At 36.9% G+C, this 72,089-nt stretch overlaps 3 protein-coding genes across 5 annotated transcripts; 2 read left to right on the top strand and 1 right to left on the bottom strand.

The window, feature by feature from the left end:
• Positions 1 to 7,332: 7,332 nt before the first annotated feature.
• Positions 7,333 to 11,234, top strand: LOC114917106 (uncharacterized). Its single transcript, XM_083069093.1, has 6 exons — positions 7,333 to 8,281; positions 8,435 to 9,371; positions 9,537 to 9,675; positions 9,865 to 10,011; positions 10,206 to 10,777; positions 11,099 to 11,234. Exons 1-6 carry the CDS (start codon positions 7,333 to 7,335, stop codon positions 11,232 to 11,234), a joined length of 2,880 nt encoding a protein of 959 aa, XP_082925219.1.
• Positions 11,235 to 26,824: 15,590 nt separating this feature from the next.
• On the top strand, positions 26,825 to 54,102 carry LOC109817023 (putative apyrase 6). 3 transcript variants are annotated; one of them, XM_083060686.1, is made up of 8 exons: positions 26,825 to 27,513; positions 30,143 to 30,238; positions 32,518 to 32,600; positions 47,629 to 47,683; positions 49,623 to 49,787; positions 50,750 to 50,850; positions 52,607 to 52,803; positions 53,382 to 54,102. In XM_083060686.1, the coding sequence occupies exons 1-8, from the start codon at positions 26,916 to 26,918 to the stop codon at positions 53,650 to 53,652; spliced, it is 1,566 nt and encodes a 521-aa protein (XP_082916812.1). In that variant the 5' UTR covers positions 26,825 to 26,915; the 3' UTR covers positions 53,653 to 54,102. The 3 variants fall into 3 exon arrangements, with proteins under 3 accessions (XP_082916812.1, XP_082916815.1, XP_082916809.1); XM_083060683.1 differs by having other exon boundaries at positions 26,826 to 27,513; positions 30,143 to 30,255; positions 32,493 to 32,600; XM_083060689.1 differs by lacking the exon at positions 32,518 to 32,600 and having other exon boundaries at positions 30,143 to 30,255.
• Positions 54,103 to 57,239: 3,137 nt separating this feature from the next.
• On the bottom strand, positions 57,240 to 68,963 carry LOC109817021 (NADH--cytochrome b5 reductase 1). Its single transcript, XM_020382215.3, has 9 exons — positions 68,611 to 68,963; positions 67,748 to 67,889; positions 67,493 to 67,583; positions 67,320 to 67,397; positions 65,963 to 66,043; positions 65,762 to 65,851; positions 58,187 to 58,252; positions 57,966 to 58,052; positions 57,240 to 57,894 (listed from the first exon to the last, which is right to left on the bottom strand). The coding sequence occupies exons 1-9, from the start codon at positions 68,717 to 68,719 to the stop codon at positions 57,802 to 57,804; spliced, it is 837 nt and encodes a 278-aa protein (XP_020237804.1). The 5' UTR covers positions 68,720 to 68,963; the 3' UTR covers positions 57,240 to 57,801.
• Between the last annotated feature and the right edge of the window lie 3,126 nt (positions 68,964 to 72,089).

Below are 72,089 nucleotides of genomic sequence, written 5' to 3'. Positions count from 1 at the left end.
TCGAATTCGACCTTAGCTTAACATGATATAATTCGCACCGAGGTTCGAACTCGACCCTAGCTTAGCGTAATATAATTCGTACCAAGGTTCAAATTCGACCTTGGCTTAACATGATATAATTCGCACCGAGGCTCGAACTCGACCTTGGCTTAGCGTAATATAATTCGTACCAAGGTTCGAATTCGACCTTGGCTTAACATGATATAATTCTTGCCAATGCAGTGTAAAATTAAGGAGATATGAGTGAAATGAGTCGTTTTATTAATGTTGAGGGTATGCCTCGTTAAAAACCCTCTCAGCCAGAACCCATTTTTCTGTTTTTTGGGACAAAAGACTGAGTCAGGAAAAGAATGCATAACCCATTTGTACATTTCAACTGAAGTAAAACTTGAGATGCGTGGCATTCCAAGTTCGTGGGATGGTTTTTCCGTTGAGCTCTTCTAGTCGATATGTCCCATTTTCAAGATCTTCTGTGACTCGAAATGGGCCATCCCAGTTAGGCGCGAGTTTCCCTTCTAACGGGTCTCTTCGTGCTTCACCTTGTAGTCGCCACACCAGGTCGCCTACCCGGAAAGATCGAGGTCGGACTCGTGTGTTGTATCTCTTGGAGGCTCGAAGTTTGCAAGCTTCTTCATGAATCCAAGCCACCTCTCTGAGCCCGTCAATCAGGTCAAGGTTGAGTTCCGTCTCTTGGGCATTTTGCTCACTGTTGAAGGCATGACGTCGATGAGATGTCTCGCCGACCTCCACTAGGATCATCGCGTCGGCCCCGTAGGTCAACTTGTAAGGCGTTTCCTGCGTTGTTGATTGGGGGTACAGTGGTATGCCCAGAGTATGTTGGGGAGCTCGTTGACCCATTGTCCTTTAGCGCTTCCTAGCCGCTTCTTGAGTTCTCAGAGTATTACTTTGTTCACAGCTTCGGCTTGGCCATTGGTTTGGTGATGCTCCACCGAGGTTGGAAGATGCTTGATTCTGAGCTCTCGAAGGAAGTTCTCGAAGCTCTGCGTGATGAATTGTCTTCCGTTATCAGTGACGAGGGAATATGGGATGCCAAACCTGCAAATGATGTTCTTCCAGGTGAATTTCTGCACATTCTCGGCGGTGATCTTCGCGAGTGGGCATGCTTCAATCCACTTGGTGAAGTAGTCGATTGCCACTAGGAGGAATTTGAGTTGACCCTTCACAGGGGGAAATGGTCCGAGGATGTCCATTCCCCACTAAGAAAAAGGCCACGGAGACATCATCTAATGGAGGACTTCAGGCAGTTGCCGATATGCGTTACTGAACTGCTGACATTTCTTGCACCTTTGTACATAGGCTTGGCAATTCGACTTCAATGTGGGCCAGTAGTACCTAGCTCGGAGTACCTTGGTCGCCATCGAGCGTGCCCCGAAATGCATCCCACATATCCCTCGGTGGATCTCTTCGACGACATAGGTGGCCTAGGACTCCGCTAGGCATTTCAGCAGAGGGGTGGAGATGCCGCGTTTGAATAGCTCATATCCAATGATGAAAAACATAGCCGACCTTACCCTCATCTTCTGAGTTTCATCTTTATCCTCGGGTAGAATTCCTTCCTTTAAGTAGTTCCAAATGCCTGTCATCCATCCTTGGTCATCACTATGACTAGCGTTGACAACTTTCTCGTCTAGACTGGGTGAGTTCAAAGTCTCCTGGATGATGGTTTGATGATGCTTGGGACGCTTCGTATTGGCAAGCTTGAATAGGAGGTCGGCTCTGGCATTCTACTCTCGAGGCATATGGTGTATAGTGAACTCGTCAAAGGAGGAGATCCTTTGGGATGCGACATGGAAATACCTTTGCAGCAGGGTGTCTTTGGTTTGGTATGTTCCACTAAGTTGCTCTACCATGAGTTTTGAGTCGCTGTTATAACTCAATCGTTGTGCTCCGAGGTCGCGTGCCAACCTCAATCCTACAAGTAACGCTTCGTACTCTGCTTGATTGTTGGTGACTTTGAAGCCGAACTTGAGAGATTACTCTACGGTGACTTTATTTGGTCCCTCCAAAATGATACCTGCACCACCACTTTTAGAATTGGAGGATCCATCAACATGTAAAGTCCATACCTGTTGTTCCTCAACCGAGGTTGGGCTGAGTTCAACCACGAAATCTGCTAGGCACTGAGCTTCCAAGGGGCCTCATCTTTCGTATTGGATGCTGAACTCAGATAGCTCCACTGACCATGCTATCATATGCTCGACGAGCTCCAGCTTTCTCAAGATCTGCTTAATTGGGTAGTCGGTTTTGACAACCACCTGGTAACTTTGGAAGTAAGGTCGGAGACACCGAGCTGCGGTGACGAGCGCTAATGCCAGCTTCTCGATCGTTTGATATCGCTTCTCCGTGTCTTGAAGGACTCGACTGATGAAGTAAATCGGTGTTTGCACTTTGTTGTGCTCTTGTACTATGACTGCGCTAATCGCGCCCTCTGCCACGGCCAGGTAGAGGAGGAGGTCGGCGTGGTGATCTAGCCTCTGAAGGACCGGTGGAGTCGTGAGGAAGACTTTGAAGCTCTTGAAAGCTTCTTCGCATTGCTCGGTCCACTCGAAGTTTTTTGGCTTCCGTAGCAAGGTGAAGATGGGCCCTGCTTTCTCTGCCAACCTGGGGATGAAGCGGCAAAGAGAGACTAACCTTCCTACCAAGCGTTGGACGTCCTTAACAGTCTGGGGGCTCTACATCTGGATAATGGCTTTGCATTTCTCCAGGTTGGCTTCAACTCCTCTACTGGTGATCATAAAGCCAAGAAATTTACCTCCCTGGACCCCGAAAACACATTTCTCTGGGTTCAGGCGCATGTTATGCTTTTGGATTTAGCTGAACACCTCGGCCAAGTTGGTGGCATGAGCCTCGACTGACAATGTCTTGACGACCATGTCATCCACGTACACCTCCATGTTCCTTCCAATTTGATGCTGGAAAACTTTGTCCATCAGACACTAGTAAGTGGCTCCGGTGTTTTTGAGATCGAAGGGCATCATGCGACAACAAAAATTTCATGGTCGGTGATGAAGGTTGTGTGCTCCTCGTTTGGTGGGTACATCATGATCTAATTGTAACCCAAGTATGAGTCGAGGAAGCTAAGGAAGGCATGGCTGGAAGCACCGTCAACCAACCTGTCGATGCTCAGTAGGGGGTATGAGTCTTTGGGACACGCCTTGTTGAGGCTAGTATAGTCGACGCACATACGCCACTTCCCCGAGTTCTTCTTAACCAGTACCACGTTTGCCAGCCACGTGGTGTATCTGACTTCGTGGATAAAGCCCGTGTTCATCAACTTCCGTGTCTCAGCGATGATGGTGTCACATCGCTCTCCTCCGACTTTTCTCTTTCTCTAAGCGATCGACTTAGCTTCCTTGTGGATGGCTAACCTGTGACAGATGAGGTTAGGATCAATACCTGGCATGTCTGCGCTTGACCATGCGAAGAGGTCGGTATTTTTGGAGATCTCCTTAATGAGTCGTTGTCGCAGCTCTGGGTTTAACTGCCGACTTATCTTCGTACACTGTCCGGGGAGTTTACTGACTTGAAGGTCGTTAAGCTCGTTGATGGGACTTGGCTGTTCATCATGGGATTCCGACCTTGGGTCCAGGTCAGTGATGTCAACCTGGGCGATGTGACCTACCATAGGGAGGTCACCTTTGTGGCGTTCCTCGAATGGCGAGACCTTCAAGCTTTCATCATAGCATTACCGAGCTGTCTTCTGATTTGCTTTGATTGAGATGATCTTGCCATTTCTCCCTGGGAATTTCATCATCAGGTGTGGGGTGGACACCACAACTCCTAGTTGATTCAGGGTCGGCCTGCCGATGATGATGTTGTACGACGTGTTGGCCTCAACAAGGAGGTATCTGACCATGATTCTCCTTGAGTCAGGAGGTGTCCTAAAGGTTGTCAACAGATCAATGTATCCGCGGGTGTGGACTCGCTCTCCTGCAAAACTGACTAGGGGTTTTGTGTGAGGTTGGATAAGGGAGTGAGGAATGTCTAACCTTAGGAACGTCGGCCAGTATAGGACATCAGCCGAGCTTCCCTGGTCAGTACGTGCGACCGATGAACAGTAGACCCATGGGTCGCCGCCCCAGGTGCAGTTGGTGGCTGGGAAACCAAGTGCCCCTCGTCCTCGTTTTGATTACTCGATTGAGGAGGTTGATCAAAAAGGCACCGAGGAAGCTGGGCGCGAATGCGCTCAATCTTAGCGCGCAACACTGCTAGGTCAGCTTCGTGTCGGGTGATGAGTCAATATTTTCCCTTATTTTCTTACCTTTCTGTACTTATTTTAATCTCTGATTTGTGCTTAATTGTTTATATTCTGCAGTATTTTCTATTTGGGCTTTAATTGGACCGGTAATTCATATTTTAACTAATTTGAATTTTCTGAATCTAATTATTCCAAATTTTGTTTTCAGGGCAGTTTAATAATTATTTGGGCTTGGAATTAATTTTTGGACTTCAAGAGGAGCTGCTACGTCATCTTCCATGTCACCACTACACCATTTTCCACCTCAGCATTTATTTTCAGTTTTTACTCTATTTTATTGTAGCTTGGGTCAGACTTGTATTGTTGGGGGCCCAATTTCGTTTTAGCTCATAGGAGCCTAGGGTAGGGCTGACTTGGCAGCCACTAGCATGAAGAATCTGATGTGACTACGAGAGGGGGCAGCCTCTCTTTGTTTTTTTTACGTTTTTTCTCTCTAGAGCTACAGTTGGACGTTTTGGCTTCCCTGTTGCTTTCTTTTATGCTTTGTTTTCCTTCTCTGCTCTGTAACTCCATTGTTATTCACATTTTTCTTGCTCTCTGTTGGGTTTTTACGTTTTGCTTCTTCTCCAGTCACGTTTTTGTTGCTTTCTCTTCTCTGGTTGTAAAAACTGAACATTTACATTTGAAGAATACAGATTACTCATTTGTTGTTCTCCTTCCTTGCATTTTCGTTTCTGTTTTTGTTTATTTTCTATTTGTATTTTCATTTCTGTGTTCATTTCTGTTTCTGTTTTAATGGAAGGCTAAAATCCCAGGGGTTGGCTCCTTGAGAAGATTGCAATCTCTATTTGAGGTTTTATTCATATTTGTATCTGTGTCTGCTTGGTTCTTCTTCATTGAACCTCTGAAACGTTTTTGACACATGTTCATGCTTAATGAGTCAAGTAGCTCACATGTTGCTTAATCTTGTGGGGAGGTTTGATGTTGTATACGTTTGCTTAATTCGTGTAGGGAAATCCTGAGTTAATCTTCGCTTAGTTGGTTCACTCGGATGGAACAAGGATTAAGTTATGAACAGAGAAATCTTTTAAGAACCAGGGATAAAAGAGTTGCAATTTGAACAGAGAGCCAATCCGTTTTACTTGCTGTTTTATTTCTTTCGTTTTATTGTGTTATAAACTGAAAATTCTGAACCAAACCCCCCCCCACTTCGTGTGTTTAAGCCTTTAACAGTAAAAGACGGTCCTTGGGAGACGACCTAGGAGTCACTTCCTAGTACTACATTTAATTGTTTTATTTGACCGAATACGGATTCGATCAAATTTGGCGCCGTTGCCGGGGACCATCGGTTCCTGTTAGAGGCTGTGTGTTTGTGTGTTATTTGTTTTTGTTGTGTTCTGTTGTGTGTTTGTGTGTTAGTCTCTGTTAAGTTTTTTGTATTTTGAGTATATCAGATTTAGTGTATTAGTGATGTTTGCATTTTCGTGTGATACTGCATGTTATGTTGTGTAATTGTGTTTGTTATTAGTCCCTACAGGTCTAGCAAGCAAGTGTTTCAGTTGAAGAATTCATGTTGTTAAGTCTGATGCAAGTAGAGAGAACCAATGAACAGTAAACCAATGGAACAGTAACTCGAATTTGGTTTCTAGTGCATTTGCTGTCATGTGTTTGTGATAACTGATCATTAGTGCATTCCATAGCTCATTGACCAATTATATTGATTCCATTTGGTTTGCTAAATCATTGTTGTGTTGTATTGAGTTTCAATTCTTTCAAGGTCCATAAGTGTAGAATCAGAAAAATCAGCTGAAAAGGGTTTGTGTTAGATGAATAGTAACCATTTTTTTTTCAATTAATTGTGATTTTTGGTTTTGATAGCTAGACTCGTTATTTTTGCCTCAATTTTTGTGTGGTAACTTCTTTCAACGTATAGTTTGTGTGAAAAAAAACCAAAGGCCAAAAGGTGGTCCAGTTTGGAAGTTACAAAAATTTGTGAGCTAAAACTTCAAACGAGCATAACTTTTGCTCTGGTGGTCAGAATGAGTTGATTTTTTTTCAAATTGTAGAGAAAATTGAGATCTATCCCTCGCCAATGACGATGTCCATTGGCCCGGAATAGATTTCCAAAAAAAGGCTGTTTACTATTTCTTTTCTAATTTTTAAGTTTTATTTTCTATTTTTTCAAACTTTTCATAGGTAGTTCATATAGTTAGGCTTTGAATTTTTCTCTCAAATTTTTTGTGGTAGTTTCTAATGATTTTATGATGATATTGGTGCATTGGTTTTGATAGTTTCCAAGTTTTCATGAAAATTCCCTTTTTACCCCTATTGTTCACTGTTCACTGTCACTATTCATGTAATAGTTCATGTAGTGCATGACTAGGAGCAACCCTGATTTTTTGCACCCATTTGATCCTGAGATTGATAGGACATTCCATAGATTAATTAGAGAGCATATCATTCCATCTTTAGATAGTGTTAGTCATAGCCATAGTGATAGTTTTAGTGATAGTCTTAGTGATAGTCTTAGTGTAAGTGTTGCATCTGAGCTTGATTCAAGTCAACCAGAAAACATGAGTGAACAACCTTATAATGGACCCCGTGAGAGGACTCTTAGGGTGATGGCTGCACCTGATTTTACTTATGAGAGTTTGTGTATTCAATATCCTGAAGAAGATGTTTCTTTTGTGCTTAAAACTGGACTAATCCATTTGTTGCCCAAGTTTCATGGTCATGCAGGTGAGGATCCACATAAACATCTGAAAGAGTTCCATATTGTTTGTTCTACCATGAAGCCTCCTGATGTTCAAGAGGATCACATTTACCTGAAGGCATTTCCACATTCATTGGAGGGAGTTGCTAAAGACTGGCTGTATTATTTGGCTCCTAGGTCCATCACTAGATGGGATGTTCTAAAGAGAATGTTCTTTGAGAAATTCTTCCCTGCCTCAAGGACCACTGCAATCAGAAAGGATATATCAGGGATCAGGCAACTTGGCGGAGAGAGCTTGTATAAGTACTGGGAGAGATTTAAAAAATTATGTGCAAGTTGTCCCCACCACCAGATTTCTGAGCAGCTCCTATTGTAGTATTTTTATGAGGGCCTGAATAGCATGGAGAGGAGTATGATTGATGCTGCTAGTGGAGGAGCTCTTGGTGACATGACTCCAGCTGAGGCTAGGCACTTAATTGAAAAAATGGCCTCTAATTCTCAGCAATTCAACGCCAGGAATGATGCTATTGTGCTAAGGGGAATTAATGATGTAGCTGCTGACTCTTCTTCATCTGCAGATAGGAAGCTTGAGGGGAAGCTTGATACCTTGGTCAGTTTAGTCACTCAACTTTCCATGAACCAGAAATCTTCATCTTCATCTTCATTTGCATCTGTGGCAAGGGTTTGTGGCATTTGCACGTCAAATGACCATCATACAGATTCGTGTCCATCATTGCAGCAACCTTCTAATGTTCATGCTCCTCAAGCCTATGTTGCAAATATCTACAATAACAGACCAGCGCAACAACAACAACAAAATTATGATTTGTCCTCCAATAGATACAATCCTGGTTGGAGAAATCATCCAAACTTGAGGTGGGGAAACTCTCAGCAGCAGCAGCAAAATCAAGCACCTTTCCAGAACCATCCCTCAAGTTCTTCATACCAGGCCCCTCAACAGAGACCTCATCCTCTTGCACCTACAGCCCAACCAACTCAACCTTCTACTTCTAAGCCTTCATTAGAGGAGTTGGTTAGGCAGATGACCATTCAGAATATGCAATTTCAGCAAGAGACTAGAGCCTCTATTCAGAGCTTGACCAATCAGATGGGGCAAATGGCTACTCAACTCAATCAGGCACAGTCTCAAAATTCAGATAAGTTGCCTTCACAGACTGTGCAGAATCTGAAAAATGTGAGTGCCATCACATTGAGGTCAGGGAAACAGATTGACATACCCACTGCAGTATCTCCACCTCCATCTGCACCTGTGTCTGTGCCATTACCAGTTCCAGCATCTGCACCTGAACAAAAAGATGAACCAGTTGGTGCCCAAAATTTTCATGCAGGTGGACCTTCTTCCAGCACCAATTCTGACTTGCAACAGCCTCCTATCCCTCTTCCATTTCCACCAAAATTAATTCCAAGCAAAAAGATGGAAGAGGTGGATAAGGAGATATTGGAGACCTTTAGGAAGGTGGAGGTGAACATAACTCTACTAGATGCCATCAAGCAAATTCCCAGATATGCAAAATTATTGAAGGAGTTGTGCACTCATAAGAGGAAAATGAAGGGCAATGAGCGAATCAGCATGGGCAAAAATGTCTTAGCACTCATAGGTAAATCTGTTCCTCACATTCCTGAAAAATGTAAGGACCCAGATACATTCTGTATACCTTGCATTATTGGTAACAGTAAATTTGAAAATGCCATGCTTGATTTGGGTGCTTCTATAAATGTTATGCCTCTGTCCATTTTTAAATCTCTGTCTCTTGGTCCTATGCAACCTACGGGTGTGGTGATACAGTTGGCAAATAGAAGTGTCGCCCACCCTACAGGTTTCGTTGAGGATGTATTAGTTTGGGTTGGTGAACTAATTTTTCCTGTTGATTTCTATGTGCTTGACATGGAGGAGGGATTCTCTCATGGTTCCGTCCCAATCATTTTAGGCAGACCATTTTTGAAAACAGCCCGAACTAAGATTGATGTGTATGCTGGTACATTGTCCATGGAATTTGGTGATAGTATTGTCCATTTTAATATTCTTGATGCCATGAAACATCTATCTAAGGACCATTCTATTTTTCGTGCTGAGATACTTGATGATGTTGTTGATCAATATGCTTCTGATTTTTATTCTTTGCATGATAACAAACATTGTTTTCTATTTGATCTATACACTTATCTTGCATGCACTGAATCTGAATCTGATTATGTTTCTGAATCTGATTATGTTTCTGAATCTGATTTTGTATCTGATGTTTTGGGTGTTGTACCTCTGGATGTTATTTCTTTAGAGTCAGAATGCACTAACCATGTTTCAGGAAGTACACATGAATCTGACTTGCAGGTTGAGGTACATGCTGTGGAACCCTTAGTTCCTTCTACTGTTCAGCCAACACCCATTCCAGAATTAAAGCCTCTACCAGAAAACCTCAAGTATGCTTACTTGGAGGATGATGAGAAGTTTCCAGTGATCATTTCCACCTCCCTTGATTTTGTTCAAGAGGAGAAATTATTGCACGTTTTGAAAAAGCATAAGAAAGCCATCGGTTGGACCCTGGCGGACATTCCTGGTATCAGCCCATCCACTTGCATGCATAGGATACTCTTAGAGGATGGAGCTAAACCAGTCAGACAGCCCCAGAGGCAACTCAACCCTGTCATTTTGGATGTAGTGAAGAAGGAGGTGACCAAGCTTCTTCAAGCTGGGATCATTTATCCTATATCAGATAGTCAGTGGGTGAGTCTGGTCCAGGTGGTCCCCAAGAAGATAGGCCTCACTGTTGTGAAAATGAGAGGGATGAGCTCATTCCCACTAGAGTGCAAAATAGTTGGAGGGTCTGCATCGACTACCGAAGGCTGAATCAAGCAACCAGGAAAGATCATTTTCCACTGCCTTTCATTGACTAGATGCTTGAGCATCTGGCAGGTAAATCTCACTACTACTTTCTTGATGGTTTTTCTGGTTATTTTCAAATCCATATTGCTCTTGAGGATCAAGAGAAAACCACATTCACCTACCCTTTTGGCACTTTTGCCTATAGGAGGATGCCCTTTGGCCTATGCAATGCCCCTGGTACCTTCTAGCGGTGCATGCTTAGTATCTTTTATGAATTTCTTGAAAATTTCATAGAGGTGTTTATGGATGATTTTACTGTTTATGGATCCTCTTTTGATGCATGTTTGGATAGTTTGGATAGAGTTCTGAATAGATGCATTGAGACTAACCTTGTTCTTAATTTTGAGAAATGTCATTTCATGGTTGAGCAGGGTATAGTTTTAGGGAATATCATTTCTAGTAAGGGCATAGAAGTAGATCCTGCGAAAGTCTCTGTTATTTCACAGTTGCCTTACCCCTCTTGCATGCGAGAGGTTCGATCTTTTCTTGGCCATGCAGGTTTCTACAGGCGCTTCGTCAAAGAATTCAGCAAGAAGGCCCTTTCGCTATCCAATCTACTACAAAAAGATGTTGATTTTGTTTTTGATGACAAGTGTAAACAGGCTTTTGACTGCCTCAAGGAAGCACTCACCACCACTCCAATCATTCAGGCACCTGATTGGACAGTCCCATTCGAGCTGATGTGTGATGCATCCAATTATGCATTGGGAGCTGTCCTGGCACAGAGAGTTGACAAGTTGCCTCGAGTGATATATTATGCTTCCAGGACTTTGGACGCTGCCCAAGCAAACTACACTACCACAAAGAATGAGCTTCTTGCCATTGTTTTTGCTCTTGATAAATTTAGATCTTATTTGCTTGGTTCTCGTGTTATTATCTATACTGACCATGCAGCTTTGAAGTACCTACTGAAAAAGGCTGAGTCAAAGCCTAGATTGATCAGGTGGATGCTTTGTCCAGGAGTTTGATTTGGATATCCGGGACAGGAGTGGAGCTCAGAATTTAGTGGCAGACCATCTCAGCAGAATTGAAAGAGCTGAGGACAGTGTTGATGTCTTACCCATCCAGGATAACTTTCCTGATGAAATTTGTTGATTGTTTCTTTTGTTTCTATTTCTTCTACCACCCCTTGGTTTGCAAACATTGTTAATTTTTTAGTTACTTCTGTTTTTCCTCCCTTAGCATCACGAGCTCAAATTGATAAAATTAAGAGTGATGCTAAGCTTTATATTTGGGATGACCCCTATTTGTGGAAGTTGTGCAGTGACCAGGTGATTAGGAGATGCATACCAGATCATGAGATCGATTCGGTCCTGCAGTTTTGTCACTCTTCTGCACCAGGTGGCCATCTAGGCATTCAGAGGACAGCTCGCAAGTTGCTCGATTGTGGTTTCTACTAGCCCACCATCTTCAAAGATGCGTGGCAGATTTGTAGCACTTGTGAGCAGTGTCAGCGAGCAGGAGGATCCCTTACATGGAGACAGCAGATGCCTCAGCAGCCCATGCTATTCTGTGAGGTGTTTGATGTTTGGGGTATTGATTTCATGGGTCCCTTTCTTGTTTCTTTTGGTTTTTCCTACATTCTTTTAGCTGTTGATTATGTTTCAAAATGGGTGGAAGCCAATCCCACCAGAACTAATGATGCTCGGGTTGTTGTGGATTTTGTTAGATCTCACCTATTTTGCAGGTTTGGAGTACCCAAAGCTATTGTTAATGATCAAGGCACCCATTTTTGTAACAGATCTATGCAGGCTTTGCTCAAGAAGTATGGGGTAGTGCACATAATTTCTACACCCTACCACCCCCAAACCAATGGGCAAGCTGAAATTTCAAACAGGGAGATCAAGAGAATCTTAGAGAAGATTGTCCAGCCCAACAGAAAAGATTGGAGTAACAGGTTGGATGATGCTCTTTGGGCGTATAGGACTGCCTACAAAGCACCCATAGGGATGTCTCCTTATCGGGTTGTCTTTGACAAGGCATGTCATTTACCTGTTGAGATTGAGCATCGGGCGTACTGGGTTGTGAAGACCTGCAACTTCTCCATTGATCAGGCTGGTGAGGAAAGGAGGTTGCAACTAAATGAGCTTGATGAGATCCTCTTAGAAGCCTACGAGAATTCAAAATTCTATAAGTTGAAAACCAAGAAGTTCCATGACAGCTTGATAGATAGGAAGGACTTTGTGGTTGGCTAGAAAGTTCTCTTGTACAATTCTCGGCTCGGACTCATGGGTGGTAAGTTACGATCAAAGTGGATTGGAACTTTTGTTGTTACTAATGTTTATCCTTATGGTATAGTTGAGATCAAAAGTGAATCCACAGATAAAAGCTTTAAAGTCAATGGGCACCGGCTGAAGCCATTCCTCAGCAATCCATCTTTGTTGAATGTAGTTGTAAAGGACATGTCTCTGCTTGACCCTGCTTCTCTCCCACCATGATTTAGGGAGTTTTCTTTCCCTCTCTCCTTCTTTACTTTTATTGCACATGTCCAATTCTGTTGATTGTTCTGATTGCTTTGATCTTCTGTTTGTGTCACATTGGGACAATGTGTGATTTAAGTATGGGGAGAACTATTTTGGTTATATGCTTTTAGGGTTTAATTGTTATTTTGGGTCTAGGTTTTATGTTTAGTTTTTATGTACAGTTTTGCATGTTTCTCTTTGATTTCTGGGTTTTGATAGTTTGTAGGCACTTACTTCATTCTTGGATAGGAGTTTCTTGATACTATATGGTTTGAAATCCCTGTTTTTCTCTGCTTGGAAAGATGATTTTGAGGCTTGAGAGGTTGTTTTAATTGTGACAGATATACCCTGTGTGAGGATTTGAGCCACTCTCTGTTCTTTCTTGTGTGTTATGCCCCTTGATTGCTTGCACAGTTGCCTTGTCTTGACTCTGTTTAATACTTCTTGATTCACATACATGTTTGGATATGATTAAGGCATTTTGATTCTCATAAGCCTCTAGCCAAATAAGCCTACCTTGAATTAACTCCTCTGATAACCCCTGCTGAGCCTATTTCCCCTTCTTTGTTTGAAGCTCATTACAAGCCTTAAGAGAAAAACCATTATTACCTTAACCTTAGGGAGTTTTGGAGCTTTGGAATTGTTTTGGGAATAAGTTTTTGAATAAGTGTGGGGGTGTGTGTATGTTTCATTGGATGATGTATATTGGCTAGTTGATTCCTTATGTTGTACAGTTTACTTCTATGCATGTTATCTTATCTCATTTCAAATTTTCGTGTGTACTGTTCACGACGTACTGTTCATAAAAAAGAAAAAAGAAACGAAAAAGAGAAGTTGTTTGAGGCAAGAGAAAGAGAATTAATTATCATAGAGGTCATTAGAGGTTTCTGGGTTTGTTTCTTGTGCGTATTCTTGACTTATTCCCCATTGCTCCTCTAGTTCCTCTAGTTTGTAGTTACTTATCCCATATATTATCCTCTACCATATCCTTGGCCTCATTACAACCCTAAAAATACCTTTTGATCCTTATGTGCTTGTGTGTTGGGTGTTGATTTTAGAGGCTTGCCAAGTCTATCTGTTGCTTGTTTTTCATGAGTGCTTTGAGAGTATACAGTTGCCTAGACACTTGAGAGATACAGTGATACAGTGCATCTTGTGAGGTTCTGTTGCTTTTGATTCACCTCTTGAGCTGGTTGATTTTCTTGCCATGTTTAGAAATGCTTGGATGATTTCTATAAGTATCTGGTTTCTCTGACTCTTTGTGATGGAGGACCATCCTTGGTACTTCACTTTATGTGAGACCCATCACATGGTTCATGGCTATGGCCAATTTGAGTAGTATATAATTTATTGCTTTATTCCAATTTTACCCTTGTATTTTGGGGTATTTTAGTCATAGGATTTATTTTCTTTGTATTTCCTATTTTACCCTTGTATTATGGGGTGCTTTAGATGATTAGGGTTTTAATTTTGGGCTAGGGTGTTACATAAGGAGGTGACGCATTTTTGGTGAGCATTGGACCTATTTTTGGTGTTAGAAAGGCTTAGGCCCAAGTGGAGGGCAAAGGTTGCATGGACTTATCATGCACCTAGAAATAGCCAATCTAACCCCTTAGATTCCATCCTTGGCCACCAAGTAGCATCTAGGGTTCATTTGGCATTTCATTTGGAGTGCATTTGCCTTGTGAATTTCGGCCATGCATTGCTCCAAATGCAACCCTAGATGCCTCCCCTCCTATAAATACCCAACACCCCACCACTTGTAAATACTTTGGATTATATGATATTGAGTGAGCCTTTTGTGCCTCAAAATCCCATCCTTAGTCACTAGTTAGTTTCGGCTAACCTCCTCCTTTCTCCACCCTTGGAGAATAGGAAACCTAGAGTGGCCTCCACCTACACTTGGAGTGAGCCAACTTGAGCAACCATACACCACCACCCTAAACACCTTCACGCCTACCTTCCCTTTTTCCACCCTAAATCTTCCTTTGTGTCTTCCCTTTGGTGAACTAGATCAAGGGCAAGGTCTTCCCCTTCATACTCTACATCATCCATGGAAGGAGGAAGCCATCACTTTGTGTGTCTGATGTTGTCTACTCCTTTTCTTTTCCCAGGATTCATTGATGATTGTGTAAATGTGTTTGTTTTCTTGTGTGTATTTTTATTTCTGTTGTGTCACTCTCTTTGTTGTCTTTGGAATTGTTCCTTGCTCTGCTTTTTGATTTTGCCTAGGAGTGCAAAAGGCTAAGTGTGGGGGAATTTGATGAGTCAATATTTTCCCTTATGTTCTTACCTTTCTATACTTATTTTAATCTCTGATTTGTGCTTAATTGTTTATATTCTGCAGTATTTTCTATTTGGGCTTTAATTGGACCGGTAATTCATATTTTAACTAATTTGAATTTTCTGAATCTAATTATTCCAAATTTTGTTTTCAGAGCAGTTTAATAATTATTTGGGCTTGGAATTAATTTTTGGACTTCAAGAGGAGCTGCCACGTCATCTTCCATGTCACCACTACACCATTTTCCACCTCAGCATTTATTTTTAGTTTTTACTCTATTTTATTGTAGCTTGGGTCAGACTTGTATTGTTGGGGGCCCAATTTTATTTTAGCTCATAGGAGCCTAGGGTAGGGCTGACTTGGCAGCCACTAGCATGAAGAATCTGATGTGACTACATGAGGGGGCAGCCTCTCTTTGTTTTTTTTTTACGTTTTTCTCTCTAGAGCTACAGTTGGGCGTTTTGACTTCCCTGTTGCTTTCTTTTACGCTTTGTTTTCCTTCTCTGCTCTGTAACTCCATCTTTATTCACGTTTTTCTTGCTCTATGTTGGGTTTTTACGTTTTGCTTCTTCTCCAGTCACGTTTTTGTTGCTTTCTCTTCTCTGGTTGTAAAAACTGAACATTTACATTTGAAGAATACAGATTACTCATTTGTTGTTCTCCTTCCTTGCATTTTCGTTTCTGTTTTCATTTAGTTTCTATTTGTATTTTCGTTTTTGTGTTTATTTCTGTTTCCATTTTAATGGAAGGCTAAAACCCCAGGGGTTGGCTCCTTGAGCAGATTGCAATCTCTATTTGAGGTTTTATTCATATTTGTATCTGTGTCTGCTTGGTTCTTCTTCATTGAACCTCTGAAACGTTTTTGACACCTGTTTATGCTTAATGAGTCAGGTAGTTCACAGGTTGCTTAATCTTATGGGGAAGTTTGATGTTGTATACGTTTGCTTAATTCGTGTAGGGAAATCCTGAGTTAATCTTCGCTTAGTTGGTTCACTCGGATGGAACAAAGATTAAGTTATGAACAGAGAAATCTTTTAAGAACCAGGGATAAAAGAGTTGCAATTTGAACAAGGAGCCAATCCGTTTTACTTGCTATTTTATTTCGTTTTATTGTGTTATAAACTAAAAATTCTGAACCAAACCCCCCCTCCCCACTTCGTGTGTTTAAGCCTTTAACAGTAAAAGACGGTCCTTGGAAGACGACCTAGGAGTCACTTCCTAGTACTACATTTAATTGTTTTATTTGACTGGATACGGCTTCGATCACCGGGCACGAATGTTTTCCAGATCGACGGCTTGTTGCTGCATTTGGTCGACCTGCTCGATCAGCTGCCTCAATATCGCTTCGCCTTCCATTCTGGTTGCGTGATCTTGGTCTTCTGTTGCTCGTCTACTATGGCTTCGGGTGAAAATCATAAGCGTGGCTGATAAGAGATGTCTTGGTTAGCCCCACGGTGGGCACCAAATGTTCTTACCGGAGATCGGTCGTAAGGGACGATCTGCTAGGTAAGATTGGTGAGCCTCCTTCTACGAGTACATTCGCTGTTCCAAAGTGGGGGTGGTACCTGCAAAAGAGACTCTGATGCTAAAGTTAGTGTTTGTGGGTATATGGGTCTCGTATAAGTAATGCACATACCTTAGTGTGAATTAGGGTTTATCTGGGCCTTGAGCCTGAGATCAGTTATGGTCTGTTCAGATAGTGGGCCTTTGTCTTGGTCGATGTCGCGTGGCGCATGTCCAATGTCAATCTGCGCTGTGATGTCGAGCTCAAGCTCGACTTAACGATACGGATAGTACACTTATTATTTGATTTGTTAGCTCTCTGTTATGAAAATCAACATAAAATTATAATTGCAATATAAAAATAACAAAGAGAAATGATAGTAAGAACAACATAAAGGAGAGAATGGAGAGTTTCTTATATTTCTAACACTCAGGTAGCCTATTTATAGGTGTAAAGACCTGGTAAGTCATCACGCTTGATATGAGACAATTACTACTTAGTGGAAAAACATAAACATCAACTCAAGCCTAGGATTATCATGCAACATATATGCATAGAGTGCATAAAACATAAATACAATTCCTTTACATATATACTTATACAAATACTAAAATGTGTATTGAAAACATAAACTTTAAATGTCAATCAATAAGTAATTGTATTAGAAAAACCTAACACAAAACCATTTCTATGCATGACCATCCAGCTCTAATCTTACTTTCTAAACTAATTTTGATTTTTCTCCTATACCAAGTATGATTATCGCACACATAGAAAAACAAGGGTAAGTTTATAAAAGAAACAACATAACATAGTAAAAGTAAACAACTGAAATGCAACTTAACCTCGTTACAACATGTAAAAACACATGTAATCATCTTTCACAACTTCAATAACTTAACATCTATATCAACTTAAACAATTGATCAACTTTTATAAACAATCAAACAACTTTAACAACTAGATTCAATTGAAATTACCTTAGCATTATCTCAACTTGCAATAGTTGTACAACTAAAAATTAATTGAACGATTGAAAACAACATTAGCAATCGATCAATTTAAACATCATGCATAGCATCAAACTCATTTAGCATAATGATATGCTTCACAACTTTAATCACTTTAAGCAACATAGACTACTTGACAATCTAGCATACACAACTTCATTAGTTTTATACAACTTTAAAACAACATGAGCAACTTTCATCAATAAAGTAACATTAATCAATTGAGTAACTAGACAATTGATAAAGTTCAAACAACTAAACAACAATAATCAATTGAGCAACTGAACAAATTAAAACAACTAAATAACATTAATCAATTGAAAAACTTAAAATAATTGAAAAACATTAATTAACTGAGCAATTAAAAAATAAAAACAATTGAATAACATTAATTCACAAAGCAACTTAAACACAATTAAACAACATTAATCAATTGAGCAGCTAAACAACTTAAAACAACTGAATAACATTGAGCAACTAAGCAACTTTACACAATTGAACAATTGATGCATCATCATGCATATCAAGTTTAGAGATCTCCTACAACTTAATTGGGTATTTTAAGTGGCTTGGTCCTATTGAATCTATAATGACTGGCATGGTAACTAGAAATAATTGTTGGCATGGTGAAGAGAAACAACTTAGTTAATTTTCCAAACTTCACCACTTAAACTAGGAAGATCCAATACCCCGTAAAAAATAATATAACTTAGATATGAACCTACTGTAACGACTCGCTATAGTCGTCACACTATGAAATAATACTACACACTATTGGAATATTTACTAAAATAATATAATAAAAATATTTACAACACAAGTTACCAAGCAAGCAACCAACAACACCCAGCTATATACAACAAAATATGCTACTATAAGGTAGCCTATAAAAGAAAACATCCATTTCAGGCACCTCCTGTAGCCTCTAGTAGCTGTCTCCCAGCCTATCCTTGCCCTGCTCCCATACATCATATGATCATCGTAGTCCAAACCACATGGAAAGATGGAAGGGTAAGCTAGAGACAATAAACAACTCATAATAATTAAATATGCAACACAATCAACTATATAATCATCTTCACGTCCAACACAGAGGACAAACAACACACATACTTTACTCAAATTGGCGCTTGTAATCGGTATAGCTCGGCTTGGCCCCTATACCAAGGTCGCTTCATACACGTGTGCCTCGACCTTGCCCACACACGGAACCGACTAAGTCCTAGAGGAGAACAACACATCATCCATTCCAAGGGACAACTTCCTAAGGAGGATTTTTCAACAAATTAGGCTCTCAGAGCACCACAACTATATATCTCAATCTGTACAATGTGATGAGCAACTTTGAAAACTTCTTCTATAGTCCTAGTGATCAACAACTCATCATCACAGCACAATCACATAGTTTTTAACACAATAATTCAATTATCAGCTCATTCATATAACATTATATGCAACTTGAATGCAATAACACATGCAACATCAACTAATGCATCGTCACGCATATACAACTAGGAGATATCATAACAACAAGAGCAATCTAAGTGATTTCCACCCTACCGAACCAACCCAATTGTTTTCATGCTCGAAGTGCCGGCTCGATCACAACAAAATGGGATACCAATCCCTCCTCTGGTTTCTCGGGTTTCATCACTTACACTAGGAAAGTCCAGTTCCACCGTTAGGAGTAGTACAACTGGGTATAGGCTTACCACGACCTTGGCATGCATTACCAAGTCACATATGGAATTCACCACTGATTATCCTCAAGGAACCACACAACCTTTCCAGGTACTTAGTTAAGGGTTGTAGCCCTCGACCTCCTACCTTACTCAACCACTAACTAAGGATTTGGAGGAGACTCAACACACCTAAAAATCTACTCCAAGAGACACAACTACTCAAGGAGGGTTTTCCAAAAAATGGCCTACCTGAGCACCACTCCAAGATACCCTATATAGGATCTTCAATTTTCAAAATAATTTTCTTTCCTCAAATTTTAAGTTAGCCATCATGCTATAATGTCACACTGCATTCTCAGCATCCACATCGTACCATACATCTACTATATACAGTACATCCAGTCAATGCATATAGAGATCAATACCATCAATCATGTGCAGCATACCAATGCTTAACATTTTAACCAAGAACAACATACCAATGCTTAAACATTTATACACTATTAGCATATCAATGCTTAACATCTCAACAAAGAACAACATACCAATGCTTGACAATAATTTATACAATAATAGCATATCAATGCTCCAGAATTAATTCAAACCTAGCATATCAATAATATAAAGCATACCAATACTCTCACCATTTCAAGTACACAAGGATAACATTCCAATGTGTATTATCTTTTCAAGTACATAAATATAGCATTCCAATGCCTATTATCATTTCAAGCACACAAAGATAACATATCAATGCTCATTATCATCATCCTATAACACACAACATGCAATATACACAATCATTCTATTCATGTTCACGAATTTCACCCATCATACAACATGTATCACATGCAATTTATCAAAATCACATATTCCTACACTGGCAACCTTCACCTAAAACACACCATAGGGAGTTATACTACTCCAATCATTCTCATCCTTATCTCATATAAAATATAAGAAGATTTCCTACAAATCTCATGAAGACACCTAGTCCTAATTCCACCACCTACCTTGTTAAAAATTCTAAAAACCGTAACCATTCTCCTAAATGTTGACAGCTTGACCTTTGCTCACTAAAAGGGTCATAAATGGAGCTCTAGACCTCCTTTTTGGGTTATTCCAGCGCCATTGGAAAGATAACATCCAAGGCTAAAACTTTCATGAAGACCACAAGACCAAAGTCGGTCATATACACTCACTACTGCAGCGCTCAATTCAGTGCTTTAGCTCTGGATTTCTGCCAACTCAGTTTCCTTTCCACGGCCATGACTGTCAATCCACGGCCATGGCTGCAAGTTTCTACCACTCCAATTTTTTTTCCACAGCCATGGCTTTAAATCCACAGCTATGGCTGCAAGTCTTTTCCACTCCATTTTCCCCCCCACAGCCATGGCTGCAAGTCTCTGCCATCACGTTTTTCCCTCCCACGGCTATGGCTGTGAATCCACGGCTATGGCTGTGAGTTTCTATAACTTCATTTTTCCTCCATGATTATGGCTGTGAATCCACGACTATGGCTGTAGGTTTCTACAAGTTCATTTTTTCTCCACGGCTATTGCTATGAATCCACGACTATGGTTGTGGGTCTCAGAATTTCTAAAACTCCATGGATTTCACCTGCGATTTCACTCAAATCCTCCATGAACCTGCAATCCAAGGAGACTCAATCCATGCTACAACTCAATTGCAACACTACCAACCACATGCAACCTAAAAACATCAAGAATCACAACATGCATGAACCAAGATTCAAGAGATCATCAAGAACAACCACAAGGTTTCAATTTTTCAACATGCAACCAACCTAGCTCAATTAATCAACCCCCAAATCACATCCTAGATGAAGATCCAACTAAATGCAACCCAAAATGTATAACAAATCCGAGTTCTAGTTTCCCTTACCTCAATCTCAAGCTCCACGAGAAAGAAGAAGAGAAGAACGGAGAAGAAAAAAAGAATGGAGGAAGAAAATCCTTCTTCACAACCTAAGCTCCACCACTTCAGCCTTGAGAAAGAAGATCACAATGAATGAGCTTCAGAAAGAAATGAGAAGGAATGAGAAAGAAAGGAAAAATGAGAGGGGGAGAAAGCTATGGGTCTCACACCTACCACGACCTTAATATGAATCAATTAAGCCTTGTAGTGGAATTAGCTCATTGCTTGTTCTCTCAATACCACAACCCTTTCAGCACTTGGTTAGGGATTGTGGCCCTCTACTCTATCCCTTACTCATGACCACTTATTACAAATATGGTTTGACCTGTCTATTATATTGTTTCAATTGAAAACCTAGAAGAGACAATTTTAAAAATAATATCTACATACAAAACAACTTTCACACTAAAGGGTTTCAATATTGGGCTTGTAAAGCACTACAATTTATATCCACATAATGAAGTATTTTAATTTTAAGACAAATTTTTTCTCAAGTTAAGTCTAGACTCAAGGTTGTGCAATGTTCAAACTACAACGGGAAAGAATGCAAGATTGACTATATCAAAGTTATGAAGTATCTATGTTACGGTAAATCACATTAATTTGGGGCCTCTAGTGTTAACAAAGATTACCCTATCATCACCATGGGTCACAAAATCTTGAAGTCTTTCATCCCTCCAACAACTCGCTCATCTGCTTGCAACGCTCTCTACCAACCACGTCGCAACTATGTCTATCCATCTCCTTTTTGTTTTCATTTTTTTATTTAATTGTAAATATATGTTTCATATATAAATATATTGTCCTTGCATTTGTTGTTGTCCCCTTTCTGCCTTCACAAGAAGCACCATTATTACCAACTTCATCTGAAGTCACTCCTAAGACCATTTTAGAATTGAAGTTGATGGTGAACACTCTTGTATCAACCTTCCAACAGTCTATTTGCCAACAATGTCACTTTGAGCGAAAACATCAAAAGCTACTTATCAAGCTTAACATTGAAACCTACTTTGACAGGAAATCTCTATATTAGTCTCGTTTTTGCTTTGGTCTTGATTTTTGCTAATGCCAAAAGGAGGAGTACAATGTTTGATTAGTTTTTGAATTTTGATTAAGTTTTCCATATTTTGAGCACCATTGTTTCATCCTAGGGGGAGTTTATTAATTTTTTTATGTTTATATATATTTTTTGACTAGTATGATTATGCTCTTATGCTTATATTTGAATTGTTTTGATATATATGGTCTAATAAAATGTATGAATGCACACATATATATGTCTTTGTTATAAGCCCTAAATGTCTACATTAAAATAAACGTGGAATTTGTCTGAACATGTCAAGAATTCTTGTTTTGAAAAGGTATATATGCTCTAATAAGAATAACTCTTCTAAAGAAATTAAAATCGACTAAATTTGTTTGCGCTCAAAATTTTAACTTTTCAAAATCATGATTGTCACCATAAAAAGGGAGAGATTGTTAGTTCAAAAGATGATCTTAGATCCTTCAAGATACAAGTTTTTATGATAATAAACTCCAACGTTTTTTTTTTTAAAAAAAGTTTTTGAAATCACACTATAAGACTAAAAGTGACAAGCGATTGGTTATTTTGACATAAAGTCTCTTAGATGAAATATTATTTGTAAGGAAAAAGCATTTAATATATATCATTTAGATGTTTGATAACCAAATCATTTTTTCTATTTTCCTTAATAGATCAAAAGAAATAAAAAGTTTCTTTAATAATCGCACTAAAAAAGGAACATAAACATGCTTTACATTAGAAAAAAGACAAACAAATTTCTCAAAACAGATGAATTCAGAAATCTCATTACACATTAGAAATATAAAATATTTACATAAATACATGTGAAACCAAACATTTTATGTATTCTTGAAGAATGTGGCTAAAAGGTTTTTTTTTAGCAAATTAGTATATCACAAATGAAAAATTAAGGATTAAGTATTCAAGATACTCAAATTTATTTAAGGAATTAAACTCTAACTTGACTTATGGTAATATAATACACTAGACATAAAATTTAAAATAATATTATTTGTGTATAAAAAAACACATGTCACCAAAAAATAGGTTTAATGAATTTTTAAAAAAATTAAGACTTAAAAATGTTTTTAGTTTCTACAAAATGAACACATATCACATTTACATTTTAGAGGCTTAAGTTAGACAAATATGAAATAGTTTGCTGAAAGGGCCATTTGGTGATTTATAATTATTTTATATTTCATACATAGTAGATTCCTAGATGGACTAGCTCAAGTACCTAGTTTGGAGCAGTATTTTTAGTGGTACATAGTACATATATCATAGATGGTATTTTTGTAATGGGTTGGAGTACTCCTTGTACTCCCTTTAATTTCAATTATTTGGCTTATCAAAAAAGCTTCTACAAAACAAACATATTCTGATTTTAGTTATTGATGGAAGTAGGTAGGTGAAGTGAAGCTTGTTCTTTCCTTGCCTCCTCCAAGCTTACGGATCTTGCTTCCTTGATTGATGATCATGGATTGAAGGTGGGATTAAGAAGAGAATGACATGGTTTCCCTAAGCTATGAAGGAAGTATCCTAGCTAGAGAATCAAAGAGAAAGCTCACGGACTAAGCTTAGGAGAGGTGATTTTCCTAAGGCTAAGACTAGGCTTTCTTGGTGACTTTGAGAGAGAACTTGGCTGAAGATATTTCAGAAAATTCTCATTAACATTCAAAGTGTTTACATGATGAAAGAAACAAGCACTTATAGGCAAAGAAATCAAGCAAGTGGTGCCAACTCCAAAGGCACAAAAGTGGCGCCAAAATTTGAATTCAAATTTTGAACGTCCACTTTGGCTTCCCATGTGCAGCCCCTCCTTCTAGAAACCTTAATTACATTTAAGTGTAATTTAGGGTTCATTTGAGTGATCACATGTGCAGCCCCCTTTGGCACAAAACATGTGACTCAAATGCAACTCTAATTACTCCTAAATGTAATTAGATTTCTATGATTTATGCCTAATTCTTATTCCTTTTAAATTCCTATTCTAATGGCCTAAATACAATGGTCAAACATATACAAATAAAAGGAAATAATAAAAGAAACAAAATGAGCCCAATATTGGGTACGAAATAGGGATGGCAACGGGGCGGGGCGGGTACGGGTTTCATGATACCTGTCCCCGTCCCCACGAGCTAAACTCATCCCCGTCCCCGTACCCGTACCCATTAGGTATGTGATTTTCATTCCCATCCCCGTCCCCGTCGGGTATCGGGTATACCCGTACCCGTACCCGTACCCGTACCCGTCAAAATTTTTATTTTTTATTTTTTTTTAAAATATAATATTTTTAAATTATTTTTTAATTATATTATAATTATAATTAAGTTATTTCTTTATCTCATATTATAATAAATAATCACATATTAAAAAATATTAAAATTCTTTAATATAATTAAATTGAAAGTGAGTATTAAATTAAAAATAGGAACAGGGACGGGTACGGGGCGGGTAAGTACATACCCGTACCCGTACCCATACCCGATTTAATATATCGGGTTTTACCCGTACCCGTACCCGTACCCGGTCAAACCGAGTATTCCCCGTCAAAGTCGGGACGGGTTCGGGTATTACCCACGGGTACGGGTATATTTGCCATCCCTAGTACCAAAAGCCCAAAGGCCCATGAAGCCCAAAACTAGGCCCAATAAGCCTATGGCCCAAAATATTATCCTAAATAGTCCAAAATACAAGACCAAAATATATGATACCTACACTAATATGATATATACAAGACAAGGAAAATAGCTAAAACAAAATATGGCCCATGAGAAGTTCAACTTGGGCCTTCCAAGCCCATCGGGCCCATTGGGCCTTGACTGGTCCAAACCTCCATGCCTAGCCCATTCCTCTGGGATCTTTTAGGATGTCACCTCTTGCCTTCCTATGCATGATTCCATCACTTATCAAAAAAGCTTCTACAAAACAAACATATTCTGATTTTAGTTATTGATTTTTTTTTTTGGGTTTTTTACTCCGGTTATAATTGAAGTTATCATTTTAATCCCAACTTTATCATCTCAAGTGATATCTAAAGTTATCTATGATATTTTATTAGTGACAATTCTAAATTTGATTATAAATATTTAAAATAAGTGTTATGTATGCTTTAAAATGATCATTAAAGATAAAAAAATAGTGAGTTTAAATTTTAAAAGGATATAAATTAAAGAAAAATATTTTTTAGGAACTAAAACCAAAAATTTTATATTTTTTATAGAGACAAAAAATAATGTTTACAAATTTTAAAGAATGAAAAATAAAGAAAAGCTTTTGAAGGGACTAAAAATCAAAACTTACTCATTTTATATTGACTAAAAATATATATAAGGCAAAAATTAATTAATTAATTTTAAAATATAACTAAATTCTTAATGTATTTGTTGTTAGACCTTAAAATTAGTTTGTGACGGTTTGAAGGCTGAAGCAGTTAGAAAAATAGTAATTTTGGTAGTTTTATATTACTTATAAATTATTATTATTATTAATGAAAAAAAAGACACTACTTGCCTCCTTTAAAAAGAAAAAAAAATTATTATGATAATTTTATAGTTATTGTAGACACCTAATTTTGTTTAGGACATACAAACAAGGAAATAGGCCTTAACATGACACAAAGGAGTTCTTGAAGGCTCGAGCATGACATCAAGACAGATAAATATGACATCAGAAGGCCCAAAGTCCAAAAATGATGATTTAGGAGCCTGGAACGGGCTGTTCCCAATCTGGAACGAGCCATTCCAAACTCCTAAAAAGGCTTATAAATCCTAGGTTGGAACAGGCCGTTCCTAGTCCAGAACGGGCCATTATGACACAAGTTGTTATAAGTAAATTTCAAATCTAGAACGGCCCGTTTCAATTCCAGAATGGGTCGTTCTAGATTCAAATTTTAGTCTTAACAGATTGATCCAGAATAGGCCGTTTCGAAATCGAAACGGTCCGTTTTGGTCAGATCTGACATCTATAAATACCAAAGTTGGGCACTGCTCCTAGAACCAAAAAAATTGCCTTCTAGAGGTTTATTAAGCTCAAAATTTTCTCTCTCTCCCTCCTTTGTATTTTTGGAGAGTCGTAAGGCATCTTATAAGTGTGAAAGGCTACCAAAAAACGCCTAGTTTCTACTATTGAAGACCTAATAAAGTTCGATTGAGAAGTATTCCCACCAATCTTGTTCTCCATCTTCTACTTCTTTCTTTGTAAATATTGCTGTAACTAAAAAGGGATAACCATGTAGATGTCTTAGGGTAAATTGGGTAATTTAAGTTTAAAGCATGTAAAATAACCATTAATAAAGAGAACCAAATATTTAAATTATTATTCTTTATCGTGATAATTTTGTCACAGGGTACCAATTTAGGGCGTTGTAGGATGTCTAACACCTTCCCTATATGTAACCGACCTTCGAACCCACTTCTAACTATAATTAAGGATAAATCTAGATTCTGGACATTCCTTAATTGATATGATTTTCGAATAGGAAGTCAAAAGCAGATCAGAATTTTTCAGGTTCCTACAGTTATTAGTATTTTAACAAATACAATACATAAGTTAAATATTTAGTATATAATTAAAATTTAAAATAAATTACATATAAATAAATATTATGTTTGAATAAAAATAAATTATATTTTAAAATTTGTATAAAGAATATTTAAAATATAAAACTTATATTTTAGATTAATGATAGATAATTTATAAAATAACATAATATTATTTTAATTTATTGATGATTTATTTTAAAAATATTAAAATTTAATTAATAAATAATTATGATAAATAAAAATTAAATTAAATAAAAGATTAAATATTTAAAAAAAAAATTGTTGAAAAAATTATAAAAAATTTCATATTTAATATATAAAAATTTATTAAAAGTTATATATATTCATTGAGGTAAAATAGCAACGATGAAAATAGTAAAACTAAATTAAAAAAAAAACTCTTTTATTATTAATATTATTAATATAGAAATAAAAGTATTCAAGTAAAGAACTAAAGATTATTAGAATAAAAAAAAAATGACAGCATGAAATGAAAAGAAAAAGTATGCGTGGTGTAAGTTATTAATGAAACAAAGGTTCCGTTTCTGAGAACACCATCGGCATTGGCATTGGCATTGCAGTTCCCCCGCACTGCAGAATCAAGGAAGCATGAATTTGTCAAAGAGCCTTTCGCCATCTCCATCGTCCCCCTCCTCCCCCTCTTCCTACATTCCTCCCCACCGTACCCAGCTGCACCCTCGCATGATCTCCCTCTACTCCCCGCACCCTAATCCCAAACCCCACACCACCAAATGCCTCCTCTTCTTCTTCGCCCTCCTCTTCTTCACCGCCCCCTTCCTCTTCTACCTCTTCTCCACCGCCCTCCAAATCCACTCCTCCCCCAAATTCTCCCACGCCCGCCCCGCCTTCTTCACCCTCGCCCTCCGCGCCGGCCCCGCCGCCCTCCGCCTCTCCGTCTTCCACTTCCTCGGCCCCGCCCTCCTCGCCGCCGCCCACTCCGCCTCCGCCGCCCCCGGCTTCGCCGCCGGCCCCCAGGCCCTCCGCGGCGCCGTCGCCGAGCTCCTCGACTTCGCCAAGGGGACCGTCCCGCCGCGGGACTGGAGCAACACCATTGTGCGCCTGGCTGCCACCGAGGAGCTGGAGGGGCTCGGCGCCGAGGAGGCCGAGAAGGTTCTGGAAAGTTGCAGAGAGGTTTTGAGGGTGTCCGGGTTCTTGTTCAAGGATGAATGGGCACACGTCGTTTCGGGTTAGTTGGGGCTTGCTTCAACTTACTTAAGAAAATGAGGAATGTTAGTGTATTTAAGTGTGGAGTATTCGGTAGCTTTACAAGCTAGTTTTGTAAGATTGAGTCTACTCAATATAAGTTATTAAGAAAATGAGGAATGCTAGTGTATATGAATACTAGTACTTAAGAAAATGAGGAATGCTAGTGTATATAAATACAAGTACTTAAGAAAATGAGGAATGTTAGTGTATATAAGTGAGAAACATTGCGTATAAGCCAGTTTTGTAAAGTTGAGTCAGGTCAGAATTCCTATTGTTAAGACTCTTTCCTATTGAAAACTACAAAATGGAATGACATTCACTCAAGTTTTCTATAATAAATTTCAACTAAAAATAGAATGTCTGTTCAAAAGAATGTGTTGCTAGGATTTCTCGGGAGTAAAATATATACTAATTGTTGTTCTAAATTTGAGTGAAGAATTTTATTAAAATACAATTACACAAATGCTGAGTTTGTTGAGTTTTTTTAAAAGTCATACATAAGATCATTTCTAATTGATTGAGTGTAAAAATCTTTATAATAACAATGCATTACAATTAAACTCTATAAAGTGAAATAATATATTTATATTTTTTTTTATGTTTTTGGTTTTGACTAGGTTGTGAATGTTGATGTGATGCTTCTAGGGATGTGTTGCATAATGCAATTATAGTCTTGTAGATACTCGCTTCTTTCTATTCTTACTTTTTAAGAGATAATAATAGATAAATTAGTTCCTGAAAGTGGTGACTTGTATTGTTCTGATAGTATACACTCTTGTTATAAATTGTAGTTGCAATCAATAATCCTGCAAAAAATTTGTGAGAAAATGCAGCTACTACTGCGATTGTGATATGATTAACTAGACCTTAAAGCTGCAACATTGTGCTCTGGTAGTGGTTGAGGACAGCAATTTAGAACCATGACTACATACATGTCTCTATAAATTGATATTTGAGAGTTAGTTCGATAGGAAGTTTACCCTTCAAAGGTGTTAACTTGTAAACTATTTATCAACTCAATGGACTAGTTTGTGTAGATGTCACAGACCAAAGTAGTTTGCTTAGATTAGATGTCAGGGAACATAAGTTTCCACTTTTAGTGACCAAATTATGTTAACTCAGATTTTGAATGTTAATGTTTGCAGGAATTTGTGCTAGAATTGGTGATTCTGGTTCTCTCTTAAAATGAAATTATGGTCTTGTATAAATAGCTGTTTCATTTATGATTTTATTTAACATTAATATGTAATTTTGTCCTTGAAAGTGCACATCCATACAAATTGATCCCCGTAAATGTCAATTTGCTAATAAGTTTACTGTGTCAAGTTTTTAATTTGTAAATAATAATTGTGTAGGCGATAACTTTTAGGATTAGAGCTAGAGCAGCACAAGTTACCTCTTTCATGAACCAAGTTGTATATTAAACTCCTTTATTTATGAATCAGGAAATAAATAATGGTTTTTGGAGCTGTTCGGCTTGTAATGTAGCTGGGTGTTCCTTTTGTCTTTCACAAGCCTATCAAAATTGAAATTGTTGGTTTTCGAGATTCATTATAATTAGGATTCTGTTCCAGAAATGTACAAGACTTTGCTGCTCGGGTAAAATTTAAATTTGGCTGTGACTAGTTGGTGGTTTATGTATTAGAGCTAAGGTGAGACTGTTGATCATTGACAGTTGTGATTCTTAGGATTTCATGTTTGGAGCTGTTAGCTTTACTGTGCTCTTGGGTGTTGCATATATTAAGGTGGTTTGTAGTGTTGGAGAAGGGATTCTATGTCTCTGGAAAGTTAACTAGAAAGGTTATGAATTGTTGAAGTCTGTTTCATTTAGCTAGTATTGTATGACGTGTTTGGCATTTAACAGACTAATTTCTTCTCAGTCTCAGCCATTGAATATTGTTTAGATCTATAACAAAATTTTCTGTCATGACACGAACTGTCTAAATGAGTTGCATTTACAGTCTTTGTATGACCAAATCTAGATCCTTGCCAACAGTCTGATTTAATTGTGTTGGAAGTAATTACCAAAGCATTAGGTACATTTTATATCTATCACGTCTTTGGAAAGAGTTGACAGTGATATATTTCATTCTGCGTATATGTACATCTAAAAATAGAAAACTAGTTGATATGTGTAAACAAGAATTTTTATGAGTATATTTTATATTTCAGGTGTAGTAAAGTATGGTTTTGCACTTTCCGAGTTCCTCCTTTCTCCTTGTGCCTGTCATTTGTATTTGATTGCACTTTACTTTTCTGTCATTAAAGAAGAATGTATATATAGAAGTGAAAGTACATATGAGGAGGATAAGGAATGATTCTAAGAAGTAAAGAAATTAAATGAAAGTGTGCAAAGGTAGCCCAGATAAACACGGCTGCCACTATCAGTGAAAATTTTTCATTAAGTATCCATGAGCAGAATGCCAACAATATCTCACAAGACACAATCCTATCTAAGAAATTACATTACAGTGTCACTTATTAGTTATTACTACTGTCTCATGAAATATTTGGAAAAAAATAGTTTTACTGATTTTATACCTTTTGCTATTGATTTTGTTAGTGTGAAGTTATTCATGTCAATGATGAAATCTATAATTTAAATATAGGGGAAGAGCAAGGCATCTCTTCCTGGGTTGCTGTAAATTATGTTCTTGGAAACTTGGGACGCGAGCCTCAAGAAACAACTGGAATAGTTGAACTTGGTGGGGCTTCTTTGCAGGTTTTTTCATTCACTATATATGACTACTTCATTCATAAACAGATAAATCCCCATGCAACAATTCTTATTTCTACATAGGAACATGTATCATTGTGTAGCTTTCTTTGTACACCTGTTGTTATTTACATTTATGTGATGTATCGATATTAATTGTTTCCCCCCCCCCCCCCTCTGTAATCTTGAATATTGGCCATAAGGAAAGGATCTTACTGGCTCAGGAACAAGTGGTCATGACCAGAATATTTAACAACTTAATCATTTTATGTTAGTTTTGCTTTCAAGGTTCCTAGGTTAAGGGTGTTCAATTTTTTTCTTTAGATGATATTGGGATTGGATTATAATCACGGTACATAACTTTTTCATGATTACATTGTTATTTTGATATTTGTTTGGTCCATAATCGTTTTCTTCCGTATTAGTGGACTGCAGTGAAACTTGAAGATGTCAATAATTCTTTTACCATAATCATTTAGAAAGAAAATTACTCCTACGTAACCTTTTCTTATCCTGGTTATACTGCTTGGTTTTGTTTGAAAGTATCTAGTTACTGTTAGTGTTTAGCTAGTTACTGGTATTGTGAGAAGCTTTAGTTACTTTGAAAATCATATTTTTATAGATTTGTAGCCAATTGCCATGTGTCACAAGCAAGGTTATCAAATAACCGTTATAACCCCGTTATAACGGTATGGCGGTGCGGTTTCGAGCCTCTCCGCCATTCGCCATCCGAAAAATCACGTTTTATGGCGCCGTCCGGCCGCCACGGCCGTTTTGAGCCCTTCTGCTATGAAGGTGATGGCGGACATAATCGTTTTTGGGCCAGTTTTGGGCTTCACCTAGGCCCAATAAGCATGCCCTAATGGTTTTAGGGTTCTCACTGATGAACGCACGTAGCCACCAGCATTCGTGCAGCTCATCGAACTTCTTCAACCTGTCTCCGTCGACGCTCCTCCGCCATCGCCCACCACTCGCCGGCCACCTCTCCCACCGACGACCTGAACCGCGGTGGTTTACGACTCCGACAACCTGAACCACGACGTAGGCGTGAACAGGAAGAAGGTTGTTCGAAACCTCCTTTGATCACCGTTCACCGTCGCCCACCACCCTTTGGTCACGTTTCTGGCGGGCGACCTGAATCGTGGTGGTCTAGCGCTCCGGCGAGCAACTCCGGCGAGCAACTCCAGCGACTTAAACCTGAAAGGTTTTTTTTTTTCCTCTGCAGTTTTAATCCTCCTTCCTTTATTTTTTTATTTAGTTTTTCTGCAGTTTTTAATCTGCAACATCAATTTTTTTATTTAGTTTTTCCTCTGCAGTTTTAATCTACAACATCAATTTTTTTTTTTTTAAATTCTTCTACTAATTGTTTCAATTTAAATTTCTATTTTTTTAATTCTCTGTCTGCAGAAACTGCAACATCAATTTTTTTATTTAGTTTTTCCTCTGCAGTTTTAATCTGCAACATCAATTTTTTTTTTAATTCTTCTACTAATTGTTTCAATTTAAATTTCTATTTTTTTATTATTGTTCTTATTTTTGTTTTTAGGACAATGTCTAGAAATCCTCAAACTCAAAGTCAAACATCCTCAAACTCTGTTAAGAGGACAGATATAGGATGGAAACATTGTCATCCTACCAAAGACAATGATACAAATGAAATTATGTGCAATTATTGTAAAAAAATCATGAAAGGAGGAATTACAAGAGCAAAGCAACATCTAATGGGAAAGAAGGGAAATGTTGCACCTTGTCAAAGTGTTCCACAAGAGGTTAAAGATGAGTTATGGGCACTTGAGAAAAATAAGATGCATGGCCTTGTTATTTATTATTTTGCTGTTCTTTTTGTATATATTTATATATATATATATATATTTTTTTATTTAATTTTTTTTGGTCCGCCATGACGTCCGCCATAGGCCGCCATGACATCCGCCATAGAGTTATAAAGGATTTTTGGCCTCACCGCCATAGACCGTTATCCGCCATCGATAACCTTGGTCACAAGCTTTATATATAAATCAAGGGTCACACATTCCCACAGTTGCATTCTTGATTTCTTTTTTGTTCTATGATGCATTGTGCCTTATCTGTTTTGGAGATATCTTAGTCTCCTTTTAGCTCAACTTTCCCCTTTTTATTCTATAATACCAAAAATTTGCTTCAGTATCCAAAAAGAAATTATTCTTTTTGAACATATCTGGTCAATTTCTGAATGGATTTGAAGTTTATACTGATATTTGCAGGTTACATCAGCTAATTTTAATGCAGATTTAACTCACACTTCAAGGACTATAAGATTGTCTGGGGTTACATACAACCTTCACACGTGGAATTGGCCACAACTGGGTCAGGTACCCTTTAGCTCTTTTCTGATGTCTGAAACCATTTAAATGTTTTTCAAATTTAACTGTTTTGAACAGTACATATTTGTATATGCTAGCAAATTTGTATTGAATTAGAAGAGAAAAATCATCGCAAAATAAGTGTCATGTTAGCTTTTCAATATAGTATTAATTACCTCTTTTCCAGTTATACACCTAATAATGTTATATAGAAAGTGGTTGTTGTGTAGCATCAATTTTAACAAAGAAGATTAATTATAAGGTTAAATTTGTAAAATTGCTATTCTCTTTCTCTTAAGATAATTCCATAAGATATAGTTTAGATATACTGGTTTATCTTCTCCTGATTAATAGTTTAGTTTCCATAGTCAGATTTATCTTAATCCATAAACTTTAGGGTTGATTCTGTTACATGTCTATTTATTTGATTGTACCCATCAATTTAGAATAATAAGAAATTATTCAGATTCAAGTTGGTACCAGAGCTTTCTGGTATAGGAACCCTAATCCAGCCACCACCTAGGCATCTAGGGTTTTTCGAATTTTGTCAGCGGTTGTCAAAGTTGACGCCGCCTGTGTGTTTAGAGGTCGCCGATTGGCCTCTCTGTCGTGAGCCACCTCTAGTCAGTGTCTCACGCGCTCTCACGCACGGTTTTTGTTGGAGAGGCTCGCCGACGCGTGGGGTTCACGTGCCACCCTCCAGGCCTCCGTTTGCAATGCCGTTTGCTCTGTTGGACTTGTCGGCCCTCCCTCTTCTTGTTTTGACCCTTTTCAGGTTGTGGGTCACACTCTAGGTGGTCTCTTGGTGGTCGTTTGGTTGTTGCCTCGGAATTTTGTGGTTTTTTGGTTGCTGTCTCGGAGGCCTTTTGATTACAACTCTTGATTTGGAGGTGTTTTTGTTTCTTTTCTCCTTTTTCTCTTCATGGCAGAGATTTCCAAGTATAGCACACCTTCTAAGGAGAATCCAAAAACTGAATCTTCCAAAAGGGGGCTAGTCTCTTTTGCCTTTTTTGGATCACCTACTATCACGTCTGAAAAGTTGAATAGTAAAAATTATTTGGATTGGTCCACTACTGTTGAGGTGTGGTTTTTAGGCTAGGATCTTTATGATCATCTTACTAAGAAGGCGTTTAAGGTTGATAAAGAGGTGAGAGATGAATGGCAGCGAGTAGATTATCAACTTGTATCTCTATTGTGGCAGTCCATTGAGCCTAAATTAATGGTGCATTTTCGTCCATACAAGACATGCTATGGTATTTGGAAGAAAGCTCGAAATGTCTATGCCAATGATATTCAGAGATTGTATGTGTCTGTTCGTGGTCTGGCATCCCTTTGTATGGTTGATAATGATTTGTCATTGTATTTAAATCGTGCTCAATCCACTATTGATGAGCTCAAGCTAATGTTGGTTAGTGATGATCTTCAGCAAATGTTAAGCAAGGTTGATAATATGTTTATGTTGTTTATCCTTTATGGCCTTCACAAAGATTACGGATCTGTTCGAGATCAAATTTTGACAAATCCTGTCATTCCTATAGTGGAAGAGCTCATAGATCGATTGATTCTAGTCCCTTCACTGGAGGCAGATCCTCTCACAGAATCTGAGTCCTTTGCTTTTATCTCTAGTATAGCTGATCGTGGAGGTCGAGAAGGTGGTTGAGGTCGTGGTCGTGGTAAATGGGGTAGAGGAAACCTCCATTTTACCTACTGCTAAAGAGATGGACATACACGAAACAAGTGTTATTCCTTGCATGACTTTTTGAGCAAGACAGCTAATGTGGCTGAATCTCCGACTTCGGCTCTAGAGGGCAATCATCCAATCGCATTATCTGCCAATGATTACTATTAGTGTATAAAATCAAAACAAAAAGAGAATATTTGTTTGTTAGTTCAACTGAAGGCAGCTTAATAGGCCCTTTCCTCTGTCACTGTTGGTCACATTGGTAATTCTACAGTCTGTCTCTCTCTCTCATTTTATGTCTATTGGACCTTAGGTTTTGGACTCTGGTGCTTCTAATCACCTAAATGGTAATGTCTCCCTTTTCCCTAGCCTATCATCACCTAAAACTCCACATTATACCACTCTTGCAGAGGGGTCAGAAGTCCAAGCCACTGGTATTGACCAAATATCACCTCTCCCTTCACTATCATTAAAATTTGTTTTACTAGTTCCTGGATGTCCCTTTAATTTGATTTTATAAGTAAGTTGACTCTATTACTAAATTGTGTCATAACCTTCACTTTTGATTCTTTCTTGATACAGGACCGGAATACGAGACAGACGATTGGAGCCGGGTCTGAATCACATGGTCTCTACTAACTTTAGCCTTCTACCTCTACCATATGTGTATCTATTGAGTCTCCTGGTTTAATCCATCGTCGCTTGGGTCATCCAAGCTTGAATAAATTAAAGAAAATGGTACCTCATCTATCACGGTTGGAGTCCTTAGAGTGAGTCGTGTCAATTAGGGAAGCATGTTAGAGCTTCTTTTCTTAATGGTATTAATAGTCGAGCTATGTCTACTTTTGATGTTATTCATTATGTTCCCTCTCTTTTAGGGCATAGGTATTACGTCACCTTTATTGATGATTTTTCTAGATGTACTCGGATATTTTTAATGAAAAATCGTTCTGAGTTATTCAATATTTTTCAAAGTTTCTATTCGGAAATCAAAACTCAATTTGATAAAGTAATTTGGATTTTACGAAGTGACAATGCTAAAAAATATTTTTCAAATTGCTTCAAATCATTTATGGCTTCCCATGGCATTCTACAACAATCTAGTTGTTCTCATATACCTCAACAAAATGGTGTAGCTGAGCGAAAACATAGACATATTGTGGACATTGCTTGTACTCTTTTATTGAATGCCAATGCACCCCCAAAGTTGTGGGGCGATGCTGTCCTCATTGTAGGGTATTTAATAAATCGAATGTCATCATCTGTCTTGAATGATCAAGTACCTCATTCCCTATTATACCCATTGAATCTCCTTTACTTTGTTCATCCTTGTGTCTTTGGTTGTACTTTTTTTGTCCATGATCTTTTCTCAATATGTGCTAAGTTGTTTGCTCGGGCTATCAAATGTGTGTTCATAAGATATTCTCGTGTCCATAAGAGTTACCGTTGTTACTCTCTTGCTACGCATCGGTTTTACACCAGTGCAGATGTCACTTTCTTTGAAGATACACCATATTTCATTATTACAAATGTCTCTCCTGTTGACTCAAATCTCCTTTCTCAGGTATTGCTTATTCCTCATTTTGATCCTGGTGTGCCTCCTACACTTGCTACGTTAGAGGCACCAAGATTCCTCCCACACTACCAGGGTCTGCCGTCCTCTACACCGATTTGGGATAACCTATGAGCATCGGTCACATGCTGTTGTTCCTCCCAGTGCTTCTACAATTGAGCCATGTGATCCTGCCCCCTGCTCCGATCTCCTCCTACTCCGACCCCACCTACCTCAGTTGACTTGCCCATTGCTCTTCGTAAAGGTAGCCGTTCTACTTGAATCCTCATCTTATTTATAACTTTCTTTCATATCATCGTTTGTCTCCTACCTATTATGCTTTTGTCTCTGCTATTTTCTCTATTACCATTTCCAAGACAGTGCAGAAGGCCTTAACCCATCTAGGATGGTGACAAGTAATGATTGATGAGATGATAGCTTTAGACTCCAACCACACTTGGGTACTTGTTCCACCTCCGATTGGAAAATTTATTGTTGGTTGTCGGTGGGTATTTAATGTTAAAGTGGGTCCTGATGGACAGGTGGATAGATTGAAAGCTCGTCTTGTGGCTAAGGGATACACATAAGTATATAGTTTGGATTACAGTGACACTTTCTCTCCAGTTGCGAAGATGGCCTCAGTTTGTCTCTTAGCCATGGCTGCTATGAGGCATTGGCCTTTGTTTCAATTAGACATCAAAAATGCCTTCATACATAGTGATTTGGAGGATGAGATTTATATGGAGTAACCTCCTGAGTTTGTTGCTCAAGGGGGGTCTGGTCTTGTGTGTAAATTATAGAAGTCCTTGTATGGCCTCAAACAATCACCTCGCACTTGGTTTGGTCGGTTTAGTAAAGTTATACAGGAATTTGGAATGATCCACTACAAGGCAGACCACTCTGTCTTCTTTAGACGCTTATCGACACATAGATTTGTCTATCTTATTGTATGTAGATGATATTGTGATTAGAGGTGATGATCAGGAGGGCATCAAGGCTCTAAAGAAACACTTATTTAAACACTTTCAAACTAAGGATTTAGGTCCCCTACATTATTTCCTTGGGATTGAGGTTGCTTAGTCAAAGTTTGATATTGCTATTTCTTAGAGAAAATATGCCCTTGATATTCTAGAGGAGACCAAACTTACAGATTGTAAGCCAGTTGACACTCCCATGGATCCCAATGTGAAGCTTACGCCTAATCAGGGGGAGCCTTATCTTGACTGAGGGAGATATCGGAGTTTAGTGGGAAAATTGAATTATCTCACCATGACCAAACCTAATATATCCTTTCCTGTTAGTGTTGTAAGTCAGTTTCTTAACTCTCCCTATGAGAGTCATTGACATGCAGTTGTTCGAATTCTTAGATACATCAAAAGATCACCAGGCAAAGGACTTGTTTACAATGATAAAGGACATACAAACATTGTTGGATATTCAGATGTAGATTGGGTAGGTGATGCAAGTGATAGACAATCAACATCAGGCTATTGTGTCTTAATGGGTGGTAATCTTGTCTCATGGAAGAGTAAAAAGCAAAGTGTTGTTGCACAAGTACAGAAACAGAATACTGTGCTATGGCTCTCACCACATGTGAGCTCCTGTGGCTAAAATTCTTAATTCAAGAGTTGCAGTTTTCCAAGGTTGGTCATATGGAACTAGTTTGTGATAACCAATTAGCTTTATACCTCTCTTCTAATCCAGATTTTCATGAGAGAACAAAGCATATAGAAGTTGACTGCCATTTCATCAGAGAAAAGATCCTCTCCAGTATCATCAAGACCTCCTCAGTTTGCTCCAAGGATCAACTTGCCGATATCTTTACTAAATCTTTACGAGGTCCTAGGATAACATATATATGTAACAAGCTAGATACATGATATATATGCTCCAGCTTGAGGGGGAGTGTTAAGATAATTTTATAAGATATAGTTTAGATATACTAGTTTATCTTCTCTTGATTAATAGTTTAGTTTCCTTAGTCAGATTTATCTTAATCCCTAAACTTTAGGGATTGATTCTGTTACATGTCTATTTATTTGATTGTACCCATCAATTTAGAATAATAAGAAATTATTTAGATTCAAGTCTTTCATCTGTTTATTAACTTATGTTTATTTGTGGAAAATAACCTAGGACGACACTTATTATGAGACGGAGGATTGCCTTAGTAATGCTAGTGAAATTAAGTTTATAATTTATGTACTTTTTGGAATGGTACAAGTATATGCACTGTCAATAGTCATGTGTCCTCTAGCTCATTTTCCAATTTATGAAATCATTTATATGTTTTTCAAATTTCAATGTTTTCAGCATTGCATATTATGATGATTTCAAATACAAATTTATATAATTTTCGTTTACCTTACATATGCTAATTTCATGATTTATGTACTTTTTGGAAAAGTCAAGTATATGCATTGGTGTGAAATTATGAAACTAATTTGAATAGGGGCTGACATTTTTTAATTATTAATCGAGATCATGTAGTGCATTATAAGGTTCATAACCATAAATGTAAAACAACTAAAAATTTATGTTCTAATAATAAATCATTATTTAATCATTTTACATAAAATATAAATAGAATTCAAAAGGTATATTACTCTACAATATGCTCAGATTGAGTGTTTTAGCTATTCTAGAACACTGCTACAAAGACAGATGTGGAAAGTGAAAATAAAGCAGTTTCCCCATAACGGGTGCACCAGGCAATAGAAGTTTTATTTGGCATGATTCCAACGAGTCTAGCCATGATGCCAGGCAGCCTTTCTTGATTCTTATACCCAAGTTAACCACTGTCGCCACCGGCCCGAAACGGGGCTTTCGGCATTCGCGAAGGATGGTTGGACTCGTTATTTGTTTTAAAAATGTGGATTGCTAGAATGACTTATTCTCAAACTGAGACCTCGTCAAACGAGCAATTTTATTAAAAGGCTCACTAATCCATATTAATCCCAAGCGGGACCCTCCATGGATTAGTGGTTTTCGCAAAAGGAGGGTTCGTGGAGTCGCCACCAATGTTTTACTCAAAACATTGGAAAAAGGGATAAGGCAATTGATTTAAAAATCAACTTTGGCCATTACAACCAGAGTCGGGTAAGGGAGTCGGTTACGCGTGGGGAAGGTGTTAGCACCCCACGGCGCCCCTTTCGGGTTCCCTATGACAGATTATTTTTTAAAATAATAGTATAAAATTACTAAATTACCCCTATTTATTCTAAGCAATTATAAATTGACTATCTACATGATGACAGTTTAAATATGCACACAGAAAGCAGTAAAAGGAAGGATTGAAAGGAAACCTCTTGAAGCGTGCTTTTATATATTGCAAAGAACTGGGAAGCGTTTTGGCGTTCCCTCGCTCTACAAGCCCGCTCCTCGCTCTCCTAGAACAAAATTTTAACTAAGGGAATCAAAAAGATTTCCCCTCGACTAGGTTCGATCCTCAAGCAAAATGGCTCGGGGCTCAAGAACTTCGTCGGATCAACTCTCCGAGTGATTTCTAGGGCAGAACACTGCTCAAAAACCCCAGAATACTCAAGGAGATGGTTGAAACTATCCCAAAAAGTGTGGAATGACGTCCAATTGACGTCATATTTATAGGGAATAGGCGCAATACGGCCTACAGGGGCAATACGGCCGTATTGAAATTTTTGAACTTCAATACGGTCGTATTGAAGTTCAATACGGCCGTATTGAAATTCAGAAATTTCAATGCGCCCGTATTGAGTTCGCTGCGGGTGTATTGAAGTGTCAATACGGGCGTATTGACTTCAGTACGGCCGTATTGAAGTTTCAGAAACTTCAATACGCCGTATTGAGTTCACTACGGCCGTATTGAAGCTTTAATACGGCCGTATTAAGTTCAGTACGGCCGTATTGGGCTTCATTCCCTCCACTTCCTTATTTTTGAGCTATTCTAAGACCTCTAGACCTACAGAGAACCCTCCTAGGGCCTTCCAGGAGTCCTTCTGGCTGATCTTCCTTCAGTCTTCGAGAGTCTTCAAGCTTTATTTCCGACCCGGACAATTTTAGGGGTCTACAGCTGCCCCCCCTTTACTTAGTCGGACGGCCTTTTGGTGTATCGGCTGACAAGTAAAGGAGTTGACCCAATTGTCCGGGTGTTGCGCCGACCTTCTGACTTGTAGCGTCTTCCGGTGGAAAAATGTTGAGTAGCCTCTCCAGGTGGGTGCATACCTCGGCGCTTCTGACATCCTCGGTAGCTGAGTTTACCCTCTCCAGGGTCAACTTCACTCGACGCTCGAGCCGGAAGTTGGACATCAACGTGCCTCTGATGACGCTGATGGTTGAGTACCGTCTCTCCAGACCTAGCCTCACTCGACGCCCGAGCCGGAAGCTAGACACCAGTGTGTTAACATCACCCTGATGATTGAGTACCGCCTCTCCAGGCTTAGCTTCACTCTTTGTTCGAGCCGGAAGCTAAGCATCCTTGTGACGACGGTGGCAGTGTGAGTTTTGCCTCTCCAGGCCTAGTCTCGCTCTTTGTTCGAGCCGGAAACTAAGCACCTTTGTGACGACGGTGAGCAGTGTGAGTTTTGCCTCTCCAGGCCTTGCTTTGCTTGTTGCCCAAGCTGGAAGCTGTAAGTACCGTCTCTCCAGGCTTAGCTTCACTCTTTGTTTGAGCCGGAAGCTAAGTACCTTTGTGACAACGGTAAGCGGTGAGTACCCCCCTTTCCAGAGATAGCTTCGCTCATTGCCCGAGCCGGAAGCTGCATACCTCCGTGTTTGTGACGACGGGGTAGCGTGAATATCTCCTTTCCAGGGATTTGGTGATGATTTTGTCTCCACAGTCCGCGATGCTGCTTCGACGGTTGTTTTTTGATTTTGTGCCACTAGGGGCTGGATAACGCAGGGATCCGTCTAGGGGATGTGCAGTTATTCATAGGTACTTGTGTCCCAACTTTCCATTGCGTAGTTGGTGCCCACTGGGGAATTTCTGATTCCTTTGGGGTGCAGACACAAAGATGCTCTTTCTGATGTGAGCGGTGCCTTATGATTGGCTGACGTCCTTTCGACGTTGGTGGAGTATCCCGGTCATCCTTGTTCGGGTGTCTCTTTTGGTTTTCTGATTTTGCTGCCTCTGTGTAGGCTGTTATCCACTGGGGGATTTTGTCGTTGATTTTGATTAGCCTCTTCTGTTAGGCATATCAGCTTGACGTTCAATGATTGGCTGAGAGCCAGATTCCATTTGGGGAATGATTATTGATCTTTTTATGATTTTTCCTTTTGAAAGAGTGCCTCTGAGTAGGCGAATTATCTTGATGTTTGATGATTGGCTGAATGCCGAATTCCTCTTGGGAAATGGTTATTGATCTTTTTGATTTTTTCTCTTTTTGAAGGGGTGCCTCTTGAGTAGGCGACTGGGGATTTGAAGTTTAGTGTTCGGCTGAGTGCCAAATTCCGCTTGGGGAATGGTTATTGATGTTTTTTTTGATTTTTCTCCTTTTGCAGGGATGCCTCTGAGTAGGCGACTGGGGAATGTGGGATCTTATGTATCCCAGAGTATTATTTAGGAAGCCTCTGCAGGCTTAGCCTCACTCAGCGCTTGAGTCAGAGAGCTATCTTCCACTGAGGAAGTTTTAAGTCCTTTGGCCCGTGAGCTTGAGTTGAGGTTTCTCTGGGGAGTATTATTTCTGCGAGCCTCTCCAGGCTCAGTTATTCTGCATACTGTGGAGGATGTGGAGTATTATTTTGGTAAGCCTCTCCAGGCTTAGTTATTCGGTTCAAACTGTTTGTTGGATTTTCTGTATCCTTGCCTTTTTTCATTTTCGGCTTTTTCTGTATTTTGCCTTTTCTTCTGATTTGGCTTTTTCTGTATTTTGCCTTTTTTATGTTTTTTGTCATTTTTTGGCTTTTTTCTGTATTTTTGCCTTTTCTGTTGTTTTTCGGCTTTTTCTGTACAGAAATGTCTCAGTTATTATGAGAGAGTATTATTTCGGCGAGCCTCTCCAGGCTCAATTATTTTGAAAGAGTATTATTTCGGCGAGCCTCTCCAGGCTCAATTATTTTGAGGGAGTATTATTTCGGCGAGCCTCTCCAGGCTCAATTATTCTGAAAGAGTATTATTTCGGCGAGCCTCTCCAGGCTCAGTTATTCTGAGAGTATTCTTTCGGCAAGCCTCTCCAGGCTCAGTTATTTTGTGGGAGTATTGTTTCGGCAAGCCTCTCCAGGCTCAGTTATTCTGAGAGTATTCTTTCGGCAAGCCTCTCCAGGCTCAGTTATTCTGAGAGTATTCTTTCGGCAAGCCTCTCCAGGCTCAGTTATTCTGTATGACGCTGTTGATTTTCTGAATCTTTGCATTTTGTTTGCTGCTGTCATACACAAGCAATTTTTCTATTTTTTCTATTTTATGTAGTTGCCTCATGACGAGGTCTTTGAAAATTTCTTTATGGCCAATACGGCCGCATCCATTTCAGTACGCCCGTATTGAGTTGAAATTTTGTTCATAACCCTGATTTTAGTACGGGTGTACTGAACATGGTACAGGCGCATTGTTTTTTCTGAAATTTATATTATTTATTTTTTTTGTTTTTTTTCAATAAACAGAGAATAAGTGATCTTCCAGTACACCTATCATCTGTATGCATGTATGCAGTATGATGCACCTAATTCTATTTGATTCTTTTTTTTTTTTTTAAAAGAATTAACCGATGCGTTTTTGTGTTTGGATTTTGCCATTCCTCCAGACGGACTGTGCGCTGCCGACTTCTGTAACCGAGGAATGATGCGTATTATATTTGAGATTTGGTGTCATCAACCAAATGATCCTTCCCTTTCTTTAGAAGATGTGTCAACCCTCCTATTGACCACTATATCTCCATGTTTCCACTAGATTATTCAAAAATCGTTGGGACAAGAGAGAAAAGAAGGAAAGGATATATTTTCAAAAGTTTGTGTTTTAGAGGGGATTATTTTATTTTTGAAAAATGGATTTTGTAAGAATGGCTGGCCATTGGTAGGCTTATTGTGTTTAGGCTTGTTTGATTAAACACTTATGAAGTTAAACACATCTTTGTTATTAATGATTGTGCTTTGACAACTTGGATAGCTTTTCTTGAGCCCCTTGTTGAATTCATTTGATGGTACCATCATGGATTTATTTTTCTTTTTTGACGGCCCTAACTTTTGCCTAAAACACCCATTTGTGATGTCTTAGCGGGCTTTTGTTTTTGTTCATTATTTTGTAACCCTAATTTTTGCCTAGGTCACCCTTTTGTGGGATTCCTAGCGGGTCTTTTGCTCTTATTTTTGTGCAGCCCTCTTTTTGGGTTTCCTGCCGAGCTTTTTGTTTTTTTTTTTAGGATTTTTGTCCTGAATGGATTTCTTTTATCCATGACGGCACTTATTGCGGCCAAGAAAAGGTGCTCCAAGTTGTCGTGCACACTTACACACAAAATGATGTGGGTTTATTGATTATTAAGACGATTTTAACCTCACTTATGTTCATTCAAACAGGGTTAAATAATGCGGTCTAGAAGTTTATTGCAAGCAAGAAAAGAAGCAATAAAGAATTAATAAAGAATGATTTTATTATAATCATAATGGAAACATGTGCCCTATCGAGGCTCGGGGGTCGGGCTGTCCCCGAGGAGTGATCTCTAATAGTCACTGAATTTACACATCCCTATTAGAAGGAGAAAAACATTTTGACGACGACGACCGGCCTTGACGCTTGTGAACCGGCCTTCCTAAAGATCTGGCTTAAAGAACGTCGAGAAGGATCTTGGTTTCTCTTCGTCCTTTGATCTTTATAAGGGTTGTATCCTAACCCTTGTTTCCCCGGATTATCCTTGATAATGGGTAGCTCCGGGATTCCTTGGGAGTCCTTGCCTAATCCTTGTCCTGGCAAGTATCCGTTCTTTGTGAGCATATGAGCTACCTTCTTCATTTCTCGGGGAAACGTTTCGACATTGGCGATTTCCAATGCTTGGAAGGCGGTTTCTAAAGCTTCCTCCGCTGCATCCACGTAAGGTATGGTGGATGGCTAACTGATGAGTATATCATCTTCAGCTTGTACAGTCACCAGCTTGTCACCCACAATGAATTTGACTTTCTGGTGGAGCGTAGAAGGTACAGCTTTCGCATCATGAATCCAAGGTCGGCCGAGGAGACAGCTGTATGCGGGAGTAATGTCCATCACTTGGAATTCGACATTAAAGATAGTGGGTCCAATTTGGATTGGAAGATTGATCTCTCCCACCACTTCTCTTTTAGAACCATCGAAGGCTCGAACGATCATGTTGCTCGGTCGCATTTGGACTCCCTTGATTGCCAATTGCTTGAGCGTTCTTTTTGGCATCACATTCAAGGAAGATCCATTATCTACTAAGACTTTAGCGATGTGATACTCCTTGCACTTTATAGAGATGTGCAAGGGCTTGTTGTGGTTTGATCCCTCGGCGGGGATTTCTTCATCGATGAAGGTGAGGTGATCATTAGCCTTGATGTGACTAACAATCCCCTCAAACTCGTCTTTGGGAGATAGTGTGCGACACATATGCCTCGTTCAAGACTTTCGACAGAGCTTGCCGATGCGGTTCGGAACTTAGGATCAACGACAACAGCGTAATCTTTGCTGGCGTCCTATGAAGTTGATCCACGATGGAATACTCGCTCTGTCGGATAAACTTTAACAGCTCATCAGTCTCCTCCTCGGATTCTTTATTTTCCTCGGTTTTATCCTTTTCTTTTTTTTCTTTATTCTTGGGGGCTTTATCATGAAGATCATCGGGAGTGTAGATCCTGCCACTCCTAGTCATGCCCCCAAGTCCAGCGATGTTGGAGATATCGCTGTCGGCAGAAGAGTGGATGTCGTATATCCACGGCACAGCCTTATTTGATTCGTAGGGGAAAGGTCTTGGAGCGGTGATCCTTAATGGTGTCGGACCTTCCCCTTTATTCGTCTTGATTACCAACAACGGAGTTGATGTGCGCTTGCTTGGCGCGGTTGTTGGCTTACACTTGATGACGAACGGCGTGCGATCCATTCTTTGAACATACGCATCGATTATTTCTTTCTTTTTATTAATGTTTTATTAATGAATTACTAGGAGGGATGTATGAAATGAATGACTCCTAGATCCCTCCATGATCTATATGCATGATATGAGATGATGATGTTGAATATGCATGCATTGTGTTTATTGAACTAAGCATTATCATGTTTTCGGGATGTCCCTAAGATGATGCATGATATTGCTTGGTTTTGGGTAAATATCATTTTTCTTTTGGATATTTAATTTGTATCTTTTTTGTATTTTTTTGGGTGAAAAGGGAAACTACCTATATGAATGCAATGAAGGTAGATGTTAACACCATGCAATGGAAGATCTTTATTCCTATTTATTTTTATTTTAAAAGAATAGGAATGTTGTATGTTTAAAGAAATGCAATGTATGCTCAAACAATTTCACATAAACAATGCACAAATAATTCACTCATCCACGAACAGTCACGAGCGAATCACGAGGTAGGGGTATCCTGCAGAAATGGTGCATATTCAAGGTAGGTTCTAACTGTTCTCACCAGTCCAAGGCCCCCAAGGTGCCCCCATTATAGGGACCCAATTCCTCTCATCGTAGGTCGATGGAAAGCTCCAACGCACCGTCGGACTCAAGTTCATGGTTATCACCTTGAGTGATGTTTTCCGACAACGGTCTACGGGCACCTATAGACCCATTCGACAACCGGCCGTACTAACATCCACTCCCTATGGTTAATCACTCATGCCCCCGGGTATAGAGGGAACTGTTGTGTGCAAAGGTTTGTGTGCAATTTTTATTTCAAACAATTGCGGAAATTTAAACAAACAACAGTTATTTAAAGCCAAATATATAAAGCATGTTATCATACAAGCAAGGGGTAATGAAGTAATTTTAACTATTATTTATTAAAAATAATCTGTCACTAAATGGGACTGACTCTCGAGGCTTCCCCAGTGGAGTCGCCATCTATCGCCACCGGCCCGAAACGGGGCTTTCGGCATTCGCGAAGGATGGTTGGACTCGTTATTTGTTTTAAAAATGTGGATTGCTAGAATGACTTATTCTCAAACTGAGACCTCGTCAAACGAGCAATTTTATTAAAAGGCTCACTAATCCATATTAATCCCAAGCGGGACCCTCCATGGATTAGTGGTTTTCGCAAAAGGAGGGTTCGTGGAGTCGCCACCAATGTTTTACTCAAAACATTGGAAAAAGGGATAAGGCAATTGATTTAAAAATCAACTTTGGCCATTACAACCAGAGTCGGGTAAGGGAGTCGGTTACGCGTGGGGAAGGTGTTAGCACCCCACGGCGCCCCTTTCGGGTTCCCTATGACAGATTATTTTTTAAAATAATAGTATAAAATTACTAAATTACCCCTATTTATTCTAAGCAATTATAAATTGACTATCTACATGATGACAGTTTAAATATGCACACAGAAAGCAGTAAAAGGAAGGATTGAAAGGAAACCTCTTGAAGCGTGCTTTTATATATTGCAAAGAACTGGGAAGCGTTTTGGCGTTCCCTCGCTCTACAAGCCCGCTCCTCGCTCTCCTAGAACAAAATTTTAACTAAGGGAATCAAAAAGATTTCCCCTCGACTAGGTTCGATCCTCAAGCAAAATGGCTCGGGGCTCAAGAACTTCGTCGGATCAACTCTCCGAGTGATTTCTAGGGCAGAACACTGCTCAAAAACCCCAGAATACTCAAGGAGAGGGTTGAAACTATCCCAAAAAGTGTGGAATGACGTCCAATTGACGTCATATTTATAGGGAATAGGCGCAATACGGCCTACAGGGGCAATACGGCCGTATTGAAATTTTTGAACTTCAATACGGTCGTATTGAAGTTCAATACGGCCGTATTGAAATTCAGAAATTTCAATGCGCCCGTATTGAGTTCGCTGCGGGTGTATTGAAGTGTCAATACGGGCGTATTGACTTCAGTACGGCCGTATTGAAGTTTCAGAAACTTCAATACGCCGTATTGAGTTCACTACGGCCGTATTGAAGCTTTAATACGGCCGTATTAAGTTCAGTACGGCCGTATTGGGCTTCATTCCCTCCACTTCCTTATTTTTGAGCTATTCTAAGACCTCTAGACCTACAGAGAACCCTCCTAGGGCCTTCCAGGAGTCCTTCTGGCTGATCTTCCTTCAGTCTTCGAGAGTCTTCAAGCTTTATTTCCGACCCGGACAATTTTAGGGGTCTACAACCACCATTCACTTTCAATTTGAATTTTGAATTTTATGAATATTTTCTTGAATATTATACTCATTATCTAAGATACACATGGTCATGCAGTGTTAGGAACTCAAATGGAAATCAAAAAGTGAAATGGGAGCACAGATCTTATTACTTTGGATGAATTAAAACTGAACATATATGGAGAAGAACTCTCCTACAAGGGTTTCCTCCCTTAAAATGGAGCAATGCTTTGTTATTCTCAACTACTAGTCAATACTCTATCAGTTACAACAAATTCTACTATTTAACCATATAAATGGCAATCTACAAATAATTTTACAGAACTAAGTACTGGGTCCTTTCTCTTATTGGTTCCCTTTTTCGTATGAAAATAAACCTTCTAAACTGTCTCTTGGTGAGGCCTAATTGCAGTTTTTGGAGTTTACCCTTCTAACCTTATCTTTTATGGATTTATTTTATTTTGAAAGATGCTTTAAGGCTTGTTGTCCATGTTTTCTATTGTTACAACTATTTGTTTCAATCAAATTGTTTGGTGAAGTTATATATGCCATATTCTGTTGTAACTAAAATCTAAAATTCTTGTACAGGACGTGGTATGGAAATCATTAGAGGAGCAGCTGAAATATAGAGAGTTGAAGCTTTGTAAGTATTGAGATACTGGTTTTATTTGTTAATAAATATTTTTCTTGAGCAGTAAGAACTAACATGAGAAAATATATTGTTTCCTCTTTAACTCTAAGACTTGTAATGACTCAACAAGCCACTACATTGAGTACTCCTATCCTCTATCATATAACTTGATTTATATTTTATACTAAGCTAATCACATATTAGCATACTAGTATATACATAGACACAATATAACCAAATCAAGGGACCTATATACATACAATCATCCAAAAAAAAAATCCCCGATACAACCAAGCAGCACAAAGGTTTCCCCGTTGGGTTACAAAATTCCCAAAACATGTACAAAACATAAGCGAAACTAAACTCCTATGTCGGTTGATGACTATACACCTTCAAAAAACATCTTTAAAGTCAATACCATCAAAAGCCTTCGCACAACCACCAGCTGCTCCCAAACACCTACTCCTGCTCTATTCCCATATCAAAGACATGATCATTGTAGTCAAACACACAAAATAAGGTAAGCTCGAGATAAAAGGATTCATCACTTCAAGAACAACAATGATATATAAGCATCATCACACATGAAAATATTTCTTTTTACATCGACAATAGTCCACACATCACATTGAAATCAAAACACAACTCAACATTAGGTTACACCAACAATCAACTATCTCAAAGAATTCACCAATACGACAATGTAAATGCATTATCCTGAACACAACCACATCAACATTATGCGTTGTCACACATACAACTCTATGGAGATCTGCTAAAAATGAGCAGCTTATTCAACTCCACTCTACTGGACCATCCTCGCATTGCCTCTTAGACTTTGTTGATATAAACTAGGAAGACTCTTAGTCAGGAATAACTAAGCTTGGATATAAGCCTACCAATGCATCAGGTAGTAGGACCTTTGCAAAATATGGAATTAGCACACCCTTAAATCCTCCAAATCCAACGCACCCTTCCTACACTAGGTTGGGGGTTCCCTAGGCAATCCACAACTTACTACCTACTAAACTAGGTTGGGATTTTCCTTGGCAATCCATCAACCCATTGTATCCCTTTAAGCACAAGCATGAAGCAACTCACTTCATATTGTTTTCTCAAATCAAAGCACTAGGTTAGGATTCCCCCTACAATCCACAACTTACATGCCCAATCAACTGGGATGGGATTCTCCTTGGCAATCCATCAACCCATCATAGCCCTTTAAATACTGGTATGAAATGACTCTTTTCATACTGTTTTCTCAAATCCGATTTAAAGGAGATGATTTTAGTCTAATAACAATGAGATCCACTTAAGAAGGCAACTCTTCATTGAAGGGAGTTTTATCAAAGAGCTCCAAGCTCTACAACAGGGATCCACAACATGGTATCCCACAACTTAAACGGTTTTCAACAAAATGCTTCTAATAGCCAACTTTTCTCCTTTAAACCATCTTTAAAAACATAAAACTAACTATTGCTACAATCAACATCAACACCACAATCAATTATGAAGGCATTTCCTCCCATCATTCAACATCATTATCATTCATGTAAACAACCAACATCTACTTCCTTCATTCACATCATTAATTCAATTATGTATAATTAAAAGAAATAGAAACACAAATGCATGCAAGACTTTGGCTAAGTGAGCAAGTTTTGGCTGAGCCAAATACTCAAATAGGAGAGCTGGGTGAGCAAGATAGTTCTGGTTGAGCTCCATGGTTTTTATATAGATGATGATGATGAGTTCAGTTTGCTATTCAATTGATATGCTGGTTTCTAGCATTTAATTGTGCATATAGAATAAACTTTAATTAGAATAAAGTTGGTGTTCATTGGATAATTATATTTTGTTTAGGATGTGTAAGTTCTAAAGAAAAATACCATTATGCTTAGTTTATTATACTCTAGTGATTACTGATAGTTTTTGTTTGTTGATTTTTCAGCTTCAAAATTTAGCGAAAGTAATATAATTAATCCTTGCATTCCTAGAGGGTATGATCATCCTTGGATCTCTAATTCAAGTTATGTAAATCACTCAATCTTCCAACCAGCTGGAAATTTCTCAACATGCAAATCTGAAGCTCTATCATTGTTAAAGAGAGCAGAAGGTTACATAATCTTTTGATATTTTACTGATTTAGCATAAATTTGATCATGTTTTCTCCTCTTTTTTTCTTCTTTTAAATGTTTTTTAACATGACCCTCTGCTTTGTGAATTAATTGAGCCTTGTATTGTTAGATGAATGTTGATACTTTTTTTGCTAGTAGATTCTTCCTTAAAGGAGTGCTAGCAATGAACTCTAACACACTCAACAAACACCCTTTTATTGGTTAAAATTTATTAAAAACTTCAAAATCAAGGGAGAGTATCATTATTAAGTAGTGAGACCCACAAAAAATTGTGATTTTCAATAAATTTCAAACCAATAGTAGTGTGTTGGAGAGTGTGTTGCTGACATTTCTTTTCTTCCATATGTTAATAGTTTTCAATTCTGGTCCAGTTTTGAGGAAGACACTTGGTTAAGAACTTAACAAGGCCTGCAAACTGTCCTATTCATGACCATATGTATTATGAGTAATATCTAGTTTGGGTAAAGGGCAATGCAAATATTCTTATATAATTACATTTTTACTTGTGCTTTTGTGACAGTGTCATATATAAAGCTAGATGATAGATAGTTTAGACTGGCTGTGCTGAAGAATCTTTTGTTGAACCATCGGTATGTCCACAATGTATGTTTATGACTTGCTTTAGGGGTTTTGGAAAAGGAAAAGAAACATCTTGGGAAGAACTGCGATGCTTATTGCGCCAAGTAATTTAGCATCGATGGTCAACTCAAATTGCTGAAACATTAAAGTATAGTTATCTAGCATTTTAAGTATAGACAGTCTTTCTGGCTTGTGGTAAGCTGCATTTTAATTTATCCAACTCTGCAAAGCCTGTTATTTGGCATTTTTCTTTTACTGTTTTTTCCTTTTGCCTTCTGTGAACTAGGAAGGTGTTTTATTCTCTTATTTACATGACATTTATTTTAAATATATTCACAAATGGTGTTTGCTCTTTATACAGATAGAGATAAATGCTTGCATCCACCATGTAAAATCACTTCATCCTTTTATGAGTTATTAGGCGAACAAGTTTCTTCAGAAAGCTTCTTGTTTACTTCTGAGGTTCGTAACCAGTGACAGTACTTTGGCTTTATATGGTCTATTTTAGTACTACTACTATTATTTTATAATTATTATTATCTCTTAAGTTAGGATTGTAGAAGTGGATGGTTAGCTGTTCCGTGCCCCTTTTTTTCTAAAGTAAAGCTATATTAAAAGTTTAAAACACAAAAGGCTGTTGTCCTTTGTTACAGATTGTACTCAATATACTATCATTTTTTCAGATTTGGTCAAACATTTTTATATAATCTGTCTGACTGTTTAACCTAGCCAAAAGATACATTATCTACCCTGTTCAAAAAGGATTTGGTCAAAAAGCAGAATGCAGTAGCTACCCATCTTCAAGTTGGACAATAAGGATTGGAGAAGGGAAATTTCTCACTGATCAAAAGGTGGAATGTATTAGCTAGTAGCTGGATCCCTGGGAACCACAAGAATCTGTAATTAGAAAATGTTATTCAAACTCGGCACTTTTTGAGATTTAGACTACCGTTGCTAGATGCAACCATTCATTCATCTTGTCAAATTTGAACCTATTTAAGATTTCAGTCTTGTTAATATAAACAAAAACCACAATAACCAAGATTGTACATGTGATTTGATTTACACTGCTTCACCACACACATGCAGGCTGAAGCACTTGAGATGTTTGGGGCTTAAGCTAATATAACAAGATTGTTTTTTTTTTTTTCCTCTAGGGTTGTCTTTTGCTTGTTTAAATTAGAAGTTTCTTGGGCAGATAAAATGTGGTATGAAAAGGCATTTTTGCATCAAGTTTTTATGCTTGTGTTTTCTTTGTTCGTCTTTTTTTTAAGGAAAAAGGAAACACCACCTTTTTTTTTTTTTTTACAATTTTTTTAGTACAGCGAGATACACAAATATAAAGGAAAAAGAAAGATAAAGACTATTATGACTGGTTATTAGAACTCAGTCAAACAGCACTTATTAGGCTTCTGGGGATTCTGAATTGATGTCAGCTTAAGTTGCTTCTTGTTGGAACACAAGAGAAACCCCCTTTACCTTGTTTTTCTTCTTCAAGAGGTTTATAACATGTTATGTTCTTGTGTGAACATTCTGATCAATGGAGTTCACATACTCCAAAATTGCAATGTATGTGTGTCGATTGCATATCTGACATTCATGTGCATGATTTTCCTAGATACATATCCAGAGAGTATCCTCTATCTCTTAACTGGCAGAAAATTCTGGATACAGTGCCATAATGATACGTCTTACCTTAGATATGGAGTAACCATGTAAAAGGACATCTTAATTTTTTTAATTAAAGCAACTGTGTCAATATCCCCCAACGTTTCTTCCCTCCTCTTTTACATGTTGCTATTGCCTTGCATGACACTTGTAACATGTTTATAGTAGAAATGATGTATTCTGATTTGGGTGAGGAAAAGATATGTATCCAAGCTTTTTTTATAATAATCACAAGTATCTCTGTATATTGTGATCATCTACTAATATGGTTAATGGTAATGTATATATCACTGTAATTGTTGCATTGTACTGATGTCATATTTAGTATGGGGGCTTCATAGGTTCTAGGTAAGGGATTTATGTAAGTGGTATTTCTAGACATTAGTATGAAATTTATGTCTAATATTTGAAAATGGAGTACTGTGCATACCAAACGTTGCTTCTTACCCATATCCTTGTTTTGCATTGGCACCACTCTTTTCATTGTTTAATGGGGAAAAATATAAAAGCTTCATCTCTGACCATATTTATGCCTTATTTAATCTGTCAGATTCTTAGGATGGCTCCTAGGACTTCTTTGTTTGAATTGGAGGCAGAAGGCCGACATTACTGTGAAGATCATTGGGATGCTCTCAAAGATCAGCATAATGAAATTGATTATCTGGATTTATTGCAGTATTGTTTCTCTTCTGCATATATGTTGGCACTATTGCATGATGTTCTTGGGATTTCTATGGAAGAGAAAAGGTATTGCTTTCGTATAAGAAAAATTATATGAAACTGACTGAGACCATGGACAGTGTTAATGTGACTAACCTCTAAAGCCAAGATAAATAAATAAAAAAGTTTAAGGATGTTAGTGCATTGTTACAATTACAAATATAAGAAAAATTATATGAAAAATCGAGTTAATGGACTTGGACGTGTATATGTTTTGATATTTCATTGTCTTTCTTTCATTTATTTTATTGTTTGGAATTTTTTAAACTAGAAGTAGGGTTTCCCTTCTGTTTTCAGTTTTTTCTTCTGTTTTTTACACAAGCGCATGCTAGGTTGTTAGTATATTAATTTGTAGCTGTGAATTAAATGAAATGAAAAGAAAACTGACCACTATACAATTGAAAAAATATAATGATCTTTCCACGTGTAGTGTAAGTAATCTGTTATCATAAATACTTTCTTCCTTGTGTTTAGTAGATAAGCCAAGCTGTATTTTGAAGTCATTATTGAATTTGCTTCCACTGTTTGATACTCGGTAATCTTTTGATTTACCTCCTCAATCCTTCATGGAGCGAAACAAGTATTGAGCTAATACTTATCTGCAGGGTTGGATTTGGGAACCAGAAGATTAACAGTCATGTTGATTGGACGCTTGGATCTTTCATAATTGAAACAATGGCAGAACCCCTTGAATCCGAACATATAAATACAGGGATGATTGTTGGGACTGAATCAGTCACGTATTTTTCATTATTTGCATTTGTTTTCTTAATCATTCTTGCTGCATTTTTTGTAATGCAATGGAGAAAGCCACAACTGAAGACGGTATATGACCTTGAGAAGGGACGCTATATTGTTACGCGTCTACCCAGGTGATACTGTTACCTCCTGCCTATAATTTGTTCATTCAATTTTCCCCATTTGTGAAGAACATTCAAGCAGATGTGCCTCCCATGTTCATCCAAAATATCTCAAAGTGAAAGTCTAAGCTCCAGAGAAACGTTGATGTTTACTCAGCAGATTACAGTAATATAAGCAAAATATTCTACGAATAGAAGGGACCATTCTCTGGAAAATGTGGAGCTAGCTTATTGATTTTTGGCTGTTTCATGATTGTAATTTTTTCTCCTCCTTTATGGTTTTGTCTTCCAGATGTTGGAGACGGAAGGTGAAAGAGAAGCCTTAAAATCTGCAGATTATATATGTAATCAAAGGGGAAGTTGTAGTTAGATGGTTATGATCAATTTGATAGTTAATTATATTTTATCTAGTGTATATGTCGCACCGTGTCCTATTAATTTTATTATTATTATTATTATCATTTCATGGAATTATATTTATTTTTCTCTCAAATTCTGGAATTTGGATTCACTCCAGCAATTTTCTCTCTCCAGCCTCTTTCCTGCAATATTAATAGCCATGAGATATATTCAATAGCTCAAATTTAATCTTATAATTAATGTAACTTCTTAAGTGATTAAATTTGAGCCATTAGATATATCTAATGACTATTAATGTTACAGGAGAGAGGCTGGAGAGAGAAAATTGCAGGAGAGGATCCAGTCAGCAAATTCTGTCTTTGGGCTCTTGCAATGTTTTCCTGCAGGGGCAAGAGGACATAAATACTACCATTGTAAAATATGTAGTTGGAAAGCACTTAAATACTGCCATGGAAAATGTGTAGCTCGTAAACATTTTTATTGGTTCAATAAAATACTCATACCCTAATTTGATGATTATTTTTATTGATGCAAAAATGATTTAGTATTTTATGCCGTAAAATAATTCATCTTTAATTTTTAAGTCATTTTTATTATCAATGTTATAACTTGCGGAATCAAATTTAGCATACCCTAAATTATATTTAGTTAAAAGGGTATATGTATAGAATCTTTTATAACATGCATTTTCTTATGCTTTATTTAAGAAATTTAAAATTTTATGGACTAAGTCAATCTAATATAGGGTCAAATTGAGCATGGTAAAACAAAAGAAATCTCATTAAATAAATCAAGAGTTATGTTAAACACTGTTGAACACAATACAAGTTTAAACGACAGAGCATAGAGCATAACATAAGCTTTCCTCTACAAATTTGTATTCTAGCTTTTGCTCTTAGTAGATTTATGTGACGTTCTGACTTGCTTTTTCAATTTTTTTTTTGTCCAGCACACTTTCTCAACTACAGTATTTTCCTATCAACATATTTTCGTCGTTTACTCTTATGCAGTCCTCAAAATTTTTATATCCTATGCTTCAAACAAATTTGAAGGTGAAAATGGGATTTAATGTATTCATATATGATTTAATACATCAACGAGTCTATGGGCTTTCTGAAAATTTTTAATTAAGCTTTTAAACAAATAAAATTGTAATTAGTTATTGATCCTTTAGAATTTTTATAATTTGAGTTAGTAAAATTGTCACAACTAATTACTTTTGTATAAGTTTTAAACCGGTCACATTAGCTAAAGAATCTCAATTATAAAAAAAATATAAAACATCAAGGATCACATCATAATTTTTTTAGGTTTAGAAACTTAATTAATTTTTTTTAAGAGTTCAGAAACCAGCCTTCATATTTATATTTGTGTAAAGCTTAAAGCACAAAGTATATCCAAGTTTTTTATTAGGTAGTTATAAAATCTATCTTAAGAAATGAGTAGTTGACCTAATACTTCTAGAATTAATTACTAAAGTATGAAAATAATATTTAATTATCAAAAATCACATTTTATAAACACAAATTAGTTTATAATTGTTAATTTAAAAATACTATATAGATCATGTCCATAATATATATATATATATATATATATATATATATATATATATATATATATATATATATATATATATATATATATATATATATTCGACATCATAGCAATTATCCTTGACTTTTTTTCCTTCGCGACGTTAATATTTTTGTTGTGTCAACTATTATCCAACTCCTCACTTTCTTCTGGGAGGGCAATGGTGAATGCAGGTATACGGATATGGGGGCAATTACCCCACAACATTATATTATATTTAATAATTAAAAATGCCCCCCCCCCCCCCCCCCCCCCAACAAATAATATAAGTGTTGCTCCCATAATACAATTTCTTTAAATAAAGAAAAATTAATAAATAAAAAAGAGAATAAAGCTTTACTAATTTTACTACTTTATCCTACTAATTTTTCCTATTCTCTTTACTAAACGTGTGTTAAAATTGAGTCAATGACATAAATATACAAACACACCCTTTATTTTGATACTTTTGTCGTGAGATTATGAATTTTGTAAAAAAAATTATAATATTTTTCTTCTATATTTTGATATTTTTGTCGTGAGATTATGAATTTCGGAAAAAATTATATTTTTCTTCTATAAAATATATCTTTTTCTGGTCCGCGGGGATTCTCTTCCTATATAACATGTAACTTGCCTCAGTTACCCCAAATGGAGTTGACTATTTCATTCTTCAAAACATTTTTTGTTTTTTTAATAGATTCTTCAAAACATTTATCAGATGGCAAAAATGTTTATCCCCACAAATATTTGGATCCGGATTCTCTGACTTTGGAGAAATAAAGTTATGGTAAACGTGTCACAATCTGATCATTTATTACAAATCTAACGGTTGAAATGTATTAAGTTACTCTAACTTTCCCTCCACAAAGTTAAGGGATCCATTTCCCAAATATTTATGTATGATTACCCACAGATAAATAATTATATTTGTACATGTTTATAAATGAAGACATAAATGAGTGTCAAAGTACTCGATTCACTTCACATGTATTCCTTAAATATCTGTTATAATAAAATTATTTAAATATATAACATGTTGAATGTGATTTTATTGACATTTATAATTTTATTTAAATTTATTTAGGATTAATTATTGACTTTTGTTTGGACTTATGCAATTTAAATATTATAGCTTATTAACTTTTATTCATACTTATGGAATTCAATTATTTTAATTATTGATTTTTGTTTACATTTATAAAATTGAACTATTTTAGCATTTAAATTTAACTTCCAAAATGAATAATCTTGATCAATATATTTGTATGGAATATTTGAATAATCTAAAGTTTGACCTTTGAACTACTATTTTTAAAGAATTAATTAGCATAAAAATATAGCTAAAGTGTTTTTTTTTTTTTTTATAATTATTTTAAGTTGTTTATTAATTTTTCCCTATGGGCCATTCCTACCTATGAGTGAACCTGCAGTCCCAAATTTTATAGAGTATTTCAATTACATGCCAATATGGATATTAGATATTGATTCTAATTTTATCATGTAATTGAAGATTTTTTTGTTGGCAAGTTGAAAAGATAGTTTCTACTTGCATATATAGATAGCATGAACCTATATATGAACATACACAATGATTTTAAAAATATAACCCAAACATTTTTCAAAATAAGCACAACTTATTTAATATTAAATAACTTTGATCTGGCGTACGTCAACATCTAGTAATATATAGAACTTGGAACACGAAGTGTTAGCTATTCAGTCATATACAAAGATAACACACGAACCTCTACATGAACATACAAGATATATAAGGCGTACAAACTAAAGTGTACGCCATCAAAACTTTAATATGAACTAAAAGTCTGTTTGAATTAACTTTTCTATAAGTATTTTTAGAAGAAAAAAGGGAAGAAAAAATAAAATAAACTTTTTTATAAATTAAAATAGCTTATGCATAAGCTAATTTGTAAAAGTTCTTTCATATAATTTCTCTAAAAAAATTAAAAATTATTGCATAAGCTAGTTTTGACTCAAAGTAACTTGTCTCATTTTTTCTTCCTTTTTTCCTCCCATAAATAAGTACTTAGGGTTAAGTTTATCTAAACCAACCCTAATGCGTAAAATTTCAAATCTAGATTATAACATTAGTGCATATTCTGTCAAATCTAGAAATAAAACACCAAAAGTGCCCAAATACTGACATTTTGGATTCGAAATGCTATCTGTATAGTTTTAAAAATGTAATATAGCAAGCTTTATTCAAGACTTAAAACTGAAACTGCATTTGGGGACTGTATCCAAGAGCTTCAAGATGAGTAGCCATAGCCTTGTTCATTGGAGGTGGTCCACACCTTAGCATCTGTAAAGAAGTATTCAGTTCAGTTATAATCTTAACTTTGAGAGTGGGAGGATATGTAGTGCAAAAATGACCTTAATATCTGGTGCTGGTGCAGGGCAATGTGTTTGGATCATTTCCTTAGACACAAATCCAACACCACCATCCCATACTTCTGGTGGCTGCAGGAATATTTATTCACAAAATAAGAAAACAGAAAATGAAGGAATAATACCAAGCAAAGATTAAGACAGCTATTTTGAAACAAATAGGCCTAATGATATGAAATGGCATTAGAAGTAAAGAGTTAGCTAACCTGATTTAAAACATAATAAACTTTGAATCGATCCGGGAAAGCAATGGCAAAAGCATCCAGCTCTTCCTATATAAAAAATAAATAAAATTCAAGATACAGATTGAACAAAATCAGTAATTTCTACATCACAAAACAAGGTTGAGTTGAGAATTATGAACTGTAGTCTATATATTCCATTCTTATTTTCTGTTTGTGATTACTTCAACTGAATTTTAAAGATATTTCTCTGTTCGATGAATTAATATTCAAAGGATAAAGGACTTAGGTACATAAGGTTTACATATATAGTGCATTCTTTGTTTAATGTATCATTTATTAACATCTCCATACATAAACTTAAAAGATTCTTATCAGAATTTCGATGGATGATACTTTTAATACTCACTTGATGTGCACAAATCATAGAGCTCAAAGTAGAGGAGAGAAGTTCCATAGAAAAGGAAAGTCATTGTATTGATTGAATAAAATTGTGAAATGAATACAGATGCTATGCATTTATAAGATGAAGCTGCAGCTCATTATGACAATTCATCAAGTAGCTACAACATCAAGATCTCCTAACTACTCAAATATTATCTTAGAGACTGAAATGCGTGAGATTTCCTTTGTAATCAGACGTTCACTCCTCTATCAGTGGATTCAGCCAAGAATTACAGATCCAGACAAGTCACTGTGCTATATTAGATCAGTGTAGAGTATTTTTCCAGGAGGTGCAAGGATATCTGATCTCATTAAACCAATAGTTTACTGTCTTGAGATACAAAAAGTTACGTGTCCTAACTCCTAATTGCTAAATATCCCAAATAATGTTACCAAACTCCATTGAATTGAGTCTCACTGCATTTGTAAATTGCAGACAGATATGCTATGTTACTTAATCATGGGTGATTTTACATATGAAATTAATGTCATTTACTGAGACTTAATTCATATTCCTTCATCTGATAGTTGAATGTGAATTCTTACGTCTATGTTTCTTCTTTATATTCTTTCTAGTTTGTATGTGGTGGATGATAGTTTAGATGATGCTGATGGCACTGGCTGGATGTCACCCCCTACCAGATGAAGGTTAAGGTGAAATTCTAAATGATCACGGATGGAGTTTTTCATGCTTTGTAACCAACACCGAGATGATCAGATTTGTTGCTCAGGAGGAGTCTTCAGGACTTGTCTGTCTTCTCTAGAAATCCCTACATGGACTCAAACAGTTCTTAAGGGCATGGTTTGGCAGATTTATCACTATGGTCCAGTAGTTTCATATGACTCAGTTCTGTATTGTCATTCAATCACAGGGTTATTTTGTCTGTCTTCTCTAGAAACCCCTAACATGGTCTCAAACAGTCCTTAGGGAATGGTTTAGCATATTTAGCTCTATGATCCAGTAGTTTCACATGACTTTAACTTATGTATTATCATTCAATCACAGGGTGCATTTACTTGATTGTGTACATCAAGGACATTGTCATTGTGGGTAATGATCACCATGGCATTGCACGGATAAAGCAACATCTTTGTCTCCACTTTCAGAATAAAAACTTGGTAGACACTGATATTTCTTGGGGATAGAGGCGATACAATCCAAGAATGGCATTGCAATTTTCCAAAGAAAGTATGCAATGAACACCCTAGAGGAAACAGGATTGATGGATGATAAGCCTATTGATACTCTTATGGATCCTAATTTCAAACTTCTGCTAAGATAAGGGAACCACTTTTAAACCTAGAAAGGTATAAAAGAAAACTGATTGGGAAACTGAACTATTTAATTAACTATTGCTGATCTAGAAGCCAGTGTCGTGAGTGAATTTCTTCATTTTCCCTATGAAATACAATAGGATGCAATAATCTGCATCTTGAAATATATTAAAGAAGCTCTAGCAAAAGATCTTTGATATAAACACAAAGGTCATACTCAAGTTGTAGGGTATTGGAATACAGATTAAGTAAACTCTCCCACTGACAAAAGGTCTACTCTTGGTTAATGCATCTTTATTGGTAAATGATCCGACTTCTTGGAAAAGCAAGAAACAAAGTGTAGTTTGCAAGATCTATTGAAGAAGTGGAGTATCGATTTGTGACTTAAACTTGATAGGAGACCAATAGTTGAATGATCCATCCACGAAATTCATGATTTGCCAGAAGATGGACGCAGGAACCAAAGCATTGGAGCAAGAACTTCATGAATCTGAGGGAAAAACACAAGCTTCACTGCAACAGATGGAAGATCGATTGTTACAAAGAATTTGTGAGATGTTGGGTAATCGTGAAGGTAACCCTAATTTAGGGGCAAATGGGACAAACAACAATACTAGTGCCAATGTCGGAGGAAACAGGCATGGGGAAAACTTGAACCACAGAGGTAGCGATAGTTCCAATTCAATGAGTTAAGAGATTGCGGAGAGATTTAGGAAGATGGAATTACCCATTTTCGAAGGAGAAGATGCACTTGGTTGGATAGGTCGAATCGAGAGATACTTTCGCTTGAGAAACATCAATGAACAGGAAAAAATTGGAAGTTGTTCTTGTGGAAATTGAAGGAGAAACACTTTCTTGGTTACAATGGTGGGAATCTTACATCGAGAATATTAGGTGGGAAGAATTTAAAGAAGCAATCTTGAAAAGATTTCAACCGACAATGGTGGAGAATTCATTTGAAATTCTGCTAGGGTTGAAGCAAGAAGGTTCTGTGAGGGAATATAGGAGGCAATTCGAGGTATTGGCAAACCCATTAAAGATCAACTAGCCACAATACTTAGTGGGATTTTTGCTAATGGTCTCAAGGAGGAGATTCAAGCAAAAGTAAGGATTCATAGGCCTTCTTCATTGAAGGAGATGATGGACATTGCATTACTAATTGATGAAAGGAATGGGATCAGCAATAAGAAAGGTTAGTATTTCCATCACAAAACCCAGTTCCAGAATCGTAGTGGGGGAAACCAGAGAACAAACCAACCAACGGATGGTTGCATTAATTTTGGGCCGAATGTGTTTGGTGGAAATAGTAGGCTTCGATCTAATGATGGAGGAAATAAGGAGGGAATACAAAACCGAGCAATTGTAGATGAAAGGAGTAAAATTCCTAGTGGTTTGAGGTGACTGCCTAATGAGGAATATCATGAAAAGATGAGGAAAGGTCTTTGATTTACATGTAATGAGAAATATTCCCCACATGTATGCAAAAACAAAATGTTTAAGATCATGATCATGGAGGATGGTGAAATAGGGGAAGAAGGTGACAGGGAGAAGGAAGAGATTGTTTCGGAGGGTCAATTTAAAAATCTAACCCTGTGTATCATGGATGGATTGACATCAAAAAAATCATTCATGATGTGGGGAGAAATCTTGGAAAACAAAGTGTTGGTGCTTGTCGATAGTTGGGCAACACAACTTCATATCTGCGAAATTGGTGAAAAATTGAAGGCTACCAATAGAACCTACGATACCTTATTATGTGAAGGTTGGAGGGGGGTAAAGGATTAAAACCAGTGGAGTGTGTAAGGGCCTACAAATGAAGACGCAGAACATGTTATTTAAGGCAGATTTTTATGTGTTTGCTTTGGATGGGGAGGACATAGTTTTGGGAATGGAATGGTTGGAGGATATGGATGATATGAGAACAAATTTCAAAGACCCAACTTTAAGAATTAAGAAAGATGGAGTCAAATATACATTGAAGGGTGACCCTACCCTTTGCAAAGGTGAAGTATCAGCAAAAAAACATTATCAAGGATTACAAGAAAGGGATGAAGGCTTTATAGTGGAGTGTTTGCTTCTCCAACCAGAAAAGGCAGGAGACGATGAGATTCCAGCAACTATAAAAAGTTTTGGAAGAATTTGAGGCAGTATTCCAAGTTGAACAAAGGTTACCACCAAAGAGGAGACAAGACCATACAATAGTATTGAAGGAAGGGACAATTATTCCCAATCTCAGACCTTACCGGTATCCTCATTTTCAAAAAAATGAAATTGAGAAGTTAGTAGCTAACAAGTCAAAAATAGGAATCATAAGGCCTAGCGTAAGCCCTTATTCTAGCCCTATTATATTGGTTACAAAGAAGGATGGAAGCTGGCATTTCTGTGTGGATTATAAAGCATTGAACAAGATCACAATTCCTAATAAGTTCCCGATTCCACTAATAGATGAATTGTTAAATGAGTTGGCAGGTGCAATAATTTTTTCCAAGTTGGATCTTAAATTAGGCTATCACCAGATTAGAATAACAAAAAGGAAGATATACCCAAAACAACTTTTTGAACACATGAGGGTCATTACGAATATTTAGTCATTACTAAAACCATATTTGAGGAAATTTGTTTTGGTATTCTTTGACGATATACTAATATACAACAAGGATGAGGAAAGTCATGTGAAGCAGTTCAGGAAGGTTTTTCAATTGTTACAGCAACATAAATTGGTAGTTAAGAAAAAGAAGTGTGATTTTGGGGTTTTAAAAGTAGAATATTTGGGGCATATAAGTCCTGGTGGAGGGGTTTCAGCTGACCCAAAGAAGTTGGAAGTGATGGTAAATTGGCCCACCCAAAAAGAAGTAAAAGGGTTGAGAGGGTTTTTGGGTATCACAAGCTATTACAGGCGTTTTGTGAAAGGTTACGGATTGATAGCAAGGCCTCTTGCGGAGTTACTCAAGAAAGATGGTTTTAAGTGGACTGAAGAGGCTGAAAGTTCTTTCAATCAGCTCAAGCAAGCAATGACTTCTTTGCCAATTTTGGTTGTTCTAAATTTCTCCAAGCCATTTATTGTTGAAACAGATGCATCTAGTAAAGGAGTGGGGGCTGTTTTGTTACAAGAGGGGAAACCTGTTTCATTTTTTAGCCTGAAATTATCACCACGGGCTCAACAAAAATCAGCTTATGAATGAGAGTTGATGGCTATTGTAATGTCAGTACAGAAATGGAGACATTATCTCCTTGGTCAGCATTTTATCATCAAAACAGATCAAAAGAGCTTAAAATTTCTTACTGATCAACGAATTATGAGGGAGGATCAATTTAAATAGACATCCAATTTGTTTGTTTTTGACTTTGAAATGCAATACAAACTAGGAAGTATAAACAGAGCAGCAAATGCCCTCTCCAGACAAATGATGTAGTTAGTTTTGTCAAGATTAATTTAGCTGAATGGGAGCCATGGGAGAAAGAACTCGCAAGTGATGAAAGCATGAAACAACTTATACAAAAGGTCACCATACAACTTGAGACCCTTCCAAATTTTTCTAAGGACCTATTATTCTACAAGGATAAGTTGATGCTACCTAAGCATTTTTCTCGAATACCTATGATTCTTTTAGAGTTCCATTCTTCACCTCAGGTAGGCCACTTAGGTTTTTTTAGAACTTACAAGCGCATTTTGGCTGTTTTTTTTTTTCATTGGGAGGGTATGAAAGGTGATATCAAGCAATTTATCGCCAAGTGCAGTACATGCCAATGGAATAAATATGAAACCTTATCCCCAGCGGGTTTATTACAACCATTGCCTATTCCTTCGAAGGTATGGCCTGATATTTCTATGGACTTCATTGGAGGGTTGCCTAGGGTGCAAGGCAAAGACGCTATTATGGTTGTTGTTGATCGGTTAACGAAATATGCTCATTTTATGGTATTGGGGCATCCTTTTACTGCTAAAGAGGTGGCAGAGGTGTTTATCATGAAAGTATTATAATTACATGGTTTTCCGACTTCAATTGTATCTGATAGAGACAAAATTTTCCTCAGCCATTTTTGGACAGAATTATTCAAACAGTCGGGTACCAAATTAAAGTACAGTTCAGCTTTTCACCCACAAACGGATGGCTAAATAGAGGTAGTTAACAGATGCCTTGAGGCATATTTATGTTGTTTTGTGGGGGGATAAACCTCGTTCTTGGCCTAAATGTTTGTGTTGGGCGGAATTATGGTTCAATACCAACTTTAATATCTTCATAAGAATGACTCTATTCAAGGCTCTATATGGAAGAGAACCCCCACCCATCATTAAACTAAGGTCTCAATTTTCCATCTACTGTTGAGGCAATTAATACGTTGGTAGAAGATAGAGATGTTGTGCTTGACCAGTTACATCAAAATTTGATTGTGGCTCAACAAAGGATGAAGAAACAAGCAGATAAGCATAGAAGGGATGTGACTTTAGTGGAAGGAGATTGGGTGTATCTCAAAGCTTCCCCATACAAATGGAAGTCCTTAGCTAAGAGGATTGGGAAAGTAGGTGCAGTGGCTTATAAATTGTCTTTACCTACTTATTGTAAGATCCATCCAGTGTTCCTTGTTAGCAAGCTGAAGCAAGCAGTTCGTGCTAAATATCAACTGCAACAACTACCAGCAACATTGACAGAGGATTGGGAACTTTATCCTCAGTTGGAGGATGTATGTGTTGGCTCTACGTTATAACAAGCAAGGACATACAAAAGTTCTAGTAAAGTGGGCGTAGCTCCTTGATTGTGACAATTCATGGGAAACCATTGAGGACATTCAACATCACTTTCTAGATTTTCACCTTGAGGACAAGGTGAAAGTTTTAGGGGGGAGTATTGATAGGAGACCAATAGTTAAGAGAGTCTACAGCAGGCATAGAAGGAGGGACACAATTGTAACATAATAAGTCTTTAAATTGAAAAAGGAAGAGAGTTAGTTGGGGGGGGGGGGGGGGTGAGGAGGATAACAGAATTGTAGGAGAGAAGAGGTCTCTCGAATACCTCATCATATTTTCCTTTTGGTTGTATTGATCCTGACTTTTGTTGAATAATATACAAGGCTCAGACCTAAAATTCTTTTCATACTACTCAATCTTTCTATAACATCAGTTGGAATCTATCAAAACTATCTGTGAGCTTATCTAGATCAAACAGTTGCTTAAAGACTTGAGATTTGGGAAGACTACATAGATGACACCCATTTGTGATAATTTAGAAGGCCTTATGCATTGCCTTAAATTTGTTCTTTCATTAGAAGGACAAACATATTGAGATAGATTGTCATTTCAATATTTTATTAGACAAGATATTATCCAAAGTCATGATCACTAGCTTTGTAGATTCAAATGATCAATTCACAGATATTTTCACCCAATCATTGAGAAACTCTCGAATTGGTCATATATTTGACTAGCTTGGTAACATAAAATTTATATGTTCCAATTTGAGGGAGTGTTGGAAATATGCAATTATAGTAATATTGGAAGTAGGGCAGAATATGTTCTTGTAATTATGTCAATTATGTTAACTATATAGTCTTGTAATTATCCTTGGACTTATGACACTTAATATCTAAATTTTCTGCTGTGATTCATACACAAGGATATATTTACATGTCCTCTCGTTTCTCTCTCTTTCAACAATAGGTGATCATGGAAAATATTTGTAGAAAGAAATAGGGAAAACTTTCATGTATTATTCTGCAGTAAAAGTACTGCTTATGTAGAAATATTACATTAAAGACTTTTCCTTGACTCAAGGAATAATAAAAGGAAATGATGGCTGAGTAATTGAGATTTGAGAGCATATTCTAAACATATCAAAGGTACATGCTACATGTACAAGCACAAGAATGGATAGAAGATTTTACCTTCAAAAGAATGTCATCATATGTGACATTTGCATATATCAAATTTATGTTGGTTTTGTCCTGTGAGTTTTCCAATATAGCCCTTGTAACCTCAAGAAAAAGAAAAAATATATAATTATTACTAATTCAAAGTTCCAAAATGTAGAAATTGAAACATCAAAGGAAGGCATAGAAGCTCAGCAATCCTTTACTTATACATACTTGAAACATTGGGGTGATGCCAGTGCCACCAGCAATCATACCAAAAGCTCTTACTTGGTTGGGCTGGTACTTAAAACGTCCCTGAAGATATTAGATATTAGAGTAAGTACATTGCAAATAATTATGCATTAGATATTTTTAGAATATAAGGATTTCCTATGTCAAGAATATCATTGTTGTTAAAAATATAAAATCATTCATAAACCTTTACCTAATAATCATTCATAATGTTAAAGATATAATTGAAAACGCACGAGTAGGAATAAGCATATAGTTATGTCAAAATATATTTTAGGAAGTTTTAGATATTATTCCTACTGTATTTTAATTCTTTATATTTGTTGTATCTGCTATTAATACTAGGTTTGTATATTTATAAACAATCCCACAATTACAGGGATTTGTTCCCTAGAATAACAATCCCACAATCACAGGGATTTGTCCCCTAGAATAGACTGTTCCTATTTCCTAAAATAGCCAACAGGCTCATGTACAAATCTGATGTATCTCATGATTAAAATAATATATGAACATATGATTTCTTCTAAATTTGAGAAGTTAATAAGTGATGTAGTGCAAATGTTTGAGATAAAACAAGATTATGGATTCAAAATTTTCACAACCACAAAATCTAAATTTGAATAAGGAGGAAAGAAACATAATATCAGTTATTTTGAGGTCTGAAAGTTCAAATGACTAATAGTTGCACAACTCAATCCATTAAAGAAATCTAATCCAATTTTCATTTGAAAGAAATGTTATGCTTCAAGAGTTCTGACAAGGAGTATCAAGTCAAGGTATACATACATTTAGGAAACATTATTAGGTTTTAATTTACGGGAATTAAAGACACCGTTATTCCCACTGTTATTGATTGGACCAACAAGCAATGAGATGATCAATACAGGTGGTAAAAATAAAAATAGTAAAGCAGCACTTTGAGGGGCTGCAACTTCTCACCACCAGAATTACTCAAGTCCCCCTCACCCCCTCCCCATCCCACATTTTCCCTACTCTATTTAACCAACTCATCCATAGCAGACTCCTCAAACTTCTCTCCACCCACCTAACAACAATACATATTTACACAAATTAATAGTTCCCTACTCCTTCTTCATGTGCTTCTTCATCCTATTGTATACTTGGGTAATAGGAGGTCTAACATACACTTACAATAAACAACATTGTTGATTAGAGTAACAACTTGTTTGATTATCAATATGCCCAATTCAATACAATGAATCCAAAACTTGCTAATATGTAACAGAAGATAATATGACCAATAGTAACAGAAGCTAATTGAATAACATCTAATAATAAATTATTTTGACAAATACAGGGAAATAAACTTTAGAACCTTTGGTCCCTTCACAGCCATGTAATCACCTTCACGCATCTCCCTAAAGTGATGAGACATCCTACCTTGTGGATACATCTAATTATTATCCAAAGAATACAGATAACAAAAATCAATATAATAAATTAACAATAATCAAACACTGAAAAAAAAAAAAAAAAGTTTAGTGGTACCTTTACAACCAATTCAAAGTATCCAACATCAGTATCCAATGTTGTTGGAGTATATGGTTTCACAACTTCTTCACCAAGACTATCTTTCCCTCTGCAAGGATCAAAGACATTCAAGATGTATTATAATTCATCAAACTACATTCATTGAGTGTTAGCTAGTAAGTAGAAACTCAAAAAACTTGTTGTGGTGTCTGACCAAAATTAAATTAGGGACTGCGTCATCGAATGAATAGGTAAAGTGATAGTAATGTAAACCTGCAGCTGATATGTTGTCCAATAGGAAGTCCCAATACTGAATCAGGAGTAGGAAGATCAAATCTGAACGTGGCAACATTATGGCTGAGTTGAGTGCGTTTAACAAGTTTAAACTCCTTGAAGTTCTCAGGATCCAAGCACCCTACCAAGAAACAAAGAAACTTTATTTATTGAATTGCTGTCGATGACAAGAATCAACTCCTTCCAAAAGCTTGAGTTACTAGGTGAAGGCTCAAGAATGCATAGACCCACCACCCACTTTATGCTATAACTCAATTGTTAATCATAAGAATGAGGGTAACAAAAAAGATAAAAATCCCAACTTAACTTTGATATCGTGCAAGAACCAACAATATTGCAATTATAAGTTAAACTACCAGACGACAAACAAATTTAAAAGAACTAACATGCAAGCTTTAAGTTTATACACACACAGTAATACTAAACAAATAAAATTGGCATTTTATGAGCAAATGAAACTAAAAAATTCTTTCCATTAAATAAATTAAAAAGGTCCCTTTTTTGATGTCTTTTCCTTCATGGAGATACTACTAAGTGGAAATAATTTCTGCATCACAATTTCCCATTTTATGAAATAAATAGAAAAAAAAGGTGCTTAATACGTCAAATGAGTTCTGTTACATCACATTTCTCCAACGATAAATCATTTTGCAAAAACAAAGCCTTGGTGCCACTTAGCAACTTCAGAGGTCACGTGAATTTGGCACACCCACATGCATATTTTTAATATAAATTAGGACCCATTTCTAGAGAAATCAAAACAACTCAGCCCATTTCGAAAGCAAATCAAAATTTCAAATTATTGGTGACATTAAAAAATGAGAAGAAAACAAAAAAGAGACCTTTAGGCTTCTTGGTGACATAGTAATAGTAGGCGGTGCCACCAACAATGGCAACAAGAGCAACTGCCATGCTTATCATCTCAACCCTGTGACTCTGCAAAAAGTCCATATTTTGAGATCTGGAATTTTCCGACGATGAATTGAATGGCTTCTAATTCCTTTTTTGGTTACAAGAGAAAATGGGTTCTTCTTCTGATTGTAATGTAAAGTGGCTATTGGTTTTGGGTCAAAATGGTGGCAGAAAATGGCAATGAATTAAAATTTATATGCCTTCACAACACAACTCATCTCCGATTTCTCCCTCTCACGCAGACGCTGGTGTCATATTCTATTTTATTTTATCCGCTAAATTATATATTGTTTATCATTTAATTTTGAGTGTTAAATAGAAATATTGATGGTTTTTAATTTTAACTTTAAGATAATATGTTGAAGGTAGGATAAGTGGCACAAAAATTTTAACCGTTGGATGAATCTCACTTCATAGATTATATGTGCATCTACCGCACCATATATCACTTCTCGAGGGATTCTAGGGTGGGAAAGGAAATGTGACCATTGGATATATTATTTTTCTAATCAAAGGTAGAGATTTTTTCTTTTATTCTATGTTGCTTTTTCTTTTTCTTTTCCCTTTTTTCCGACTATGGCGCCGCCGTGAATGGAGATCCTACAAATCTGCCATGCGAATGGAAGAGAAAAGGGTAGGGATAGATGTGGGAAGACAAAGAAAAAAGGAAAAAAAGTAGATTAAATTATATTTTGATCTTTATTTTATTTATTAAATTTATTTTTATTCTTTATTTTTAAGATAATTATTTTATTATTTATCTTTTAAATTTAGATTAATTTAATTTTTTTATAAAATAATAATTATTTTTAATTTTGAGATTAATTTTAAATTTTTTTATATATTCAAGATTTATAATTAAGATTGACTTATATGAAAATTGTTAACGTAACTAATGTTTCATTAAAAAAATATTACAAATATGTGAAGCATAAAATAAATCTAAAAGACATAGAAAATTTAAAAATTATAATTTCATAATATTTTCTAGTTACTTATACAACATATTTTTACATGATTTTTATTATGTTTATAACTTTTATAAAATTAAATATCAATTATATTTTATAAATTTTATATATTTAAATTTATTATTACAAATTTCACATCTCAAATTAATAAAAAGTTAATTTAAAATTATGTCATAATTTTAAAAATTATTATTATTTTAAAACGACTAAATTGATTGAAATATAAAAGATAAAGATAAAATTGAATTAAAAATTAATTTAAAATTATGTCATAAATTTAAAAAATATTATTATTTTAAAACGACTAAGTTGATCGAAATATAAAAGATAAAGATAAAATTGAATATTTTAATAAATAAAGAACTAAAATGTAAAATAAAAGAATAAAATTATAATTTAATAGAAAAATAAAAGAGAAAAGATTAAAAAAATGTTAACCCCGAAGGAGGTTTGGGAAAGAGAAAAGATTAAATACAAATTTTTGTGGGAACTAATAAAGTGTAGTAGATACACATGTAACCTATGAAATTGAGATTCATATGATGGTTAAATTTTTTATTTTTAATGATAGATCACTTGTATAACTAGTTTTTTTTTTTAACCCAAAACTTAGAAAACAAAAAAAAAGGAAGATTACATCCTACGGAACATTGTTCCAACCACATCTGTCGTCACAAACGGGTGTAAATCCTCAGGCATGGCAACACCACAATTTGGCCCTAATTTTGACAGAAAATCTGCACTTTGGTTTCCTTCTCGAAGAGAATGGCAAGCACAAACACTACAAGACTATTGCAGTAACTCCTTAATGTGAGAAATGATAGGAGCATACTTATGAAACACATCCAATGGTTCCAACACCAAATTGACTACCAATAACGAATCAGAAATACAAAGTATATTGCGAAAGTTAGCTCTCCACGCCAACTTCATACCATGTAAGATAGCTAATAATTCCGCTTTGAGATTGCCCACAACTCCAACATCCCCATAAAAAAAAAATATAGCTCCAACGCCACTGTATGGCCTTCACTAGAACATTCCAGTTCTATCCCTGTCCTACTCACATACCATATATGATCATTACAATCCAATGCACATGGAAACACACAAGGGTAAACTAGAGTAAAAAAGAAACAACATATATATATATACAACAAAAGAACATCAACACTTTTAGTAAATCATCACATCATCATCTCACTCCAATACTACTAACACAATTGAAGTTAGATAAACACATAGAAAGGGGGGGTTAAATATGTGTTTGAGTGTGAACAAGGGCATTTCAAAATATTTTCGCAAGAAGACTTTCTTTCGTCCTATAAAATGATGTTGTTGTATATTAGATATGAACTACCCAAGATAGGTTTAACAAAAACATTTTACGTTAGGGAATTTCATCATCTGCTCAGATTAAATATTTCTAAAGAGAAAAACCGTTCTTTTGAATAATCAATTGAACACATGTGGTTTTTTTTTTTAAATATAGTTTTAATAGACGATAGGTATTGGATGAAGTTTTTGATATTTAAAACCAACTGAATGAAGTGCGTCTAAATCATTTAAATTCAAGAGCACGTTTTTATACTAGTTCACTCAAATTGAGCTACTAGTCTCCTTCAATTGAAGGGTTCCACTAGATAAAAAATTAAGTACAAGTATTATTTGTTCAGCCTCTTCATGCTCGCAGTGAGTATTATAGACCACCCAGGTCACGACCACTCCTGGTCCCAGGTATTCTCAACCACTTCTGTTCGTCAACTTCAATCGCAAACGCTAGTATTTTTAAACCACTTCTGGTTTCCCGAGTATTCTCAACCACTCCTGGTTCTTCAACTTCACTTGCTGACACTAATATTCTTCAGTCAGCCACTTCTGGCTCCTAGTGAGTATTATCGACCACCTCATGGCCCACCAGCTTCACTCACTAACGCTAGTATTCTTTGATCAGCTACTTCTGGCTCATAGTTGTCGCAACCCGAAAATTTCTGATCTTGCGGCTAATGGTTTAGACATCCTTTTAAAAGTCTCATCAATTAAGGAATGCCCGGATACCAGACTAATCCTTAATTAATGGTTTTGAAAATAGGTTCATGGAGTCGCCACCAATATTTTACTCAAAACATTGGAAAAAGAAAAGGTTTTTAAAAGTCCAATAATGGCCTTGATAACCAGAATTGGGTTCGGGGGTCGGTTACGTGTAGGGAAGGTATTAAGCACCCCTACAACGCCCTTAATCGGTACCCTATGACGAAGTTAACATTATAAATAATAATAATATAAATATTAAATCCCCTTTTATTGATGACTATTTACATGCTTGAAATTTAGATTAAACAATTGACTCTAAAATATCTACATGATTATTTTTATTATAACAATGTAAAATAAAAGAAGAGAAAGATAAAACAAGAGATTGATGAGTAATACCTCGT

Source organism: Cajanus cajan, chromosome 1, assembly GCF_000230855.2.
Source record: "Cajanus cajan strain Asha chromosome 1, NIPB_CcT2T_4, whole genome shotgun sequence".
Classification (NCBI taxonomy): Eukaryota; Viridiplantae; Streptophyta; class Magnoliopsida; order Fabales; family Fabaceae; genus Cajanus; species Cajanus cajan.
This window is presented reverse-complemented; position numbering and strand designations above follow the sequence as displayed.

What these genes read in the sequence shown, in the direction of transcription:
- LOC109817023 (XM_083060683.1), top strand. Translation starts at nt 26,916, where the DNA reads ATGAATTTGTCAAAGAGCCTTTCGCCATCTCCATCGTCCCCCTCCTCC. An exon ending in ATTGGCCACAACTGGGTCAG is followed by an intron (nt 32,601 to 47,628) that starts GTACCCTTTAGC and finishes ATTCTTGTACAG; the next exon opens with GACGTGGTATGGAAATCATT. An exon ending in GCTTCTTGTTTACTTCTGAG is followed by an intron (nt 50,851 to 52,606) that starts GTTCGTAACCAG and finishes TTAATCTGTCAG; the next exon opens with ATTCTTAGGATGGCTCCTAG.
- LOC114917106 (XM_083069093.1), top strand. Translation starts at nt 7,333, where the DNA reads ATGGAGAGGAGTATGATTGATGCTGCTAGTGGAGGAGCTCTTGGTGAC. An exon ending in CTATATCAGATAGTCAGTGG is followed by an intron (nt 9,676 to 9,864) that starts GTGAGTCTGGTC and finishes AGCATCTGGCAG; the next exon opens with GTAAATCTCACTACTACTTT. An exon ending in TCAAAGCCTAGATTGATCAG is followed by an intron (nt 10,778 to 11,098) that starts GTGGATGCTTTG and finishes GAAGTTGTGCAG; the next exon opens with TGACCAGGTGATTAGGAGAT.
- LOC109817021 (XM_020382215.3), bottom strand. Translation starts at nt 68,719, where the DNA reads ATGGACTTTTTGCAGAGTCACAGGGTTGAGATGATAAGCATGGCAGTT. An exon ending in TGGCTGTGAAGGGACCAAAG is followed by an intron (nt 66,044 to 67,319) that starts GTTCTAAAGTTT and finishes TAATATCTTCAG; the next exon opens with GGACGTTTTAAGTACCAGCC. An exon ending in GCATCACCCCAATGTTTCAA is followed by an intron (nt 65,852 to 65,962) that starts GTATGTATAAGT and finishes CTTTTTCTTGAG; the next exon opens with GTTACAAGGGCTATATTGGA.